This window comes from Anguilla rostrata, chromosome 10, assembly GCF_018555375.3.
Source record: "Anguilla rostrata isolate EN2019 chromosome 10, ASM1855537v3, whole genome shotgun sequence".
In the NCBI taxonomy this organism is placed as follows: domain Eukaryota; kingdom Metazoa; phylum Chordata; class Actinopteri; order Anguilliformes; family Anguillidae; genus Anguilla; species Anguilla rostrata.
In genome coordinates, this window is record NC_057942.1 from 36078265 (window position 1) to 36150353 (window position 72089).

Sequence of the window (72089 nt, forward strand, 5' to 3'; positions counted from 1 at the left end):
AGCAGTAGAGGAAACAGTGAAGCCTTCTGCTCTGGTTGAGTTTACTCTGGCTAGTGTAATTCAAATTCTTGGAGTCAGACCCTTTTTGACAATATGCCTTTCTTGTGTTAGATTCCAAGACAAATATTCCGCCCAAAACAAAATAAGGGGGGGGGGGGGTGTTGCCTTCCAAAAAGTCTGACGCCAGTTGGTATCAGTGTCGACCTTAACACACAGAAAAACACTGTCACATTGTTTCAGGCAATTTCCTTGTTTATTTATTAGGCCAGCAACAACTGTACGGCTTAACTGCTACGATTCCTGACAGGACACATCCACATAAGACTCATCAGTGACTCTGGGTTACACTACACATCCTAATGAGATAATCATCAATGACCCTGGCTTTGCCCCATGCAGAACAGATTCTACTGGACCAAAGCAGGATGTGAAGACAGACAGGAAGTACCCAGGAAGCACTGTGAGATCACATGACTCAGGACAAACTCCAAAGCCACAACCTTCCTTCCTTCACCTGATCTATTGAGAATAGGCAGAGGGGATCCAATATGGCAAGAGGCTGCCTAGATAAACAAAAGAGTATGATGGGTACATGAAACAGATTTACCCATCATTATATTATAATAACTGAATTCACTCATTAACTCATTACAGAGACTTCAGAAAGGATATGCATTTAAACCAAAATAATTTACTATATATTATAAATCAAGACCAGCGAGAAAAAAAGTAATGCAAATGATGCACATTGAACAATATAACCCACATAAATTTACCCTCATCACGACAGAGGTGTAAACTGAGCTATGTTTGTGGGTCTCTCAATTGCAATGACTGGGGGATTTGCTAAGTTAAATGCCTTATGTCTGTATTGCTTATTGGAATATCTCAGGTGATCTAAATTAGACTTTAAGTGCAATTGCATGCAGTGTTTTAAATTTAGATTAAACATATAGATTAAAAAATCGATTTTTAATTAATTTCTCTGCTCACTTTCATAAATCATACATATTTGGCACAAAAAATGTCACATGACCCTCCCCAGAAGCATGCCTTTCACTAACCTTTCCCACAATGCAGCACGACGCAACATGACCACAGGCTACCTCGACCATCTTGTGAATGAGGAAGGTCAAACCTGGTGAGTGACCCACGCTGAGGGCCACAGTTGTTTTGGATATTGGAGATTTTCTCATTTCCCCCGCTGGCATTCGTGACTGACAGTTTACTGGACTTTGCTCCATTGGTCAATATTAAGCTGATGAGATCAGGAAGCTTTCGCTGTGGGTCACAAGCAGCCTTATCTCATCTGGGACCTGCCAATCATACTGACTTCCTGGACAGGTCTAATAGTCAGAAATCAGACACCATGGGAGCTAGCTACAGCTTTGTTAAAGGCATGCTTCTCCCATTGATGCATTTATCTTTTTTTTTCCATAATATTACCCAGACTTGTGATTTAGTATGGTAGCAATTCCTCACAGGTTTTGCATGTGAACAAAATATATCTTGTACAGTGTGAGCCAGATTTGATATCAAAACCTAGGGCCAGACTCAAACATGCAAACAATATGTTAACCCAGTGAAGCTCTAAGCTTATTTCTCTTCACTTCTCAATGAGAGTCTGACCCATCTCTGCATCAGTGAAAAAATGTGAAGAGAAGTGTATCTCCTTCAGTTGTGTCCACATATTACAGCTTCAGTTTAGACATTCGTCAGCCACGGCACTTTTCTTCTGTGTGTGGGGCGGATTTGTGCGGCCCTGACCCACAATCCCCCAGCAGTGTCATCACTTCTTTAATCTCCGCTAACCCGTCACACTGTCACACCGGTCTGGTGCGCTCCGACCACAACGCAAAAAGGAATGTCTGGCATGATGTCTGGCATGAGACACTGCAGTAGTCTGTGTGTACAGTACGTGATCCCGCTCCTGTGCTCGCTCGCAAGCATGTGTGTGCGATTCCGCGTGCTAGCGTGCATCTCTGTGCTCGGCATCTGTGGGTCTGCATGCATGCCTCTTTGTGCTTTACATATGCATCTGTGTGTGTTTGTGTGTGTGTGTGTGTGTGTGTGCATGCAAGCATTTTTTCCTATCTTTCGATGTATATGTGTCGTGTATGTAAGTGTGACTGTCTGGGACTTCAAGGACATGAGTGAGATCTACATATTGATGGCTAAAATAATGAGTAAACTACATTAAAAAGATTGAATTTTCTGTCCATCCAAGTCTGCAGTGTTAGGGTTAGGGTTCATGTTTCAGCATGAAAAGGAAAGTGATAATTAATGCTTAGAAATAAAACATGCTGCATCCCTATATTTTTTAAGGAGCATCTTATTCATATTTTACAGTATGTTTGAGGAAGTAATGAAAGCTGTCTTTACACACTCTTTTCTCCTTGCAGTTTTTTCCACTTTAACACCAGCATTGATAGATTTACTCAAGGTTCTTCTTTGCTTTCCCTGTAATTAGGAATGCAGAGATCTCGTCAATTTTGCAAGTCCTCGTGTTTGCACTTACTGGGAATTAAAAACCCAAGCACTCATTCATCGCAAAGCCCTGTGAGGTTTTCCTCCGTGTGTCCAGTAAGAGCACAGTAGAGTGTCCTCCAGCAGAACACCTCACTAAATCCATGTTGCTGCCCGCCTTTTGATGTACTCCTAAATCTGAATAATGTCCAGGCCTGTTTTCTCAGCTGGCACAGACAAACCGTGCGTACGCTCTGAGAAACGTGCTCTTGGGATTTTGGACTGACTGTACAGTGTGTAAGAGCAGCGGTCTGGGGCGACCACGCCGCAGGGTTGCGCGCTTGGCCTTGTCCTCGGTGCGTCCCTGACGGGTTCCCTTTCGGGAATCTCGGTCTCGGAGCTCTCCGAATAGATATCTGGCTCGCGCTGTAAAAACAAATAAGCAGTGTCCTTCGTCTCTGATTGACTGGCTGCGTGCTTTGGAATGTGGCTGGCCCGGGAAATCCTCTCTTGTAACCCACATAAAGTTGAAACTATATATTTATGATGCAATAATTGTACATACATACAGTTCCTCTGGCTGTTTTGGCCTTCTCGAGGACAGCAGTGAAAATAACTACCCCAAAAAGGGCAGCACTGACTGCTGTTGCACTACAATGAACCAACCAACAAGGAGTCAAGGAAACACCCTTATCATGGCTCTGTTACAGAGGAATGCCGTTGATCTGACCTGCTTGAGGTCCTGTTCAAATTCATGGAGCTGGTTAATTCGTATCAATTCTTTGTTGCATTGTTGAAGCCCTGAAATATTTGTAAGGAAATATAGGACGGGCTCAGAAACTGCGTAAAAATGGGCTGTATTCATTACGAACACAAAAGAATGCTGGTCAATTTCCAATACCCCAACACCCTTGAACCCATGTCAATAGTAGACTATTGTGTGGTCTAATTGTTTTATTGATTGGAATAAGTTGTCATATTTTAGACACACATAAAGCGTTATTGTTTCGAAGAATGGTCTATGGAACAAAACTCAACTACCATTGAAATGAAAGATTGTAATCGTGTGTGTATACCGCAAATTAAATTATACTGCTAAGCTGTATTGTTACAAATAAGTATTCATTGTTCTCTTGAAAACTCTTGAGCTGATGTAATTCTTAGTTCACCAGTCAAGAATTTATTTATACTTTGGAACTTAGGAGTCTTTGGTGAGCCCTTTGGACAATAACAAGAACAAGAACAAGCTCAGGAACAAACACAAAAATCCCTCTTGCTCTTCAGTCAATATTATTGATGCATTTAGACAACCTTCTTATATATACTGTTTTACTATGAAGTTGCATCTGTATCAGTGTACAGCTGTTCTGGAGAGCCTGCTAATATCTTATTATTTCTGAAACAGTCTTAGAACGCAGTTATGGAATGGTTGTGAGTGAATACCGCCAGAACCTCACATGACATCTTTTTGACATTCCAAGTTATTATACAATTATAAGCTGAGCCACATTCTTAATTGGTTTTATTTGTTTATTTATTTATGAATAATACAAAGATGTGAATTCAGTCTGGGAAGAATTGCTGTTATCCTGCATGGGTACAGTGAACTTAAATAAGAACATACATATGTTTGCAAGGAAATCAAAATTACATTTTAATATTTTTTGATTATCTTGCACTATTTTAGTAAGCTTATAAAGATAATAATGTTCATTTAACAATAAACACTGTATTGTGTCCAGGGATGGGTCATTTTTAGGGGCAATCAGTGCTGCTGGTGGTGGTGGGGGTTGGGCCCTGAGCCAAATTCCTGCCACCAATTGTCCCTTGTGTGTGTGTGTGTGTGTGTGTGTGTGTGTGTGTGTGTGTGTGTGTGTGTGTGTGTGTGTGTGTGTGTGTGTGCGTGCGCGCGTGCGAGCGTCCGTATGGGAGAGAGAGAGAGAGAGAGAGAGAGAGAGAGAGAGAGAGAGAGAGAGAGAGAGAGAGAGAGAGAGAGAGGCCATAGTCTACCTCTTTTCTTCTCTCGTTCTTTTGACAGACAAACGGAATGGGGGAAGGGATGGAAGAGAGAGAGAGCCGTGACTGAGGAAACCGACGTCAGATGGACGGTGGGCAGGCGCTGAAGACTGAATTTGTGTGAGAGAGCAAGAGAAAGCCCTTTTCCCTATTCAGTGGTCACGGAGAAAGTGTGGGGGAGGGAGAAACCTAAGCCAAGAAAGGGAACAAAAAGACAACCCACCTCAACTACAGCGGAGTCTCTGCGAACTCCGAGGAATTTATCTTGAAGAGCGAGCGCATCTTACTGAAGACTGAATCTTTCATTCATTGTTGGAAATTTCTGCTGCTGTAACACCCGGTTTACACTGTAAGTAGCCTATAAATGATACTTGAATAATGATGCGTTGTACGGAATAGACTCACTCCTTATTTCGAAACGTTTTTAACACACATCTGTACAGCTGCAGTTATAGTTATCGGAGAGGCAAAGTCGTGGCACTCAGTTCCCAAAAATACCGTGGTACCGTTGTAGTACTGCAGCCCGCGAGAGGGAGTTGCACAAGATAACTACATCACATGTTCCAAGTACATTATGTAGTTTAAAGCTACGTGAGTAGGCTATACTTTGTTCATATACTGAGACAACAGGATAAAAGTGACAATGTTCGATTTTGGATGTATGTATAAGAATGCGTATAAGATGATCTTTTTCCACCTCGTGTGTTACCCAGAGTATTCAAACAGGCGAACGGAATGATGACCACGTTTGCATGGAATTTAGTTTTCAAATTATCTATGTAGTTAATTTTTGCTTTTCTAATGATGATAAATTCGTGCAATATTTCGAAATGAAATTGAACAATGCATTTACGTTATAAATAATGCACGGGGCTATGTGCTGTAATTTTTAATTTATGGTTTAATTTATGGTTCGTCACGTGCATATTCGTTAAATTGATTTACAACACAGGCGATCTAATTGGGCTAAAACTAGTTCCAATCCGTAATCGTTGCGCTATGCCAAACGTAAACACGTTTCATCTGTCAGTTTTTATGCTGCTGGAAGACTCTGCGCTGCGGAGGAAGCGGAGTCTGCACTCTGAAAAAAGCAATTTGTCAGTTGTGATGTAGGCTATGCTATCGTTCAAATGTTTATTAATATTGCACAGCGTTCATGTTCAAGGAGTTTTGTAACGGGGCAAGAGACTTAAATAGTAGGCTACAGTTCTGTAAGCAGTGTAGTAGCCTACATAGCCTGTACACTTGTCATGTGGACTTTGACCAACGTAACCAACTCCTACAATGTAAACACACGTTTCTGTGATAAATCACGATTGCAGACTTCAAACTCATATATTTAGGTGTTATTTTAGGATATGGGTTTATTACTGTGACAACTTAAGGCTGCGACCAAGTGAGTGAGCATCCATGCAGCTTCTGTATTCGATCAAAATGAAATTTAGCACAGACTGTGAGTGGGGAATGGTGTTCACTGCACAGCCGGACCCATATGTAAAACAGATTTATCATCTGACTTTTTCTGAAAGACTAAATCAAAGACATATGCGTGGTTTAAGAGCCCAGATTATGTACAAAGGACTTGCATTTGGTTTTGAGATTGGACCTTCAAATATATTTCATTGTGTTTTACCGAACACTTTCAGATTAGTTGAGTGAATTGAAGGGAGAAGAGCAAGATGTAACGCATAAAATCTTCAATCTCTGAAATAAACGTTTTTCAAAAAATCAGACGATAAACAATGGAAAATAATCGGTAATAATAAGTAAAGAAGATTATTGGAGCTCTCTAAATCAGAACACATCAGTGCAATTGTGTAGTCCCAGGAACATAAGTGAATACTGTGCTGGGATGCCTGTGCTTTCCTGAGTCTCTTTAGAAAACCCTCCTTTATTTTCCTGCTTCCTCCTTTCCTTTCCATTGGAGGAGTTTTAAGTGCAAGACTCAGATTCTCATGGGCACAGATATGTTTGGGAATCCCTTTGTGTCACACGGGTTAAATCACATGTTAAGATAAGGCCTCTTTTCCCCCTGAATTGTTTACCCCTTAACTGAAAGCATTGGCTGTTCCTCTTTGGGGGTGGGGTGGGGGGGGGGGGGGGGGGGGGGTGCCTTGGAGAACCCACTTGGCCCCCCACCCTTTGACCATCAGCAATTGTGCCCTTTGGTTTCCTCTGTCTAGTTCTACCTCTTCATATTGCATGTTTTTGTCTCATCATAGATCCTTTGATTATGCTTTTGAAGCTCGTTGTAGCAGGACATCTGGTACCTCTTAGGAGTGCTTCTCTCTTTCGTTGCTGAAGACTTGACCTGCATCCGTCTTGCCTCTTACAGGACGGGCAACCTAGAACTTAAATCAGAGATTCTCTTTCTTTTTTTTATCTTTCCCAAGCTATCTGGAGTGGAGCTTCTTTCTGCTGTAGGGTCTGTTCATCATTTGGACTCTCACGCAACCTGGGCTAGTGAAAATTTAGCATCGCCCTGAAAGACATTACATTATGTCCTTTGTAAGGTTTTTTTTTTGTGCAACCAGTTCCTTTGCAGCATGTTGGCACGTGGCAGCTAGTGTGATATGACACTATGCGATTGCTAACAAGATTCAAACTAAAATAAAGCCATTGGTTTTTTAACGATGATGAGTAATGTAAAGGATGTAAATGGACGGTGATGCATAATGATGAACATAAAACTTGTCCCCATTCAAACAGGCTCCAGTTCACATGGCCTATAAGGATTACAGCAACCTTGTGTAAAGTGTGTAAAGTTGCTGATGCTGTTGGCTTGCTCCAGTTATTAAACTGAGATAGTGACATGGCATTTATGAAAGATTTATAATTGCCCAATGTGCCAGTGTCTTAGCAGTCCATAAGCTCAGCACCTTAAACCTCTAGTTACTCCATGTTGTGCCATAGTATTGTTAGTTTAATCAGGTTAACACAGAGGTAATCATACTGTCCTCTTATTGAGGGATTTTCACTGTAGCAACTCATTGAAATTGATAGATAATCATCTAGGCCAGTATTCATGCTAATGTAAAATAGGTATTTTCATTGTTATGCATAGCTAAAGCTCACATTACCCATTACTGTGGACAGCACCAGGGGAGGCAATTCTGTGTGGGGATTAAGGGATGGGGGGCATTAAGGCAACTAAACAATAACTAAGGTCCACTTCAAAGGTTAAGCCACAGCATGCAGGGTGCATGACAAACCCATGGCCATTATTAAGTCAGATTTCTTCTGGATTTTTCAGTCACAATTTTAAGGCAGTGCTTTTGTTTTTTTATTTTTGCGACACATTCTTCTTTAGCTCAGCGTTTTCAGATATTTTCTGTTGATGTTCAAAGATTGTGTAATATTTCAGTGTGGTGGCTGGTTTTGTCCACTTGAAAAAAACAGTTACTATAACAATGACCAAAACACCCCATCAAGCATTGGATAGTTCTGCTTTATATTTGCAGGTACCAGTAAATGCAAGACACGAAGGTAAAAGTAGATCTTCACACTCTGTTGAACCTTCTGCTGTTGTGTTCCGTCATGTACATGTTTTAATTAGGCTTAAGAATACAAAATACAACAACAGCAAGAGCAAAGGGGTTTATGAAATAAATCCCCATAAAGTCTACCCACTCAAACCCTGATGCCTGTTTCATTTGATTAACTGAACCCATCTGCCAAAATCCCCCAATTAATTGCAGAATAGCTTACCAGCCAAACCTTTACAAGGACCCAATACATTGTTCACAAATGAAGTGAAAGTTACACTATGGAAACTGGGCAAAAGTGAGCGGATAACAAGGGTTGCTAATGGTCGTGCCATTTTGAAAGCAGCTGTGAAGTTGGCCATAGTATTTTTGGCATGCTAAAGGAGGTGGATATTTTCTAGGCAGGGTTTTTTAATGGCTCAGAGTCTCTGTCCCCTCTGTTGTGTTTTCACAGAAGTCATGCGTGCTGATGAGATTAGGCAGCGCACGAGCAGTTTCTCTGCAAACCCCCACTCTCCCTGTGCACGTTTTTGGCCGGAGCTGGTGTGGGGACATTCTTGCCCTCGTCCTACACGTGTAGCGGGAGGGACAGCATATCCCAGCTGGCAGTGGGGTGCATTGCTCACAATAACAGATCACAGAGCCTGGAGAGATATGCTGGTGCTTCCCGGCACTTGAACAACACACTCCATGGAATACTGTGTGGGAAGTAGAGAGATTTTCTATTTTTCATGTGGTGCTTACATTTTACACTGGTAACAATCGGGTTATTATGAACTGGCTGGCTCTTGGTACTGGATTTACGGTGAAGCAGCCAATACATGACAGCCAAGAACGAGAAGGTAGCCCCATTACCTTTCATTAAAAATATGACCATACATTGAAATAGGGGAGGTACTTGATCTTCCTGCATCATTAATAATAGACATTAATATCCATTTTAAGCTCTCTGTCATTGTATCTGAGGCGTTTGAAAATGAAACCCAGTGTTGTATGTGCCAAGGGCCCACCAAGCAGATGGCCCTTAAACAAGTGCTTAATGAATGCTGGGCCTGTCCAAATAAATGCTTCCCCTGGGTTTATGTTGTTCAGAGTACCACTCTAGACTCTTTGAAATGTTTGGCTTCGGCCTCCGTCGTATTCCCCTATGTGCTTTTTAAAAAATGTGCCAGCCGTTGGGGTTCAAAAGACCTCAGACAAAAGCTCTCAGATGTAAGAGCCTAGATACCACAGAGGATCAAAATAACCATCTCCTCAACAGCCTTCTCAAGGAGGTTTCTCAGAACAGTTGCCAAAAAATTTTCCCCAACCACAGTCGTCGGGGGAAAGAACACCTCAGATGGTTTAAACCTGCGGTGACTTGAATTGATGATGGTGGAGCTGACCCTGTACCGTTTACTTAATCAAGTGCGTCAGTCTCACAGCTGTATGTAAATGAAATGGTAATGCCTGGCCAAAGAAACCCGCTATTAGACAACAGTAGATTAGACCTGACAGGCATACTGCCCTGATAATTATTTTTCTGGAATACGATCTCAATTGAGATGTATTTTTCTCCTCTCTTAGACTCCTACTTTATCGGTAAACTTTTGTATCCTTAATGCAAAGCCCACTTGGTCAATGTGGATCAGTGCCAAGCACTTTCATTCAGCTCAGATGGCCAACTGATTACATATTATCTGCAAACTCCATTTTGAATGCTAATTGAATATAGATAAGCACTTTTAAAGTGCATATCTGTTCCACGAAAAGAGGCGCTGTATACTGTGAATTGCCAGTCTGAATCTACCTCTTAATAGCCTGGGGTCTGAAGGCCGTATAATTGACCCCCTGGTGAGGGCTTGCTGGTAAATAGGACGTCCATTCAAACAGCAGTTGAAAGGCACTTAAGGAGAAGCTTGCATTGTTTTACGATGAAAGGCTGTGTGGCTGGTTGTTTACGGAATGGCTCTCCCGAAGTCATGGCAACCCGGTTCAGTTCAAATGGGCCCGGCGGTGCTTATTGTGTCGCCTCTTCGTACTGCTGAACTCCAGTGGTGATAAACTGCATTTAGCGGTTTCCCACACGCTGTAAAATTCATAAAAGCACCTGGCGTTTTCCCGCCAATGGTGAACCACTTACCGTGAGTCACACCTCGTCATGTAACAGACTGCACCGTTGAAACTGATAATCACCAAAACTGTGCACATTCCCAGGTGAAGTTTATAGCCTGCTGTTAATCTCCCTAGTGAGTCCCACATGTTCTCTGAATGGGTGGAGTATAATTGCATGAAGGACATGTGATTTTTCTTCCCCATTCCTGATGTCAAACACTTTTGTACTGAGTATATCTCTTTGGCCATTGAGAATGAATGTGAAGAATCTTACCTCTAAGTAGCCATTTTACTTTCAAGAAGGTTGAAATGTAATCTTATGCCCCAAGGACAGTAGCTATGGTTAAGGATTGTGTTGTGCCCATTTATTTGAATGGCCTTTCAATCACGTATTTAGAGATTACAAAGAAAACCCTGAAAAACACACACAGAGGTAATCCGATTTTGTGACTTTGTGTCAAATGTTGGGATTTTAAAAATTCGGCATGGAATCAAATTCCATGTTTGGAGTTAAAGGGCTTACTTCACTTCTCATCATACGAACATCAAGAGGTTTAAAGAATTTCAGCCCATCTAGATGGCATCATCTGTAAAACGTTTATAAGTATATGCAAACAATTCAGTTTAGTAGCTAAACTTGGAAGTATTGCTATGTGCCATGAAATCATCGGCAGCAATTCAATAAAATTATTGCAAATTGAATATAATTATATTAGTCACGTACCAGTCCGGTAGGAGTCAAAGTTGTCCTTAGCTTTGAGTCACAATTAAATGGAAGGTTTACACAGTTAGTGATCACATAGAAAATAACAACTGCATGTATTTAAATTTCAAAAGCACATATGTTGTTTGAATCCAGGCTATATAGTTTAAATATGAATGTACAAAGTGTTATACACTATACAGAAATTACCTAATAGCTTGCTGATACTTGTGTAGTAGCATCTCCTTTAGGTGCACTGGCTGGTATTCAGTGAGATCTGCTAGCTCCTCCAAATCAGACAATCAGCCTGAAGAATGTCTCCTGCCATGTCTGCATATCACCCACTTCTGGAATGGAAGAGAAGCCTCTTAAACGCTATCAAGATTTTTCCCTCTATCTTCTACCATCCAGCCTGCTTACATTTTTCCATGGGGAAGGGAATGTTTGATCCTGTCCTGGAGAAGTTTCGTGACTTTTAACTTTCTCCTCAATGCATGACTCTGTTTGTCCTCATTCTTCTTCCACCACACTCTGCTAGTTAAGGCATTATTTGGGGTCATAATATTAACAGTACATTTTCATGTGCCAAATGCTTCAAGCAGACATGAAGTGTAGTGCAAGTTGCTGCTTGGTGCCTTTTAAACAGTTTAATTGCATTGCACTGAGCATTGATGTTTTAGCGTTTTTAGTGTTAACATTTACCTAATGTGTTGCATGTGACCTCAGCGGAGGGAGTACAATTTAAACATTGTGTTTGGTTGACCTCATTTCTATGTGACCTTGCTTTGGGACACAGGAGCACGCTAAGCATCAGCGAGGACAAGGCCAGGTTTTCATCTTTTATTGAAAGTCGCTATAAAGATCAGTGCTTTCTTCCACAGTTAGCTCTCTGCAGCTGCAGCAAAGGTCACACATCTGGGATCCATCCAGAGAGGAGTACTTTTAGGCTCCTTTGTAGCGTTCCCTTTCATGTGCGATGGCATAATTTGCTCGTTTTCAAAGGTTTTACGACACATTGTCTGCCTGGGACCCAGCAACCTCTCATCCATGACAGCTGACATTAACCTGCAGAGATGTGCTCCACATCAGAGAAAGCACTGCCGTTTGTTTTGCAGTAAGTAGACGTTGACACGATGGTAAAACTGTCCACTTATGAGTCCTATGAGGTTTTGCAGAAAGCAGGATGTAGAATACAAAGGGCAAATACAGTCATTAAGACCCAGAATTTATTTACACACTCTTCCATGGGCACACAGCTACAAGGAACTGGTCAGGGGCTTTGCGGTTCTCTAAGTTCTCTAACCAATTCTTTGGTTTCCATCCCTGGCATTCGTGAATTAAAAACAGCACAGAAAAGCTATTGTCCTGTCCTGCACATTTCTCCTTGCGCAGGTAGACTGCGGGATACCAGTGGGGTGAAGCGGAGTTTACACTCTTCCAGCGGCCAGAGAGCAGCCAGGGTCTTCGTGTTTAAGGACGTGCCCACTTTGACCCACTTTGCGATGACACAGAGGATACAAGCTCGCGGCAGGCCCAGACAGGACCCGAGCAGAGTAAACCTGTGCGTCCTTCAGATAAGGGCGCCCCGCGTCTAGCCCGTACGTACGGAAGACTGAGAATGATGTAAAGAATGCGGAGGTAATCGGCGGGGGGTTTTTTGCCGAGCTAGCGACCGCCGCAGACATTTATTAAAGGATGAAGCTTTCATTAAACTCCAGCTCTGGGCTTAGCCGGGCCAGATGTCCCCGGGCCGGCATTAGGGGTAATGACGAAAGCCGAACCCAAGCTGGGTGGAGCCGCTTCGTTTGACCTTGGCTGGCGAGAGCGGTTTTAAAGGGAGGCAAAGTGGGGGCGCTTGTCAGCTGTTTTACTGCATCGCTCATGTCTGGTTTCGCTGGAAAACAAAAAGCGCCGTCAACCTATCCCAGGTGCCCCGGCTCTGGCCAAGTCACCTGCGAGATGGGCGGAGAGCCTGGTGATTACGTGCAGGCCCTCTGAAAACAGGGCCGTTTAACTGTCCGCGCTCGTGATTTGCGATTGGCCCTGGGGCTGCAGGTGAACTCACGGAGGAAAGCACCTGGACAATCCCACCAAAAGCAAAGGTCTGTTTGTCTTTCTGCAGCTGTTCTACGGTTTACTGCCTCATTCAGAAATCCGCTCTGCTTGACTTGCGTCTGTGGCAGGTCTCATCTATTAGGTTACAGGTTTGTTGACAGGTTTCAGAAATTAAGATCATTTAATTTGCCTTTAGCAATATTTTAAATGCATATAAAAACTATTCTCACTTATTAACAAAATCACAAGGGTATGAAGATAATGCTTGTGTTGTGCATGCCAATTATTGGAAAAAAAATTAATTAAAATAGAAATCTATATAACTATTTAACATGGCTGGGGAAACTGTAATTACTCAATCACATCAAATGCAGTATACAAGTATATGAAGGTACACATAGTCCTTCAAATAGTGATTACACCAGTTTCTCCAGATGGTTGAGACCATCGATGCGTGGAAATCATTATAATTGCATGAAATGTAAAAATAGAAGTTTGCCTTTTGGATGGAAACACCATAAAGAGAAAGTTTGTTGTGCTGGAATGGCCTGTAATATGGTTTCTTTAAAAAGCTCTGTTTTGATGTAACTCCCAATCGGCAAAGGCTGCCAAACCTATAGCACATTAGAAGTGGTTTCCCTGTCGCTACGCACATCTGCAACTTTTAATTCTGCATTTAATTCCGCTGATGTAATACACAGTATTCTGCATTTTCCACTCTTTATGGCCCTCTCTAATCAACAGGAATACACAGGAGGGTTATGTCTGGCAAGAGAAGTATATCTAACTAACAGCATGTAGGCCTAAAACATAGGAAGGTAAGAGATATTCTGTGTAGTAGGAAGTGTGTAGTCGTGCAGACTGTATGCAAAGACAGTGTGCGTCAATGAGTAATTAAAGCAGAAGTTACAAGGTGACGTAAGCCAGCATGCAAATCCTCAAGCAGTACCGGACCACGAAAACCGTTCAATCTCTGAAATTAAATGTAGGAGTTTGAATTAGTTTCCCCCTGCGACAGCACCTGTTGTTCATTACACAGGTCCTCACAATATTCTTTTATCATCTGTTAATGATAAAGTTTTGATTGCAGGTTTCCTGCTGTTACGTCTGTTGCTGCACGCTTCAAATAAAAATTAAGTGAACTCAGAACTATATGAAAAAGGGCATGTTATTCAGTTTCTAGGTAACAAGCAAGTCTGAGGTGCTTCAAATATGAATACTGGCAGGTGTGCTTGAGTTGATGAGCAGACTAGTGTTAGGGAGCTGATTCTTCATTAAAAAAACTTTTTAGTCAAAGTGCCTGTGCCCTGCTTTGAAGTTAACTATGAAGGCATAATGTCTCCTCGTCCTCATGCCATTCTCGGGACAGCAGTGCCTTAAACAGACACCGACACTGTCTTTGCTTAATGGCTGCCCCGTGAGCACAGCATGAGCAGAGCCCCCGGGAGCTCATTTTGAGCTTCTGATCTCTCCTCGAAGAGTAATTACCGCGTCAGAGCGTGCCCGTGAGAGTGATGTCATTTGCACGAGACGAGCGCACAGGTCGCCTGGCGCGCAGACGGGGTCCGCGGGAGGGGTCCCGGGGAGCCGGGGTCGCGAAGCGAAGCGCGGCATCGTTACGCTCCCGAAGCCCCTGACCGTGACCGGCGAGGGCCTGAACTCGCGCTCGGAGGAATCTCTGCCTTCTCCTGGGTTTGAGGAGGAAGTAGACCGTGAACGACTTTATCTCCTCTCCGCTCCGGCTGCATTTGGGTCATTATTGTTGTTGTTTTTTTTTTTTTTTAGACTTGTGGAGCATTTTTTCACAGTTCAATTCCAAGGAAACCGTCAACCTTTTTAATTATTTCAGTCTTTTGAGTTCTCCAGGTTTTTAAATAGTTTTGTCATCTTAGATAGCAACAACAAAACCAAGCATAAAGTATATATGAATTCATCAGAGGCACGTTGGTGTCAAGATCTAAGATTTGAGCAATCAGAGTTGCAGCCTTAATGTAATAAATTAAAGTGCTCTTCTCATTAGGAATAACCTTGTCTATTTTCACATTATGAAAATGGATCTATATGGCAGAGTCTGTTATGTGTAATGACAACCTAATAACAGTTTACTGAAGTGGATTGGTCATCTTAGAGTCAAAATTGATTTCATTTTTACACTCCATTACTTGAATCATGCAAGTGTAATATACAACACAATTTAAATTAGCTGTATAATTTTACAAGCTGACATATTTCAATTAAAGCATACAATGTTTGCTCTATTGGGCATTTCTCAATACACAGAGCCACTGTGCTACTTCATTAAAATCTCCATCTATAGAAAATTATGGTGTTTAATGACCTCTAGGGGAAAGAGAGTCTGTGTTTATAACTTTAGGCTTTGAAGATGTGGTTTTGGAAAACATGTGTAGCAACATTTCCCGGCCATACCTATGGAAGACCACGGGTGTAGTGAATCTGTCAGGAACTCAGTGGGTTGCAGAAAAGGAAGAGTAGATTAGTCAGACAGTTTTAACAGACCTCGGTTTGTGCTTGAATAACAGTTCTGTAATGGCATCTGTTTGGTCTTCCTTAAGAAAATAAGCTATGCAGAACAGTGGTTTGGGCACTGACAATAAGAGCTAGAGGCAGAACAGTGGTGTTTAAACCTTTATTTGTCTAAATTCATCTAGAAAGTCTAGTGTTCTAGAACTCCATTGCTTTCAGTTACCAGTAGTGATTGTTACAATAGCATTGGAATGTTCAGTTAAGAACATTCTAATCACATATTCTTACATCTCGAAGGGTTAAATTAACTAACAATTGATCTTGCACAGAAACTCTCAGCAGAAAGGCTGCATAGTTGAGTTGCGCTCATTTTTTTTATTCCTTTCTTTAGGGAGCATAGACCAAGGCAGTATGTCTTTAATTACATCTCGTTGTTTGGATTACGAAGCATCTTGGTGCCACGAAGTGGATTCTGCAGGCGGGAGGCTAACATCTGCGTCTCGTTATAGGGCCTCCGAGAGCTCATCGGGCCTGAGCTCTACCTGGCTTCGCCCCGCTTAGCCGCGGCGTAAATCCCGCGGCTCGCAGCCGGACAGGCAAAGCCCCCGCTCGTACGGCGAGGCTGAGGGAGACGGGGCAGAAAGACTGAGTCAGCCCGGTGACCTCACGCTGAACGGAGACCGGCAGGGGGGCTCGCGTTTCACGTCCCTAACCCAGCAACCTACATTACAGCTCAGGCCATCACTGCCTTTTACTAAGGGGGGGTAGACTTTACTTTATGCCAGGGTTCCTCAATCTTATCCAGAAAGGGCCAATGTGGGTGCAAGCTTTTGTTCCAACCAATCAGTAACACACCCGCTTCTACTAATCAACCACTAGAGTCTTTGCTGAGAACCTCAGTTAGAACCTTAGTAGAATCAGGTGTATTACTGCTTGGTTGAGATAAAAGCCTGCACCCACACCGGCCCTTTCTGGATAAGATTGAGGACTCCTGCTTTATGCTTTGTTGGAAAGTACATGACAAGCACACGATATACGATGGAGTTGTACGTTATTTTGACAAATTTAATTGCGACTGTTGAAGGAAAGGCAAGCGGTAAGCGTTATCTCATCAGGAGGAGCTATTGACTGAAACTGCTTCTTCACTGTCAGCTTCCTGTAACCGCCTACACAGCGATCACCGTTTAACACAGTTTTTAACCGGCAAGCGGACATCTAAAGGAATCTGTACAGGGGTCACATGCAAAGACTGTATTGGCACGTAGCACACTAAGTTGCTATATTACTTCACATTGAATTCAAGCACAGACTGAGCAGAACGCTTCCTGGGATTTCAGAAAAGCCTTTCTCAAGAGGGTGTTGTCATGAATATGAATCAGATATATATTTATATATATATTACTTTCTCAACATGCTGTACTGCATTCCTGCTTGCTTAAATGTGCACACTCAGCCCAGTGGAGACTTATAGAGGTAATTGCACTGTAAAGGTTTACTGTAGAGTTGGCTCTTCCACGAGGACCTTTTCCCTTCTAAGGGATATCTAGCCACATCTGTGCAAGTCTGTGTTGCATCCCTCATGGAAAGAGCAGAGATTGCCTCCAGGTCCAGGCCATGATAGTGTTGGCCAGGCCCTGCTGTTTTTTTTTTCACTGTGCTGTGTCTGTTATCTGCTTAGTCAGTTGACCCGTTACACCAGTTATGTATTTTGTATGCCCGGTTTACTTTTTGACCTGGTCGAGTTGTGGTTGAATGGGGCTAGATGATTCTTTGTGTGGCCTCTGGCTGGACCTCGATCATACCACTACAAACTAATGTCAGTGTCACTTAATGCATGTTTTAGCCCATTGCCTCATTTGTGGGTCCATTAAAGATATGTAGATCTCAGAGTTGAATCACTAACCATTTGACTGGGTGAAAAACAAAGACACTCCTAACATATGAAATGAGAACCATGTGCATGTGCACTAATGTAGATCCTAACTGCCTGCAGAAAATCCTGAATGATATAAAGATACTGGAAACTCCAGAAGAGTTTGGAGATGTGCAAAAGAGAAAAGAAGACTGATTGAATCCATATCAGCTGCTTGAGCGGTCCTATAGTTGGAGCACCCATTCGTATGCTAGAAGTTGTAGTTTCAGTTCCTAGCTTGTCAGAACCAAAGACTTCAAAAGTGTAAGTGCCTGCTGGCCATCAACATCACGTTGATGAAAAGGAGTTCTGTGTATGGTACATATTTGTAAGTCAGGTTGATTTATTGTGCAAAATAATTGGAAAAGCCCTCAGCCTATGGTAATGCTTCTGGCGTTATTACTAGCAGTAGCCAATCATAGATTGAGGTTTAATATTCTGTGTCAGCGTATGTGGCACTGTCCGCATACAATATAAACCAACCAACCGAGCCTCTCTGTGGTTGAACTGATTGGTTGGTGGGGGTTTTCTGGTTTGGACCTCCTCGATGTCTGTTATATTATTAGCGTACCTATAGCTAAAATAGGGCTCTGAGACAAGGATGTGGTTGCCTTTACCGAACTTTAGCATTACCAGGATATTTTCAGCTCTTTGGTCCATGACCGGTTCTACTCCTCAGAGGACCAGCTGGCCACAGAATTCGGAATCTAAGGGTAAGATACAGAGGCTTGCAGAAGGGAATCGTTCTCCACTTTCCTTTTAAGTGCTGCTGGTAAGATCTTCAAAGCGCTGAGACATTCCGATTGGTTCCTTAAATAATGAGAGTTGTAAATTTAAGCCAGTGGCAGAGCTGCCTGGCCTGCAGATCCAGAGTTATTCTTTTCAGGAGCATATTTGATTGTGCTTGTGTTCTCAGCCTTTTGGGAGGGGAAGGGTGGCCACGTTGTACCACATCCACTGTAATCCCTGCTAAATAGAAGAAGAGTAAACAGTATTACAGCTCTACAGGGGAAAATGGTGACAGTATAGCCTCTATCCTAAAATTACACCAATTTGAGGTTGGAATATACTGCCATTTCATTTTCTGAAAAGTATTTTAAGATATGTATTTGGGAACCGTTTTAAGGAGTGTAAGCGCTTTTCAAGTGTATTTGCAAGTGTTATTTTGAGTGTGTGTGGAATACGTGGATTCTAGTGTAACTATTAAACTTAATTTCAATGTTATGTTTCTGTCATTTAGTCTGAATTAGGGGAAATCACGAATGTCCCTCAAAGTATAAAGATTATAGTAAATAGATTTCACCCAATGGGAATACTGTACCAACATCAGTTTTGGCATGAACATGATGATATCAACATGAATAGTTTTTATTAATTAGCATATAAAGTAATCTTCTGAACAATTAATATTTATAATGCATCAGACTGAGCTGGCTTCCCTGTTTGTCCTCCAACCCCACCCCAAGCGCCCACCCCACCTCCACCCAATTCCTTCTACTTTCATGTGAAGACAGAGCCTCAGATGCTTCTGATTACCGTTCCTGTGTCTGCATTCGGGGTCGGGGAGGAAAACAATCTGCTTGCCTGGCCTGCTGGTTCCACAGCCGATGTGAAACGCAGATAGACGGGCCCTTGCTCTGGAGGAGAGGCTCTATCTCTAACGTTTCATTGGGACGTGCCACCGCCGCTTGCGTAACGCAACAGTGACCGGGATTCCAGGGAGCCGCATGTTTAATGCGACTGGGATTCCAGGGAGCTGCATGTTTAATGCGACTGGCATTCCGGGGAGCCGCTTGTTTAATGCATTCTTCTGCATGCGAATGAGGTCACAGCTGGATGCGTGCGCTCCAAGGGTCCTACTGAGGTTTTTTGTTTTTTTTTTGCAATTCTGAAGAAAAAGTTTAACTCTTGCTTTTACACTCATTGTACAGATGTCTTGTAAAAGAGTTAGGTATAGTATGGAAAAACATTAGAGTATGTGCTGGAAGATAAGCAGTGATTCTGCTATCCACGTGTAGTAGTGTTTGTTCCACTTCTGTGGGGCCAGTACAGGCAGGCATTGCGATTGGGAGGAGTGGCCAAGCAGGGAGAGGACAGCCAATCGCCTTGAGGTTGCAGAAGGGAGCGATCTGCCTGGGGTGCAAGCTCTGAACTTTGATTGTCCATTTCATTTGAAGTCCATTTACCATTTTACCATGATTGGAGGTATAGTGGAGCTGTTCCATTTTCTCCGTAGGCTAGTGCCGTGGTCTTAGACCTTATGTGAGCAGTAACAGGTATCCAGCGAAGTACAAGGAGGAGGAATGAAAATGCCTTTCAAAGTGAATCACATTTGAAGACGAATCTTCATTAAATCCAAGCCTATGTCTATGAATAGCCATGCTGGGCTGGTGAATGATGGGATTACTGATCATACTGAAGTGACATGGGTCAGTTGTGGAATTCAGAAAATCCGAAGCGTATATGATTCGAATGTGATGACTGGATTCACGTGAGCGGGGAGAGCGAAGTACAGGGATCGGAGGAAGGCGGCGTCCGCACAGCACAGGCTGTGACTGCGCAGTCAGTGGCCTTGCGCTAACCGCCGAAAAAAATGACACGCTTTCTCTCGCAGCTGTTAAAATAGGAAATGGTGCAGCCTTGGGTTTCAGTCTCTGTACTTACACACCCCTTTGCAACCATAAGTCGGTGCCCTCTCTTCCTGTGGAGCTGAAAGCAGGCCTGCCATTCCAGGATTACTGGAAGGTCTCCCTGCGCTAAAGCACATTTCAGCTCACGTTTCTGCAGCTCAGAGTTTCCCAAATGGAGTAGCCAGTGAGGTGGATTCTTGGGGTCAAAGGTCAGCCCCGATGGCTTGTTTGTGAGTAACTGCGGAGCCACACATCAGCTCCGCGTTCTGTCAGAATAACAAAAAAAAAAAAGAAAGAACCGCTGCAAGGAACGACCGGCTGTGGTGAGGGAAACCACCGATGACATGCCTCCTTCAGGATTCCCAGAGTCACCCCAACTGGCTAAGAGGAGGATCCGGCTGGGAAGTGGCTTCTGGAAGCTTCTGCCACATGGCTGATGGCACCATACAATGGCACAGTTCCTGCAAACATGGGGCTTGGAAGCTCAGAAGGCCCCTCACCCCCCAACCTCGAACAACCATAAACCTGATGTATTACCTGGTTGTATGTTGTTCTGGAGGGTCTGCTATTCCCTATGAGGGTTGAGGAGGTCTCTGAAGCACCAGCGAGATGGAAAGCTGAAGGAACAAGATGTCCTGGATGTCCCCCTCCTGCATTCATTTATTTACACTGAGGCTCAATGCTGCAGTTGGATGGATGAAAATGGTGGTGGGGGGGGTCAGAGAGTCAGGTTCGAAGAAAAGAAAACCTCCGCCCTTACGATAATATACAGATGGTCTGATTCAGAAGTGTACCTCTTGCAGATGGGACATTTCTACACTGTGAAATCCAATGAGGTCAGGAACCTATTAGGAATGTTCTCATGAGAAATGGAGGGGGGGGGGGTTGGTTTGTTGCCTCTCATTTCAGACTGATAGCCCCTGCCCCAGATGGATACACAAATAAAACTGTACACTGCTAAGGTTCAGCAGAGGCTCTGCTGCGAAGCCAAAAACAATGGTGGGAGAGCCAGGCTCTAAAATAAGAATGGCATGTCTAAGGCCCGCCCTCATTACGGAGTCGACTGGTCGCCTGGCATGGACGTGGATCCAGGTGCCATCATGTCTGAGGAATGCGTAATGCTCAAATCAACACGGATTTCTTTCAGAGATAAATGTGTGAAATCCAGGTCTGCCATGAATGGAAGAAAAGGTCAAAGAACAGTTCCAGTCACTACGTGACTTAAGTGTGAATGGGTGTTGCTGTATATTACCAATTTTCTCCACTCTTTGCAGACTTGTGGCAGGGTGTAAAGGTAATTAGACATTAGGCCCCCATTATGTGGAAATTCCTGAACAGGCCTAGATGGACCATTGACATTAAATTAGGATGACTGTTCTGGCTTTGTATGCGGTCCACGGGGTTTGGACGAAGGCCCAAAGTAGTGTGAGTCATGTCCGATTTAAACTTTCCTTTCATCATAACTGATTCAGTCGCAGCAGTTCTTCTTCCATGTTTTTTTTTTGTCAGAATTCTGAAATATGTTTTTTTTATGTTTCTGTTTACTGCACAATAATGAATCCATTGTTAGCTGTAGTTTATTTGTGACCTTTCAGTATATTTATACGTGTATGGATGACGCAAATGTGTTGCAAGCCTTAAAGCGTCTGACGCCTGACTTGGTGAAGGTGTTATCTAGGAAAATGTGTAAGTTGCTTCATTGTTGAAGAGTGCAGTTACCTCTAATTTGCACTAAGACATCCAGAATCCGTAATGTGGTGACCAAAACCAAGGTCAATGTGCCCAAAAGAATGATAGAGAAGAAATTAGTATGTGAATGAAAGTGAAGAAAAATTTGAATATTTTTTCTTCAAGATCAAAGTCTGTCCACAGTACATTTAAAATAAAACCTTTATTGTTCTCCTTTGAACACCCTTGTCTCATGAATCAATAGAAAGCTTGAATATTCATATTGAATTGATTGGAGGTGGTGATTCAGATCTCTCTCCTGCTTCTGGATGAACAGTGAATAAACAAAAGGGGACAATACTGGCATTAACCAGCATTCTTGCTCTATATCATGTTGTGGTCATTACCAGACATCATGGCAACATCAAAAGTAACCAAGTGTTCTGACCTCGTCCAATCAAAAAGCTGTGACACCAGCATTTATATTTCCTCACTGAATGTGAAATGTCTAATTTTATGTGTCTGAAAGGGAGACTGGATTGAGTACTATTCGGGGAAAATATGTTTGAGCAATTGGACTATAAAAAAGATACAGTAGTTTATGAAACATGTGGAACTGATTATGAAACAAGATTTGGGTATTCTTTTCATGTGGCAGGCAGATGATTGAACTTAGAAATATTTCCAGAGCAACATATGGCAAAATTTTGAATTTTGTTTTGCAACATTCAAAGGCAAATCAAAAGGGCTTCTGTGAAATCAGAAGAACAAAATCTCCAATAAAAATCACTGATAAACATGGACATTTGCAGTGTAGCAACTTTTTCCAAGCCATGCTGTGTTTTTGTATTATTTTTGTATCCACTCTTATATTTACTTTAGGTGATATTCCATGATCAGTTCTGTACTGAGCATTTCCCTCTCATGTGCTTGTTGATGTCAGATGAATGTTTCGATACGGCACCACTGGACACTTCTGTCTCAGACAGTGGGGTCCAGAGCAAGAATTTGTCCTTCCCCTGACATGGGGAAAGTCATTGTATCCGCTTTGTGCTGAAATTACACATCGATCGGAGAAGCTGATAATAAGGGCACCGTCGGTCAGTGGGCCGTTCATAGACGCTGATGTGTGCTCGATTTAAGGATTAAGTGTTTGTTTTGGCCAGTGTCTCATCCACTCATTATTGAACAAGGCCAGGGAGGCTGCATTGATCTCTGGACCGTCGATCTCAGGGGGACTTACTGGTTTTATTTCTCCAGGTCAGTTTGTTTGTGTTTCCAGGTCGGCTTGCCAGAAAGAAATGTATCGGACTTTAGATCCTGACTTCCATCAAAGCGCAGCTGATACGTATCTACTGGGGCCCATGATCTGAAAAGCGTAATTACAGAAGAAGAGTGAATTTGGTTTGCGAGCGACCACAATGGCCTCATGCTTTGGTGCAGATTCAATCTGTTTACAAACAGCAGAAATACTGACCACCCCCCCTGCAAGGCTCAATTAGTCAATTTCCTGCCAGCTTGACTGCCAGTTCTTTGATAAGGCTGGGGGTTCATTGGCTCTGGAGACAAGAAAATGAAAACCATTGTACTTATAACAATGCTGTTGTTGTTGTTGTTGTTGCTGTGTGTATCACTTTACAAAAGATTTCTTTTTTTTAGGCAGCCTGGAATTTTTTGAGCAGAACAGGGTTCCTGCTTAACTTTTTTTTTTTGCTAAGGTATAAAAAAATATGCACTTAAACTAGAATTAGCATGCCCCATTCTTGAAATAGATACAGTTGTAGCTAAGTTAATTAATTAATGAATGCATTCATTTTTAATTCATTTATTTTGAATTCAAACTATCTCTGATTCATTCACAAAATATTTAAATGTTGTCCAAATGACATAATAACTGAACAAATTGGAACATGGACTGATATTAGACAAAGAAAAAACACCTAAGAACTACACGTTCTTGCGTGAAATAATTACTGTCTTTGTATTTTCACCATATTGGTACCATTGACTTGCATTGAAACTGGAGGCTGAAACACCTATACTGGAGCTAATCACAATGGTGCTAGTGAGCAATGTCTCTCAGCAAGACCAGGAAATGAGCTTCAGAAAGGAAGCCTGGTCACAAGTCATATTTTTGGTAACTGTAAAACAGTCTGTTGTTTTGACACAATTGATTAAAGTAGAAGCGAGGAGACATTTCCTGTCTTTTTTTTGTGTCACTCTGTCCTTGGTGACCTTTATTGTAACTGGACCCCACACATCCCCCATTTCACAAAAGCCACATTGTTTTAAGCTCTTCCTTTTGCCCTGCACTCTCAGGATGTTCCTTTGATTTTTTTTGGCTTTGCTGGTATGGAGGGCCCTTGGTCAGGGTAGAGATCTGTACTTTGGCTGGCTTGCTTGCGGCCTGGTCTATTGAGCGGTGGGCTGACCTTGGCCTAGGGTCCTGCAGTGATGCAGAGTTTAGAGATGCTCACTGCAGGCACTCAGCTGGATACCTAAACACTTCTCTGTTCACTTCCTGCTGTGGTCCTGCTGACCCCTCTCCCTGACTGCAGAATGGTGACTCTGCACTTCTGCAGATGTTATTTTTCCCTCTTTCAAATTCACATTCAGAAGGATTTGTTTAAATATCTTTCAGTGACAAACTTTCTCATACACAACCAGTTAAAACTGGTCTGGTCTGTTTCAGGACAAAGCCATTACAGTGCAAAGTGGTGTATCACAAACTTATTCCGAGAAATTATATCTGAAAGTATTTCTTATGTGGACATTGCTTTTGTGTTACATAATTCATTTATTTTACTCAGGTCCCATTGGGCAGCCCTGTTCTCACTCCTGGATTAGCTAAATGGAGGATTATTCCTATGTTTAAATGTCTCATTTAAACTGCCAGAGGGAAGTTTCATAAATTTAAGAAAGATTTAGATAATCCTCCAGTTGTCTATATAACTGAATAAAAAATGCATTGTGAAGCATTTCTGGTAAATTCTGTGGGCTGGAGGTCTCCCTCATTCGCTCTCCAGGGATGTTTAGAGTTTGGGGAGGGAAATATATATTACCAAAGAAAGCGCAGCTTCTGTACTAAAGCCAGAAAATGCTAAAATCTTAGACTCTCAGCCAAAACTTAGATTTTCATTTCTTTGTTTGTTTTTTTTGCCATTGCTTTTGCAGGACAGGAAGAGCTGGTGCTTGCGTACATTGAAGAGCAGAAGCCTACTGAAGCAGCAGGTATGAAAATGTGTGTGTGAGTGAGTGTGCATACATTAGCATAATCAGTTTTTGTGCAGTAGTCTTTAATGTTAAGACACCTTATCGCCAAGAAGATAATAACTTAAAGAAAACATTTTTTAATCCCAATAATGCAGTTTTAAATTCAACTTGTTCTCTAATCAGAGGTATTGCAGAATGACTGTAAGATATTGCCACATAGCCACATTGCCTTAATCCACAAGATTGTTTTAGATGTTAGCTTAAATAAATTATAGGGGGCCAAACACTAGAAACCACAAGATTAGCAAAAGTTAGGTTTAACAAGCACTTTTTGAGAGTGTGTCTCTGTCTAATCACCTCATATTTGACAGGCAGAATCAACACTTTGTATTTCAAAGTGTTGATTTTTGAGCAACGGTTTTCAATCAGTGCTAGACAGGAGATCTTTTATTTAGGCTACAGACTTTTTGAGTTACCATTGCACTTCCCTTAGTGTAATTGTAAGCTTCTATAGGAATGAGAGTATACATATTATCATCAGTAAAAAAATAAATATCTGTTGGTTTACAACCATTATGAAACCTCCAGTTTCATAAATATGTGTAGTCTAGCTGTCTGTATGCAGTGTATCACCTACATGGAAAAGTTCTTCTAAGTTTACTGTTGAATAAGCAGGAGTTGTTAACTTTTATATGAATACAATGGCAGACCATTGGCAGAATGTGTGCATGGTTTCTTGAAAACGCTGGAATCAAAGCTCCATTGATCAAATGTACAAACAGAATACACAACAAAGTTGCCAAGCAAAATAACTGTTTGAATCAGTTCTAAAGCCAGGTTTCACAAAAAATATCGGAGACAAATATATCAGAACATAGCTAATTAAATGAAAATTCATTTTTGCATCAATGTTCACGAAATTTTTCATTCAATCTACTTCCCCCGTCGGGGAGAGAACGGTGGTAAGCAGCTGTGGGATAGATGTAAAAGCCAGGTCTCCTGTTTCCATACTGGCCCACAACAGGAAAGCGCGTTGCTGCTTGGTTCTTTAACAGCTGCTCTTCCCCAACACCTGGCCTTTAAAATGGCCAGGCCTCTCTTGGATGTCTTCCAGAGCGGAATGTCTTTGTTGTGGAAGGGCAGTTGAGCCCGAGAATGAGGGTTTCTATAACAACTCCGCTTGTTATTTAACATTAATATACAATTTTCTGTATCGATTTACAAGACAGACAAGAGGGGTGTCTGTTTCCCTGTGGCTGAGGCCTAAAACATTGTCGGTGCTTCCACTGGCTGGACGAGCCATTTGTCTTCAGCTTTTCTTCCCCCTACAATATCTTGAAGTATTCTTGTCTGAAATCTGCCGTCTTCAAAACACCTGCTGCAGTTTTGTGTATCTGGCTGGCGCAATAGCGGGTTGATCGCGGGAGTCCTGGCCGTGCGCACAGAGAGGCGGAGGCGGTGGTGAAAGGCCTTTCTGTTTGAGAGCTGTCTGTTCCCCGCCTGCCAGAACACAGCCGTCAAAACCCCCCACCGCAACCGGCGTGCTCTTCCAGCTCCCTGAGATCAGGCCCCGATGCGGACGGCCTTCTGCCCGGCTGGCCGTTTGCGTGGAATTGAAAACCCAGACACAAAATCAGCTCTTAAAACAGTTTTCACGTTTCTCAATTACACTATGATCTCTCTCGCTGATGTAAAATTACAGAGCTATACTGTGCTCAGCTTTGATTCCGAAATGCTTCACTTGCGTACCTGAAGCCAAAGTGTGTATCGGATCTCTGGGACGGGGTTGACGTGTGCTTCCTTGTTTGTGGTTTTATTGCGGCAATGGTACAGCATCATATTCAGCGCTGGGGCCTTCATTGTGGGGCTGTGTGATACGTAACCTAAAGGTTGAGAAGGATTCACCCGTCTGTGTTCAGGCCTCAGGGAGACTAGGAACAGCGCAGTTTCTGCAGTTAGTGTTGCAGAATAGCCACTGGTCAGGCTTAACTGCACACATACTGCTGCTCTGTGCAGAGGCAGATCCCCTTTAAGGAACGGGCTGCTCGTTCCTGAAAGGCACTAGCTTTAATAAGGGGGCTGGGAACGGTTAAGTAGCTTATAGTATAATAGGTGCTCTGTATGGCTTAAAAGGCCAGCAGTTCCAGCTCTAGTTTGCATGTTTCTCAGTGGGAAATGGCTGAGGCTGTTGTTCTTTAAGCTCTTTAAAAAAAGGAAAAGGAAAAAAAAAGCAATAACCGCAGATTGGAAAGACAGAGAACACAGCCTACAACAGGAGTGAAAGCGGTGGGAACTCCTGACTCTCCCAGAATGCTTTGCTCGGTTGGGTAAGCTCCCCTGCAGTGTTTTCTTTGCTGTGGTTGAAGACTGAGATTTATAGAATTATGTGCCTATATGTATCGTAGATATGTGGGATTTGTTTTGCTGTCAGTGCACACGGCATTGAGAAATTCACTCATTTTTTTCCCCCAAGGAGTTAGATTTTCAAAATATTTGCATGGATGGCTCCATATTTACCATAAATAGGCATTAAATGTAAATGGTAAATGGTAAATGGACTGCATTTATATAGCGCTTTTATCCAAAGCGCTTTACAATTGATGCCTCTCATTCGCCAGAGCAGTTAGGGGTTAGGTGTCTTGCTCAAGGACACTTCGACATGCCCAGGGCGGGGTTTGAACCGGCAACAAAATGTAATAGACCAGCATGATGCAGTAGTCATATTGTTCATTTTAAAGGTGGACAACATAATTATCTTTATGTGCTTCTTTAATCCTGAGTTTCTGTTAGGTCTTTCCATGCTATGAAGATGCTGATGTTTGAATGTTTTCCGGTGCCCTTGAAGTTTTTTTGTTTTTTTTCCCGCACCAGAAAGGTTTGGGGCGCCCTGAGAATCAACACAATCGTATTGTTTCTCAGGGTTCCCAAAACTTAATGTTTCTTTTCCAGCAAGTTTGTGTCTGTACATGGTCTCTTCCAAGTCATAGCAGAGGCTAAAGACATCATCCCTTTCTAATGCTCCTCCAAAATTGCATTTTTTGAGCGCCAAGCAAAAACACTGGGGTCAGTCCCGACCAGATTAAAGGCTATGCCTATCCAAACAGGCCGAGTTTTTGGAAAAATACGCTCCACTTTTAAGGAATACATGGAAATTCATGGCTCTAGAGGTGAAAAGGTGTGTCTCCTGCAGCTGCAACATTTCTATCACCTCAGGACCAAATGTTGTGTCTTATAAATGCAAAACCAGATCACTTCCATCAACTATAACCAGAAGAATGCAGTTCGTATACGCCCCTTTTCCCACGTGCCAAGAAGATATTTGAGTTTAATATTATCAATAATAATAAATCTCTTGTTAAGGTCTTTTGGTTAATACTGATTTGAATACTGAGTTGACAGTTTCATAACAAGTATCTGTTAAGTTGTTTCCATGTAGGCAGTGGTTGTTGAACATGTGACTGATCTAGTGGAAAAGCCTAGCATTATAGCCCAAATGTCATTATTTGATGTTATATCAAGTTATCAAGAAAAAGTTGTCATCATGTGGACTTCGATTTTTCCTTCCAAGAAAAACAAGAGAGAGTTCAGACTCAGTTTACAATATGATGCCCTGAACTGTAGCTATTACCAGTCATTATCTACAAAGGGTAGTTTATTCTGTAGCAACCCACAAGTAGCTTCAATTTCTTTCCGTGACACAGAATAGTCAAGAGCTGACAGAGTACTGAATATTAAAGATGAGCAGATGAGATTAAATATTATGTTAAAGCTGACCTCGGTGAATCCGTAAGTGCTGCCTGCAGTCGTGGAGTAATAAGAGCTCTGTTAGAGTAGGAGTCCGCTTGTTGGCCTGCTTTCTAGTTTGAGGGCTGTGGGCCTCTTGGTCCTGGTTCCACGTATTTGTGCAGGCGGCTGAGGCAATCTGTTCTCATTTCACACTCGTTTATGTGTGCCGCTAACTGGATTCATATTTTGATTTTTTTTTGTTTTGGGGGGGGGTCTCAAATCTACACATCTGCTGGTGACGAGAGGGTATTTGGGTCATTGTGAGTCATCGTCCCTGCCTGCCCCCCCCCCCCCCCTCCCCTCTCCTTCCCAGGCCAGCTTAAGAACTAATTGAGCAACAGGAGTATGGCAGACAGCAGGAATGTGATTAGCAGATGTTTGCTGGGTTGGGCCGTGTCCTCGGCCATGCACATGGTTGGGTAATACTAGAAGAATGGAGGCCAGACCAGGGCTGGGGTGACAGGCTCCTGGGGGGGCGGGAAGGGGGGGGGGGTCTGTTGGTCATAAGACGCTGCAGCTGGGGTCTACTTAGCTTTCGGGTGGCCTGGCGGATGCAGGTGAGGGTGTAGAGTCGCCCCTCTCTGTGGGAGGTGGAAATAGCGGTGCTTAACTGTCATTCTACTCTCCCACTTGGTGTTGACGTGTTGGGTTTTGCAGCCATTATGTCATAACACCATGGGTTGGGTATTAAAACTGACATATTCTCTGTATTGACCAGTCAATGGTGCAAGTAGGGACTTGCCAGTAAAGAAGGAAAAGTAACAGTTTGAATGAGTAAATACCAGAATATGTACTGGTTTGTAGGCACACAAGAGAAGTGAGGATAGTGGATGAACACCTTGCAAACCTCAAAAAGGTATATAAAGTCTCCAGCCTCTCCCGTCTGCTTCTACGTTTTGTTTGACATTGAGCTGATTGCATTTACTGCTCATGTTTACCATTAATTTCCGTTCTGGATGGAAATTCTTACAACCCCTAACGGATTCATTTTTCCCACTTTTCATATTGGGGTAAACATGATTACTGCACAGGATTCCTGGTTTAAGTATCGCTGTGTGTTTGTTAGGTGACTCAGGTGAAGTGTTGATCATGGGCGCCAGTAGATAGGACCAGAGCTGGTTCTGGAATCTTGCTGGCTTTTGTTTCCCTCTCCCTGGGTGGGAAGCCCCTCCCCGGCAACTCGGCCTCCCTTGCCTGGGGCAAAACACCGGACCCAGCGACTATCAATGAATCGGTGCTTAATCTGGCCTTGTAATCGATGCTTGTTTAGCTTGGTCTGATAACCAGGGCTCGTTTACCTCGGTCTGATAAACCGGTGCTTTTTTTCAGCCTGGCTTCTCTCACAGGTCACCGAGAGATGGAGTGTTGAGAGTTTCCATATGAAGTTGGGAGGGACTGTGCTAGAAATGAGGCCCGAAGTAACGGGCTCAAATTTACAAGAAGGATTATTATTTTGCAAAAGTTTGGTCTGTTTTTGCATTTAGGCCTCATCATCTCTGCAGCAGACTTCCCTCCTCTCTCTCTCTCTCCCACGAGTGTACAGTAGATGGCTGAGGAGGCAAATTGGCTCAGAGTTGAATGACAGAAGGAGCATAGCACAGCCCCTGTGATGACAGCAGTGCCCTTAAACACAGTGTAGGCCATCTTTTTTCTTTCTAGTAATTTAGTTCCCACTCTGCTTTTGAAATACTGAGGCCTTGATAACTTCAGAATGTATTTCTCTACACAATCAGGTAGAAACACTGGGGTTTTAGACAGCGCTTTATTTAGCATGCCTGGAGTCAATGAAAGGATAATTATAGCTTATTAACAAAATGTAGCATAATTTAAGAGAACTTCAAACATCCAGGTGGAAAAGAAGTAAATAGTAAGCACTGTCTGCTTGTACATTATAACTTACTGAAGGTATAATATTGGCTTTGGATGAGACTTAGCTTATTGTCTTATTGTCCTGGCTCTGTTGTTAGCCAGGTGGCTGCAAATGATAGATATATAGCTTATCCATTGGGATGCTGAATAGTTGTGTGTTCATTCATTGCGCTGCCTGCTTTAGAGGAACCAGCTGTGTTTTAACAATGGCCGTGTGCATTGTGTTATAGAGCTGGGTCTCTGGTGGAATGTCTTTGATAAAAGGCTTGCTTAATGTCTATGGAGAGGAGACACCTAGGATGAAGTACCTCAGAGCAGGGGAGTACACCTCAGAGGGGAGGGGGGAGGGGGGTGGACATCTTTCAGAATGACAGTCTATGGTGGGCGCCTAAGGTTAGCCATAGGAAGAACATCTGACCACAGTCTGACGAGCAGGGCGTCTGTCCTGGAGAGACCTGCTGCTCTTTTTCAGAGCTGTTTTTCTGTTTCCCATCTGTGCTCTGTGATTGATCCTCCTCATCCTGTCCATTGCTAGGCTATTGCAAATTCAAAGACTGCTTAATTAATTACAGCTATAATACTATTTCTGTCCAGGGGCGTATCCAAAGGTGTGGCCGGTGTGGCACCGGCAACCACTGGACTTTTATTGCCCAACCAAAGGTGCCGCTCCTATTTGTCCACCTGAAATAATGCACAACCATTGGCTAATATAACTGTCGATACTGTGGTTGCCCCCACCCCATGAAGAAAACCCCAGTAATGCCCCTATTTCTGTCATTATTAAGGCAGACCTTTCTGCCCGCCACTGTTTCCCGTTCTGTGGCGGCCCCCTCAGACGGCTCCACTGTCAGAGAGAGGCTGTCCTGCAGGCGTAATAACAAGGCCCCTGATTTGCAGCCCTATTTTCAAACTGTTTATGCGCTTCCTCATTGGATATAATGAGTGGTGTGTGTTTCATTCACAGGACTACTCTGGAACAGTTATTTCGGCGTAACCCAGGTCTCAATAGACGCCTTTGTCAGTGAAGGAGGAGGAGGAACTGAGTCGTAAAATGTGTTTTAAAATGGGATGCTTTGTTGCGCACCTCCGTGTATTAATGACAGGTGATTACAGTCGACAGTGTGTTTGGGTGCACTGTAAAACTGCTCTAGGATTAAATTAGTGCTTCAACATACGCACTGCCAAGGTCATGACAGCATAATACATTCACCTGTACTAATGAGGTCTATGTAGCACGTAGATACTTACATACACATTTTGTTGTGTTGCTTTACCCAGGATTAGGCCTGACTAGTCCTCTGATATTCGTTCAGGTGTGCAATCGGTGTGCTTTACAGAAATGACGGGCCATTTCCATCCATTGTTTACAGGAAGCTGGAAAATATTATGTTGAATTGGAGAAATCTCCAGGCAGCTTTGAAAAGGAGAGAGAGAATATCAAGCACAGATGAGATTTACACGTGTGGCATTTTTCCCAGAGCTGAAGCTGTTTGAAATCACCTCTTGTCTAGCCATTTTCCCCGATATGCTCAAGTTTGGACAAATTTGGCTCGCAGTCGTACTGAAGATATACACATTCTGACAACCGTATCACAATGAAACCAAGGCTGTTTGTATCGCTGTGTGTCCTGGCAGGCTAGTATGATCTCCATCAGTTTGACCCAGTTTCCCTCTTGATGACAGGCAGCCTTCCATTTTTATCTTGTTGTTATATTTTGGATAAAAATTGGACATAATCATATGACAATCTTCTGTGCCTTTAATCTTTACCAGTGTCTTTGGTATTTTCATTTATTTATGTATTTATTTTACAGAATGTGGTGTTAACTCTATTCAATTTTGGTCAAGACACTGAAATCCCATATTCTGCACTAGAGAATAATTATGTATGTTTTATTTATACTTTCTGTACCATTATGGTATTCAAGATAAAAGTAAACATTGGTAGAGCCTTTGCTGGCACTTTATTACCTCTGACGTACTGTGGAGTAGTTATGTGGTTTGCCCTGAGTGCAGTCGTCGGGGACAGGAAGTGAGAAAAAAATACTATTTTTGTTACCCATTTGTAGCATTCCTCTTTAACGGAATCCCCAGCACTGCTGCCCATTTCCGTGTCTTAAGAGCTGTCTGCAACTATCAGTCTGTCAGACTCATTAACTTCCTGTTTAACTGAGCTGTTTCCTGTGTAACTGAAATACATGTGCAAGTCATTTTGCCCAAGTAAATTTGAAAACGAACAGGGCTTGCAGTATGAACAGAAGGAACTGATTTGACACATTTGGTAAATTTCCACATTATATGCACAAAGCCCTTGTTAACTTTAAAGAACTGAGAAAATATTCAGCTTTTTTGCAGAATTTGCATATGTCTTAAGGTGGAAGTGTACTTACTGCAGAAATGAACTTCCAGTTTATCTGAACTAAATTACTTTTTAGAGATTTTATTCCATATTGACTTTGGACACTGCAGTGTGCACTAGCTGTGACATTTGCACACCGACGTAAAACGCACACCTGCAATTGGTCTAAAATATCACATGGGTGGCCGCGTACTCTCTCTGTCTCATCTCCTTGTCTGATTGAGCAGATGGACATACCATCTTCTCTTTCTTCTTTCTTTTTTTTTGCAGCGTTAAATAAACGAATGCGACTTTGAGATCATCAACGTCCATCTTTGTAGTCATCAATGTCCATTGATCTTTTGTCATGATTTACTGCGAGTTTGGTTCAGAGGATCGGGGCGCTCTGAAGGCTACGAGGCTGAAGGTCCCCAGGCCCTCGGGGGACTATCTTGTCTGGGGTCTAGCTCACTCGTTAAAACAGCACCCCGGACATTTTACGACAACCCAGACAGGATGGGTGAAAACAAACATGACCCTGTGAACTGCCAATCCTCCGTTCAGTGGCGTTAATGGCAGCGGCTTCATTTCAGTCCAGTTCCTGCTTTAAAAATGGCCGTTATGCAACTTACCTGAAGGTGTGTCAAGGGCACCAAACAAAGGGCCCAGCCCTCAATCGACAGATAAGGTCAATTATAGAATACTTTGTTTTCCATCGATTTTAAATTGATTTACTGATGTTTTCAAAGGTACCAATGGCTTCAATTAGGGTTTGTGATGAATAAATGAGCTGTCACCTTAATTTCAACCTCTGTTGGAGGTTAGACCCCAAGATGTAGGTTACTGACCTATAAAGTGTTCTAGCATTTTGCATAAGTAGCTTGTTTTTTTCATAGTTTAACTATCATTTAAGTCATACGAGGTATGAAAAGGAGGGGCAGCTCATGCAGCAAAATGACAGTTGTCTGTATTTCACTTTGACATTTCAAAGAAAAAAGAATTAATACGAAGTGTAGTGTGTTGCTGACAGAAACAAACAACTAAATACCAAAAAATCTTTCTGGGTGGGCACAAATCTATTTTGGCGAGACACCCTAATAAATTAATTGTAAGGGAAACACTGGTTCTATAGTAAGCGCCAGGTCCGTTCATTTGGCTGTTTTGCTGGCCCAATGTGGAGTGAGATCTTCTGACTGCATTATTCACGTTAACGGCTGCTGACTGGCATCGCTGGCCTACATGATGTCATGGTTGTAAAGTCAAACCACAAATAGTTCCAGAGCCAAAACTATTGAGATGTCTACAGCCATTTGCAAAAACAAGAATGATTGCAATCTCAGTTGTAGGCATATAATGTGTCAGTACAGAAATAATGTCTCAGTTTGTTATATTACCAAAATCTAATCAAGAGAGTCAGGGAGACCACGCTTTACTGATTTAAAGATACGTTCTAGTTCCAGTGACAGCACCAAAGATGATCTCTTGTTTCAGCCTGGCAGACAGACACTGCACACTCATGTTTAATTTCAAAGCTTTCTAACTAAAACATTTGGAGAGGTACTTCCTGTTACTTTCTTTCTGCAATAATTTCAGTTTAGTATTCTTCAGAGGACATCAGATACACAGACTCAGATATGTTATTACTTCTGCAACAGTGCTGTGATGTTTTGAAGTTGTCTCTTTGCTCCTTTAAAGCATTGCTTATTTATTTCATATGGTATTATGTAGCATTATAGGTTTAGTCATGTTCTATATTTACACAAAGTGTGCGGTTTGGAGATAGTGTTCCTGTTTCTTTTCAACTGCTAGTGGACTGTGTCTGAGAATGGCAGTCTAAACCACACAAGCTTTGTTCAGTACTGTTTCCTACAAATTACAGTTAGCGGCATTAAGGGGCTACCAGCGACTGGCGGTAACCCTCTCATCCTGGTGTGGAGGAATGCTGTGTTTAGATACAACCGTGAAAGGTTCCCAAACACGATAAATCGTGCAGATCATATGCATGATGTGCGAGTGTTGGTCATGCATTGCATTTCTTGGACCTTTTGTCATGACTCCTCCTAAAAGTTGAACTCCAAAAGCTTCAAATCATTTGTGTGATAAAGTTCGAAGACAAACATCCTTTCAACATCATAGAGAAATGGTTGGCACATTTGTTTTTAGTCTGTTCTTTTGCATTTTTGGGATGTACTAAAACTAATCTAGAATGTAGGAATTTATGTAATTATAGTTGAAAACAGAGACAATCTTTATTGTACATACATCACAAATGAAATGATTTGCCTCTGATGAAATTTTAGTTTGCTATAAATATTACCGCCAAGAGAACACCATTCCCTGATGAAGGGAACATGCCTAGAACCTTTGAATCCCTTGTGCTGGTTTTCATGTTAAACGGAGGAGAAGTCCACGTCACGTTCATGAATCAGTTCTGGGGAAGTGTTTTGGTTTCGCCCGGCGGAGCGTAACCCTGCAGCTTTCTGAAAGGGACACCGAGAGGGCCACGGGTTGGCGCCACCTTCGGTCTGCGGACGGCCTCTGGAACCGGAGGACCACCTGAGCGCTGGTGGGCTCGTTTATCCGGGATTTTCCTCCGACTGCCCAAGCTATAATTGCCCGTCTCTCCTTGAAACCCCCCCTCGGTGGTTGTGGTATCAGGGTATCGAACCTCCCTCCTGGGCCCATACGGCTGTCAGTCCTAGAGCGCTGAGAGAGATATCACCAACTCCCACTCCTCCCTTTGTGGAGAGGGTTGTTTGGATTGTATTCCCTGTGTTTCACTGTGATTTTGGCTCTGTAAAGTTATATATTTAATTAAATATATATTTCTTTTTAAACACGCTGTTGTTTTTGTACGTATTCTTTGAAAAGAAATCAGGTGCTCCCACGCGCTGTAAATTGCTCAAACTCTTTCTTGCACAAATGTTCAGAATCACTCTTTCTTGGCAATGAGGAAGGATTGATTCTGATCATTTTGTCTGATAAAGACCTTGTACAAGATACAATCGGTGGGAGTGCATTTTTATTAGTGCAGTACACTTTTTCCTCCAAGCAGCTGTTTCTCCAAAATGGCTGTGTGTGGTAACCTTACCATTTCAGTTCACTGCTTGAATAAAAGCATTGATCAATCACATGCTGGGCAGGCACCTTTGTGTTAGCGGATATGAAATGATGATCCAGTGACAGCCTGCCGGTTGAAGCCATGTGTCATTTGAATTCAAACGAAGTTCAGGAATAGCAAGAGGAAGCGAAAAGAGCAAGGTGTGCTCTATTTCCGTCTTTTCCTGATCCCACAAGTAAACCCTGGAATTCTCCTGGGGAATTCTCTACGGGCTGTGGAAATATTCCGGCTGACCCTCAGACACTGACCTTTGACCTTTGGTTCTGGGGTCAGCTGGGCGGCAGGGCCCCTTCCACAGAATATTAATAAGGCCCTTTTCACTCCGCCTGGCTCTCAGGTTTCACCCGGCTCTGACCTCCAATAGACGTGACCTCACTCCTCTGAGACTTTTTGACCTCCCTCACGCTTTTTAGGAGTTTTAAATTAGGATTTGAGGGTGGGGGTCTCCAGACAGTCCTCACCCAAATCCGATTGCATTAGTTTGTACAAGCAGAAATATCCCACATATTTGCACCCTCCTGTCAGCTGTTCTTGACATCTCACCTCCTCCCCATCTTCACGTTTCCCATTTACATGGTGGTCCTATGTGTACAGATTGGGTCAGCACCCTGGTTCTGATAGGCAGGAGTGACCCCTTCCTCTGACTCCAGGCCAGTGAGTCATCTACCTCCCATACGCTATTCAGTGTTAAATACCATAAATGCTACTTAGCAATACTTCCACTACTCTAAATTGAAGCTAATGCTGTAAAGCAACAGAGCTCTCTGTAATCTGTATGCAAGTTCATGTGTTGCTTACTTCCACTCCTGGTGTATGGTGAATTGATGACGTTCTGTTCAATCATGCTGAAATGGTATGTTTTCCCCTCACTACAAAATGGTGTTTTCTGATGTGCATAAGTATACATGAACATGAACATGATTGTTGTAAAACATTGATAGAAGTAATGGTGTTTAAATATTTGAGTCCAGCTGCAAAGGCATATTGACAGTTCTGCCCAACTAAGCTTGTAGAGCTGCAATTGCATCTCTCAGCATGGTCTTGTATCATTCAATGTGCATAAAAATACATTCATGAGGGACATTCTACTTCAAACAGGAAGTTGATGCTCATGCTCACAGTTCACACTGTTAGGAGTATTTAGGTTGCTGGTGTCTGAGTGTTGTTTTATTGCTTCACTGCAGTCGTTACTTCCTTTTAGATCAACGGGCTTCCTCACTTCCTTCCTGATAAATATATTAAAGATAAAAGATTACAAGTAAAAACATGATAAATAAAAACCGCAGGGAGTTTTCTCCCATACAAACACACATTCTGAAGATATTCAATACAACACTGTAAATTGCTCTTTATTGCACAAACGTTCACTAGCTTGCAGAAACAGTCACACACAGAACAGCCTCACAGAAACAGTCACACACAGGACAGCCTTTGAATTCCTCCCCACTGCTCCCACATCCCTCTTTGCTTCCCGACACCTGTAAACTGCAGTCTGCTGCGATGGCCAAAACAGAAGGAAGCCTTTTGATAAAAGAGGTGATTTCCGTGAATAGGGCCGCAGCCATGGCAACCTCATCATTGTTTCCTTTCCTTTAATAGGAATGGGATAAGGAAGGTCCCGGTGATGTCACACAAGTGATTCGGCAGGGAAAACACCAGCTGCGTTATATCGGGCCCGCTTGGCGGCGGGGGTGGTGATTATGCCAGTGGTTTGTTAGCGGTTTGACATGTAAATTTCTTCTTGCAGATCCGAGTGCATGGATTTATGGCTGTAAAGCAGGGTTGCGGGGCAAAGCAGCTTGACTTTTCAAGCAAGTCTGCTGTGGTCAAAGGCTTGCTCTGTCAAATGAATCACGGTTCTCCTTCGGTTCAGCTGACACAAGCAGAGCAATGTGTTCATCTCCCATGCGGAATGTATTATTTAGCATGGATTATGAACACAGAACTCATTAAAGAGCCATACCTACACAAGATCCCTGTGAGAAATACATTTATTCTGCAAAGGGATGCTGTGTTTAGGGGGTGACAATGGCTGTCTGTAAACTCAATTTGGCCCTTGCTAATTCCTGGCCCTGAGGCTGATGACACTAATTATAAACCCAGATTACAAACCACTGCTCTGCAGTACTTTGTGATTCACTCTGGCTTTAGAATTATTTTACTGATTTATTAGAGATCATTGTTAAATTCACTGATGTCATTTTTTCCCCTGATATTTTTTTACGCTGCAGCCTGTCTCAGTCAGTGATCCTTCTCCCAGCCTCTCCTGCTGGTTGGTTTCTGGAAGACCGACTTTGTGGCATTTAAATAGCTCGGTCTTTGGGTTTGTCAATAAACCGCAAGGCCAGCTAAATATTAGCAGGTGAGGCTACATCTCCTAAGCACCAGGAAGGGTTTTGTGTTTGTGTGTGTTTGGATTGGGGGATGGGGGTCAGTGGGTCAGGGAAGGAGCCCCCATTTCAGGGTCAGGGGTCGCGGTGTGCGATGATTCAGATGGAACTGTGGCACCAGAGGAACAGACCTCTGTAATCAGAACTTTGTGCTAAAAATATTTCACCTTGCCCTGAGCCCCACAGGCCAGAGTGCAGGATTTTCGGAAGCAAAACCATGCACAAATCAAACAGCTTGTTTGTTTCATACCGCATAGATGTTCTGGGTTTCCTATCTCTGGAGTACATGGTGAGACAGTTCTAGAATGAATAGCATTTAATGAGAAAATATAGATTTAATTCATTTTCCATATTTTATTCTTACGTGGTTCCAATGAGATGCCAAGTATGCAAGCCCTGGTCTCAGAAAAGGTAATTTCCTGGCTTTCAAATGCAGCGAGTGGAAGAGGGGGGAGAGTGGAAGAGAAATGGTGCACACACTGCGTAACATTCCCCCGCTGAATTGGCGGTTTCCCTTTTCGGTCTTGTTTGGACATGCCCACAGCTGGGAGGCATAACTTTACAGGCCAGCCAGCACCTCTCTCTGGAGGCCCTGTCAAAACAGAGGGGTCTGCTGTCACCGTGGTGGAGCGGGACGTGCACGAGGTCCGCACACCCCTGCCCGCCCTCTTTCCCAACCGCCTAGTCCCCCTCGGGGCAGAAAATCCGAAACGACCCCACTAAGGTCGCCCTCAGCCTCCAGCGGGGCCGAGGGCAAAGGGGAAGGCTGAGGAATGGGTCATGTGACCCCGCAGACTTCCTCTCCGCTGTCCCCTCCCTCCCTTTCCTGAACCAGCTACCCCCTCTGGATTAATTTCATTTGCTCCTTTATTACGGTTATTTGGTGATGTGGAATTGGTCATAGGCAATTTGACAGCAAATGCACATGACTGTCTTTATGGAGTCTGAGCAGCGCCAGGCAAATAAATGTCTAATCCGCCGCCTCAGACTTGGACGTCAGAAGATTATGAAAGGAAAACCTAATCTGGGTACAGCTGTCGTAAAAAAGAGACCAGACACGAAGCCAAGTCTGGAGGTCACAGTGGAGTGGTGCTGTTTGTACAGCTGATATCTCGTAAGGCTTTTTGGGGGAGGTGGGGGGGTGGTGAAGATAGCAGTCTTTTTCACAGAGCTCATGCTATAGGGATATTTTGCTATAGTAATTTTGCGGATCCCATTGTATTTACTCTATTGTATTTGCGTAGCGTGAATACTAGCAACATCAGATGTCCCTGGTTTCTGTTTACGGCAGCACTGTTCCTCCCGGTTTTCTGGTTCCCATTCACTCCCATTCATTTTCAGGACCTCGCAGAAATAAATCGTTTTAAAACATAAACTAACTAGGGTGGATGATAGGTCGATAAAAGAGAGTACTGCCATACCTTTTGAGTGTAAATGGTGATTTTCCAATGTCCAGATTTAAATTTATCCTGAGAGCTCAGATACAGCAGTCCTATGATTCAGTTGTTTCGAGCACGTTCGGACTTCCTGTGGGACGTACGGCCACTTTCTCATTTCTTCCAGAATCCTTAAGTCATTCTGTAGTGATGAGTGTTCGTGTGCTGTGGGTCAGTGGCGGAAACAGTCTAGGAGAAGCGGACCTGTGTTCCAGCGCCAGGCCATGACTTCATCCTTGCTTGAGTCTCAACCGTTCTGGCTCGGGTCAAACATCAGAGACTGGTCCAATCACAGGAGATGGATGCCGTTTCTATGGAGAGATGCACTCATTCAAACAAACAAGATTGACTCCCAGGTGGCTCCAAGTGGATATGATCTCATCAAGTCGAACAACCCCCCTCTCCCACCCCCCAACAGAAGATCTGGGGAACTATGAATTGGTGCAACCCCACCCCCCACCCCCCCCGCCAGACAAGAGGGAAACGATCAGAAGCACGCACAGCGCTTGCAGAAGATACTGACTTTATCTTTGATATTTTCATTAAAGAACAGAGAGTGAGATAGAGAGAGCAACTTGTTGGTTGAACTCTTTATTCACGGAAAGAGCATTCCGCAGTGCTTACGCAGTGCAGTGACTGCATCCAAATGAGTCCTCAGCCAAAAGAGTGGGATTTTCTTCTTTTTCTCCTGTTGCCCCTTTTGACCGACTCATGAGAAATGTTATGTTGACATTATTGGGAGACAAAACATCAGCATGAACGTAAGCTAGCTCGTACACTGCCGAGTTACACAATCTTTTGGAAATGGCCTTCGTATAACTTGACGTCTTGTTGCATTGCTTATCGTTCCACCCCTGCATCTCTTCAAGGTTTCAGTCTCTCAGTGACTCACTGTATCACTGCGTCCATCACACAGATCCCAAAGAATCTCACACTGTACCCGTGAGTCACCCATGAGGTACTATCTCAGCATCTTGATTCACTGTTCCTTTTATGTTATCTTTGCTTTCAACATAATCCATATTAAAGTATAGAGTTATATCAATATAAGGTATAAGGCTTGCAAATAAATACTGAACTATAAGTAAATAAAAAAATATTCACTTCCGTGCCTTGGCATGTACATAAGTACGCATGTTTAAGATACAAGTAAAGCTGATTTTGTTGAGAGCGTGCTACATGCCTTTAATCTTAGTCAGCCAGTCTCACTCCCACTTGTGCCTGCTTGTTACGGGGGGCATTGTGTTCCTTTAGCGTTGCGAAACATGGCATGTATCTGCAGAGATGAAGAAAAATCTGAATTGACAATTGACATGCCTCACATGAATGGCTCCGGGGAAATTTTTCCAGGAGGGAGCAGTTCCAGTTATTGACTGTTTGACTGTATTGAGTTTTAGGTTTACAACTTGTCTTGTGTTTCCTGTTTACGATAATTGCAGGCGCGAAAGAATTTGCAATACGTATCGGGTATAGGTGCACTCTTGAAGTCAACCGTTAATTTTCATCCTACATGCATTGGTATCTGTGTAGTCATAGCAGTTAGGTGGTCCCCTTTGGAGTAGTAATTTGTCTTGGTCCAGCGTCGTGGCAGTGGTGAGAAGACACTGCCAAGTTTGTGTAAGGAAGCTGAGTCTGGATAGCCACGGGACCCCCTTTTTGTTGGCCCCTTCAGAGCCAGAATCTGTCCCATGCAAGGATGGGGATATTTTTAGCACTCCGCCTCTAAAATCCTGGAACGGTGGGATGGGGTGGGGATGCCCCTTTATTCTCAGTTAGGCCCTCTCCCCTTACCTCCTCAACTGTGTGGGAAATCCCAAAACCATGAGGGCCTTGTAGCGCATATTGCCGTTTGGGTTAAGGCATGCAGTTTGTGGATTGGCAGTTGAAACGAATTCCAAGAAATGTTATTCCAAGAATCTTATCTCACCTTTCAGTGAGATCTTAGACCTTTCCAGATGTCATGTGGAATTAGTCATAGGTGATTTAACAGCAAATGCATGTGACTTCTATATAGAGTCAGATTTTCTTTGGAAACATCTGGTTAATTTTTGGAGGGCAGTGGCCTTCACCAGTAACTTACACTACTGGCTCAAAGTAAAATCAGAAAGAAATCTGGGTCATGATCTCACAGAATGGAGCAAGGTCCTGTATGGTTTACAGTATCTATGAGTTTCTCACCTTGTATAAACTTGTGTGTGTATTGCAGTTCATTTAAATTTCTAGTGATATTTATATCTTTATTAGACTATTTCACATCTTCCCCCAGTTTTCCTATAAGCGGTATCTGTGTGGTTTCCTTGATCAGCCCATTCACCGTTGACACTTCCATGAAATAAAACAGGACTGCCTCTGTGCAGACGCACCGACAGGTGGATTTGTTGGCTGAAATGAGTCAGACGGTATGAAGAACAAACTTCAAAAAACGAGGACAGAGGGTCACTTCGAGGTCCAGGATGAAAAGATTTGTAGGTTTTACACAAGTCTTCTCTTTCTCACGGCTGTTTGACAAACACATTTCTCCGGTGAGTCATTCTGTCAGGTAAGAGGGATCTGTCTTCAGTCTCCCCCTACCAGTTCTTTCTCTGAGAAGACTAATGACTGCACTATTAAGGTTATCACAGGGATGTATGCGTTCAAAGCCGAATCGGCAACCCTTTCCTTAAAGTATTGATGTATGGAAATGAATAGCAACTATAATTGACAAGTTTATTTTTCATTTTTTTAATTGACTTTTTAAATCTTTTTAAACCACTGAAGGGCACACATAACTCTCTAGAGCTCATGTGGAACAATTTTTTTAAATTTATTTTTCGATTGATTGCCTTGGATTTCACTGCAATCAATTTTAAATCGTCGCAGGTTGCTTTTGTGTGCAGAAAGTACAAAGCTAGCAAAAATAGAGCAGCACTAATAAAAAGTATTCCAGGCTGGATTCCCTGAAATAACGGCTAAGGGGGGGGCACGGGAATTTCCTGGACTCTGAGAGATTAACGGTTGGTTGGAGAGAGAAGGCTTTAGAGGCTGCAAGCTGACGCTGTGAGAGCGAGCCTTGCGCGTGTGTGTGTGTGTGTGTGTCGGAAGGCGGTGTGCTGACTCAGAGACCTCGCGCTCACACTTCCGAAGTGGGCGGTTCCGCCTTCCCCCTCCAACTGGAGTATATATCCTCTCTTTCTCATGCACTCACTTGTTTTTTCTCTCTCTGCCCTCTCTGTTTCAGATCTGTTCTCCGTGTCAACACAATGGCCCTGAGGACCTGGTTCAGTAATGTGTAGCATCAAGGGTGGTTCGGCTGGGGAAGAACACCACCGCATCATTCCCAGACTGTCTCTGACCAGCAGCAGGGGGGCCATGCAGAAGCTCATCTGACGGGAGCGACAGCGGGTTAACGGACGCAGCACCAGGAATTTTTTTATTGACTCCACCTGGCTCTGAATGCCCTTCTCATTCCACCACCTTCAGCATTGAAAATCGACGCGTTTTTATTCGCTGGGCGAAAAGGAATACAAGAAACTATCAGAGAGGAGGATTTTGGAAAAACCCCCGGAGAACTACAGTCCCACACGCCCGCCCCTCCCCCCGCCCCCTCAACAGGTCGCCTCGGACTGGAACCCGGCGCCATGTGCCACGTGATCGTGACGTGCCGCTCCATGCTGTGGACGCTGCTGAGCATCGTGGTGGCCTTCGCCGAGCTCATCGCCTTCATGAACGCCGATTGGCTGATGGGGGCCCCGCGCACCCCGGACCCCGTGGTCGGGGCCCAGGGGACCCTCGATCCCTACCGGCCCACGCTGGGCCTGTACATGCGCTGCATCAAGGTGACGGGGCACCGGCGGGGCGTCCAGTGCGGGCCCTACGCCGTGGAGTTCAGCGAGATCGCCAGCGGGTTCTGGCAGGCCACCACCATCTTCCTGGGCACGGGCATCCTGCTGCTGTGCTCGGTGGCCTTCATCTCCGTCTTCACCATGTGCTTCCAGAGCATCATGAAGAAGAGCATCTTCAATGTATGTGGCCTACTTCAGGGCATCGCAGGTGAGAACGCTACACGAGCCGTGCTACCATCCCGCTCTGTCAATTTCACCACCTTTTTTTATTTATACCATTATCTACTTTATTTCCTACACTCTGAAAAATGACTCCAGGAATTTAGCAAGCACCTCAACATAGATTTATTTAAATAACATATTTTCAAAAGTTATTTATTCAAATTAATTACAATGAATATAAATCAGCTAATTCTCAACAAAATAGATTCAGTCAGTTAAATCATGCAAATCTGGTTATTATGTGCTGAATTCGTGTTTGAATTATAAATACACATCACACAAAGTTTACTGCTTGGCGTACATTAAAATTACTTAATCTAAATGAATGGAAATTTAATATGCATACGATTCATTAAATCAGAAACATCAGGCTAAAGTATTTATTCGAGTGTATATTATTTACTATATTCAGTGTTTACTATGTGTACCGGTATAGAATGCAGTCTGTGGCCAGAAGAGATATGCGACTCAGACTGTTATGACAGTGGAGTGCTAGAGACTGCAGTATGAGGCTGTAGGAGGAATAAGACGTTGTTATGACAGTCTGGGGCTGTAGACCGTGTTGTGCGGTTAGACGAATCCCTGGCTGTTATTATGGTTTTGTTTCACAGGGGTGTCGGGTCTCATGTTTGGTATTTATACTGCGCTGGTGTTTGTTCATGTAGTTGACTCTACTGTAGCGCTTTGAGCGCTTTTCCTTTGGCACAAATTAGAGCCCAAAGATGAAATAGGGGGAGCGAGAGTCTCGCTGGCAGTGATGTTTGAACAAGCAACAGTGCCTCAATGGCAATTTAAACATTTGCTAACCCAATTAAGGGTCGCTGAGTTGGTGGAGCTCTCTCATTGGGTTACGCACGGTGCCCAGTTTTCTGGGGTCTCTTTGTGCCGGCACAAAAGGACTGCACTCCCCAGAGGTGACGCCGGGGTTAATTGTGAAGCGCGGACCACCGTGGCAAGATCGCCGCCTGCCGAAGTCGTTGCCGTTGGCGACGGCGAGCCCAAACATTTGCGGCGCGCACGCTCGCGTCAGCCGGCCGTGTGATTTACGGCAGCCGCCCGGTCGCTTTGTCTCCCGCTGAATTATGGGGGAACGGCCGCCCGGCCAAACGCTTTCCCACAGTAGGGGGCGGGGCGGGGGGGTTTGTCTGATCAAGAGCGGGATATTCCGTTAGGTCCGTTAGGGAAGGAGGGGGGCGGGGGGAGGAGTAAAGAGGTCCTCCTGTCCTCTGCCTTGTTCAACTGTTAGTCTCGGAGACGGAAATCCGCCAGGAAAATATTTTTCGAGTGGGCGGGACAGGGACTGCCAGGGTCCCTTAAGCGTGCGTTTGGATGGGTCGTGCACTGTGCTGTTCCTGCCCATTGTTGCAGGACTTCCCCATTTCCCTGTTTACCCCACAGAGCTGACTTCACTGTTATTCTACAAGATGTAGGGCACCAGAAAAAGGGTAAAGGTGAAGGTAAAGTCTGAGGCACTTTAGTACAGATACTTTCCAGAATTAGAGCAAAGTTTTTCTAGCTTTCTGCTTTGAGAGATAATCAGATATGTTTTACAGTTCATTTCCTGTCACAGGCCAGGTAGTAAGGCATTCAAAATGAAAAGTGTTTACACGAGCCATTCATGTAATGTTATTTAGTGGTGGTACTGGTTGAGGATTTGGCCTTGTACCCTGGTGATGCAATAGTTGCTGTATTTATGCCTGAGGAAAAGTATTTAAAATGGAGAGGGATACTGTCAGTCAAAGATTTGTGCTTAAGTATTTTATATTGGTCTACTCCTGTGAAGAATGTAACTTTCTCCACAATGTCTGCTTGTAGATTTGATTAGTCCATGAAAACATCTACACACGGTCTTGTTTCTTTTCAATGATTCTGCTTTAACATCTTACATAATTTAAAGCCACTTTGTGAAGTGAGCCATTTGGAGTCTGTATGTGCAGTAAAAATACAACCTCTTAAATGCTCTTGTTTTCATAACGTACTTATATGCTAAAGTGGCTAAGAAGTCATACAAGCTACATCATCAGAGGAGAGTAATTTCACTTTGAAACCATAGTATACTGTCAGATTGTGTACTTCCACAATAATGCCCCAACTATTCACAAGTGCATTGTATACATTGTATAAATAATGACAGCAGCACAATTTCAAATATAGAGTAAACGAAATTTCAGTTCCACAAAATACCCGGTTGCCACTGGGCATTTTAAATTAATCTTTAATTAAAGAATTTAACAAATGAAATGAATAAAACAAATTTCCATGCTGTTTTGGGCACATACCCGGGCTTCTTTGTTTTTCTAAATGGTCCTGTGATGCAATTTCTCTGCATTGAAAACAGTCGTGTGCAGGCAGGTTACAGATCCTCACATTGACTAACTGCTGTTTGTTTTACACTGACAGTTTTTACAGGCATCATGTCACTGCCAGTGTAGCTTTTGTAGTGGAAGCCAACTTCCACCACAGCTAGATGGAGGTGATTGGAGGTAACATATTTCTGCACTGCTGTGTTTGAATAGTTCTGCTTCAGTCCTGCGTGTGAAACTAACATGAATCAGATCAGAAATCGCTTGGCGCTGATTGCAGTATTCTTACAGTGCCATAGCATTTGCGTGGACATTTCTAACTTGATATGCTTTATACTCGGCCACTTAAAAACAAACATCTCTCAGTGCTACCAGTATGCCCTCCGGAAGTACTCTAAATTCCTCAGTGCCTGTCTCTAAAGCACTTCTGTGCGCTAACAGGTCATTACTGTCCCTGATCAGGACCGGTTATTAGCAGGGATGTGTCATGTGAACTGGTGCTCGATGGCCTCTGAAAGTTTCTCTGTCAGTTGTTTTTCTTTTTTTTATGACACTGTTGTCGCTCACCCTCCACTCCGCCCACCGTCTGCTGGAAGCCTGCACAGAGCGAGGCCAAAAAAAGTCTTGGGACTTCCTGGCTCAGTTGCAGCAGCTGAGTGCACCCGACTCACACAATTCTTCTTGCACCCACACCCGCAGCCCCCTAAGCCCGCTTCTGACTGAGCTGGAAACCCCCCACCCCCCATGCCCCCTAGCGGTGGGTTGGCACCACGCCGACCAATAAAAGCTCCCGGCCAGCTGGCGGAATTCGACACCTGGGGGACACGGGCTGCCAACGGCTCGTTATCCTTCACTCGTCTCTTCTGACGCCTGAGCTCTCGCCTGGCGGGGGTGTTGCCGTGGTAATCAGCCGCTCGCTCTTTCACTGGGCGGGGCGAGGAGTTTGAGTACACACTTGCCCTGCCTGTATCTAGAGTGCTCTTCAAGAAGCTATTTGGGACCCGGCCACACGTGTATTGCCCTGGGGTTGACAGGGGTTCTTCACACTGGAGGGATGGATGATGCTGTTATGGCGCATATAAATCATGTGATGAATGAGTACTGTGGGCTTACATAAGGGGCAAGAGTTCCTTTCACTTGAAACCTCAGGGCTGCTGGAGAGGCATGCCGATTTGCAGTTATGTTGATACAGTATTTATTTTTCAGTAAACCGTGGGACAGGTTAGTTGTTTGCGAGCAGGAATAAGACGCATCGAGCTTTCCGTGATAACACCCGACATTTTGGCTCTTAAGTGTTGAGGTAGTGCCCTGCCCTGCCCTCGCCCTGCCCTCGCCCTGAAGCTAAACTTACGACACGTTGCTAGAATGCGGCGTGCTGTAACATTCATGCCCCAGATGGTTGGCGCATCTGGGATTGCATAAGAAAATGCGTTTTGCAGGCTGCAGCCGGTCTACCCTATGAGGCTGAGCTCCGGAACATTCTGCACCGCTCTCCCACATTTTCAGGACAGTTGCTAAACTTCTGAACATGCAACAAATGCCTTTGTAAGGGTCTTCCACTTAGTATGCAGTTGGTGCGTCCAAACAAGATCTTTCCCAGGGTTTAATGTCCAAATACACATTGTTCCTTTCCAGAGAGGTTAACAGGAACGCTAAAGTCTGTACGTTGTCTAAATTTGTGCATTTAATCAGTAAAGGTAAAGGAACACCTCTTTTTTTTGTGGAACAGAAAAACTGCAGTAACATGGCAGTCTCTCTGGTCAACTCGTGGTGAACTTCTGAGCTTAACAGCTCAGTCCAGATTTTCGATTACATGGCCCCCATCCCCGACCCCGGAGAGCGGATCCGTACGGCGCTGAGCGCAAGCAGAGCGCAGCTGCGTCCACGTCAGCGGCGATCGGACCCAGATGCGTGCGCTGACACAATGGGAGCGATTACAGGACCGTGACGCTCTTCGCTTAAACCTCCCTCGCACTTGGAATACGAACTTCTGCGCGTCATGAAAAAAAAGCACTCGCGTTTCCTGAACGTTTTTTTTCCTCTTCCGCGGACAAAAAAGGACATATTTTTCTCTCCATAGCTTACAGACTGCTGTTGCACAAACCTCAGTTACTGTCATCATAAAAACTGAGTCACAAGCGCTAATATTTATTTTATAAGTACTGTTGTCCACGTGACCTTTGTTTGTTGATGTTGATGATGAGGTTTATGGCACATAACGGTCGTTTACTGCGATGACTAGTCCCTCGTTGCTTGGGAAAAACAGGCAGCGGAGGCTCTGCTCATCGGCTGGCTTCCCAGGGCACTTCAAAGGGGACGGCCATACACACGTTTGCTTTCTGGCCTCCGTCACAGGGCGGGACAGCTGCCCAAGCAAAGAGCAGCGGAACCCTGCTGTCTGGAGCAGAGAGGGGGTCCCCGATTCCCTCGGTCCCAACATGTTCCCCCAGCATGAGGTGGCAGAATGTTATGGCAATACAGGAAGTCCCCCCCCTTCACGCAAAAACGTCAGTTCCTTTGAGGAGTTAAGTGTCATCCCTAACCTAAAATACACGTGTTAACAAATAATATTAGAAATGTTAAGTATCAAATATTTATGAGGAATTTGTGGCACAGCAAGGCTTCAGGTGTCTGAGGATTTAATGGATGTCATTTATATACACAACTTTGGAATTCGAATACCCATTTAATGCTAGTTTTGTGGGGCAAGACAGTTATAATGATTTTCCTTAAAAGCGGCACTTTTCCAAGAAACCAGAGTTTTCTTGGAGCTACTCTTGTAAGTGTCGCGTTTCATGTTTTTAACTCAAAAACAACTTTGTGTGCTCCAGTACTGTCCATCGAGCGTGCAGTTAATCTGCTCTGCACTCAGCTACAGGGGCCGGCCACGTCTGCAAATTGCATCACATTGTCAAACATGTTTTTGAGTTGTTTTTTTTTTTTGTTGTTGTTGCATCTCCACTATGCAGCTATGTAGGCTACAGTACTGACAAATTCTAAAGACACAGAGACACGTTTGCCTCATAAACCAGTCTCTCACCAAAAGAAATTCTTGTGGGATGGTGGATAGCACTGGAGCACATGTTGAGGCTGCAATGTTCAGGGCTAGTTTTGAGGCTGCATTTTTCATTTGTTGTGGTCCAAACCACTCTCACCAACCAAGTAAGGTTTGGGAAGGCTGTTCTCAATGTAGATTTCTGATTTTAGTTTCACAGTTGTTTGTCAATTGTTTCTTTATATTACCACTATTGGTAGGCATTCATATCTCCAATTTATGAGACATTTAAGGGTATTTCTCTTTTGAACCAGAGCTATAAAGATGGTGGCCACACTTGAAATGTATTTGGGGCTTCCAGCTCAGACACAAGAGGACGATGGCTTGAAGTGACACAAATCCCCTTTTCAGTTTGCGTGCAGTACCGAGAAGTGATGCTTTGAGAAGTAGCCTAGGAATGCCACTTTAAGTACGTCCTTGAGCACTCCGAGGAAAAACAAGGGAGCAGTCCAAGTTTCTGTCAAAGACGGAGCTTCAGTCTTGTAAGGGAGACTGCAAACGGAATATCCCGAGAGAGATTCACTGGAAGGACACGAAATACACCCCAAAATCCCAGAGAGCTTCAGGAGCAGGACCTTACTCGTCTCACAGTGACTCAACGGATGAACAGTAACACAGGAATTAACCTTGCGAAATGCCCTTCTCACAAGCAGCACCGTGGGAAGGTTTTGCCCCCAACAATCTTTGGAAATCAGCAAAGTATAACTTTTAGTTTTGATAAAGGAAGAACGAAAAGGGCAGATGAAACCAAGGTTAGGCTGTCCATAGGTAATCAGAAGAGGTTGTTTGGACACTCTCTGTTTATCACATGTTCTAATAGCTGACTGTCAAAAGGATTACTGAATCACAACACCTCAGTACTGCCACATTTAATTAAACGTTTAAGTTTCATTGTGTCCAGTTAAGACTGCTATTTCAGTCAGATTTCATGAATGTGATGTTAAGCTTTCTAAATACATCCCACAATCAACAAGGGAAATAAAGAAGTTAATGTTATTGTACTGCTAAATAAAGTGAATGGCTAGTGAGATTATCAGAGAATGTTTTTTACAGAACAGTGAGTCAGTAAGTAGTTTAGGCTTTGGAGCTGAACGACTGGATGAGTGTCCATAATAGTGTCCATAATACATGACTTGAGCTCACCCAAACAGTGTGGACCAGTGCCTATGAGGGAGTATAATTTTCTCACAGGGATTAGGCTACGCCAGCAATGCAATTTTACACAGTCATTCTGCACCCAGGGCAGTAGCAATGACTCTGAGAGCCAAAACGTACATAAATATAGCAGCTGCCGCACTGCCCACATAAAAGGTAACAAATTCACCTGTTGAGGTTCAAGGAAAGAGTAACCCATTTTTGGGTAAGGGGGGGGGGGGGCAAATCTGTGATCTCTCCTTTAATCTGAATAACATGTGGAAGTAATTTTTTTCCTGGTTGTCATTTCCATGTTTGATGCAATACGTGCACTGAAAGAGGACCAGGACTGACAGATTTAGCAGAACTATGGGAAGCCTCTCTTACACCCACTACTAGAGATGGAGTATAGGATAATAATTTGTAGAGTGGTACTCAGCTTTGGATGTCCAACCTCATATTATGGCTAGGCTGTGAGCTTTGGGGGGCGGTTGTGGTCTAAAAAAAAAGTGCTTCAGGGACTCTGGGGCATTCAAAATTATTTTTTGGGTATTGAACTGGTGGTGCTGGTACAAGAAAACTGCATAAATCCCTCATCTGCAAACCATCACCTGCCAGTTAATTGCTCCTTCAGTTTGAGCTGACCAGTGCCTTCAGATGCAATGAGTTAAAGGGATCTGGAAAAAATACTCTGCTGAAGTTTTCTCGGAAAGGGTCGACTGGAGAGGTGGCCTCAGCCTAGACATTTTGCAAGGGCTTTGGCTTTTATCCAGGTAATGCCTGCTCTCTTATGGAACCACTTAACAGAGGCAAAAGAGGCATCTTGACGCTTATGACTGTCTTAAGGAACTGGTATTTGTGGAGAAACTTGAAAGGGTCTATCAGGAACATTGTGTTTACAGCCAACAACTTTTGGAGTCCTCTTAAGCCTATTGACCCCAGCATTAAAGAGACACTGAAAGTCCTCAGAGTGTCACAGGGCTGTCTGCCCTCCCCCAGTTCTCTGGGACCCATCTAGAATCCAGCTGCTGCCATGGTACAGTTATGAGCTCTTTTCCTTTCCTCAATCTGTCCATTAGGTGTCTCAAAAGCAGTGGTGCCCCTCAGATGGGGGGAGGGGGGGTGAGGTTAGGACAATCCTGACTGACAGGAGCCCTCAAAATATATTAGTTGTGGGGCCCAATGTGAGATATGTTCATGCCCCAAAAATCCTTGGTGGCGCCCCTGCTCGTATGTTTTTGACAGTACGGCTGCCAAAGAAGAGAATTTCTTATTTGAAGCATTTGAACATTTGCACTAAAACACTGTAACATAGTGCAATTATGGTGAAATAGGTATGGTAGATTTTCAAATCTGCCAGTAAATCTTGTTGAAAGGGTGATGCCCTATCCAGTTTTTCCAACCTTTTCCATGCCTGGATTATCATATTTGAAAATGGTTCTTTTCTCTCTCGATATTGAGTATAAGAGTGAATATCTTGATATGCAGTCACATTGCCTAAACTGCTATAGTTTATTTTATATTACATTATAAATGAAGGCTTGCAGAGGTCCATATCCTCTGTGAAACTGTAGAGCGTTGGTCTGTCGGCCCCTTGAGCACTGTGGAGTTACTGGGTCAGTGGAGCAGTGTGAAAGTGGGTCAGTGCTGCAGATAATTTGTCCCAGCTTGTCAGCGGACGCGGGATGTTGGCTGCGGCCAGTGGCTGTGGAATGCCAGTCGCCTCTTCTGGTTTGTTTACCAAACGGCATGAGCCCGGGTCACAAGGGCGAGTTTAAAAAAGGCTGAGACCTCAGTTTGCGGGTCATGTGAGCTCAAGGGTGACTTGCAGGCCAGAATTATGGAAGCATTGTGCTTTTCCTAGTTTGGTCAATTTGGTCAAACTTCAAATGATTGTAACTATATCACCAATCAACTGCAGCTGATTTGTTTTCTGCTTTATTTCCTAAGAGCAAGCAAAATGCCATTTTTACATGTGAGCTATTTAATATACAATATGGGTTGTTATAGGTAGGCTATTTCTGGAAAACTGAACCACAAATCTCCAACGGATTTAAATGAGAAACAGCTTTCAAAAAAACAAAATGTATATTTTTTTACAACTGTTATACAAAAAGGGCTGTAAAATCTCAGACCACAAAGTGCTGATTCACCCAGATTTACTGAGACATTCTCTTATTCACCCGACATCTGTCTCCTCACTGGCATCGTGGAGACAAACACGGATACCAGGTGGAACATAATTCCCAGCAGTCATCGAAAGGAATTGCTTCAGATATCGTTAACAGTTCAGCCAATGACAGATTCATGTGGATGATAGCTTTGAGGTTGGCTCCATAAGCCCCTAGAGATCTGAGTCATATTTAGCTGCAGGTGTGGTTCTATGCTGAGGTGCCAGCTGAGATCTTTTGGGGTCCTGTTGACTTCACATTGTGGTTTTTGATTAACTATCTGCTGGGAATGTCCACAGTTGTTCCTGAATCAGCCTGTTGAAATGATACACAAACAATGCTAACACAAGGGTTCTATTGATGCCCTTACCTAGTTTGTTACCTAGTTACTGTAAGGACTCCAAGAATACACGCAACAGCCATTAAATACACTAAAAAACCCATGTGTTTCGAATTAGATTAACTGCAAGTCTTATCAATGGCACTCTTTATCCACACCTGTATCTGATTTCTCGGGAAGGTTCTGGATATCCCCAGACCGGTGCTTTTTTATTGCGCCGTGTCTTGGGGGAAACCATCCACAATCCCGCTTTCTGAAGATCTCATCAAGACCCGGGGCAACAGGAAATTGGAATGACCGATTTATTGGAACAGGAAATATTTTGAATCAAGGAAATGACTTTCCGCTGATAGCAGTATATAGTGCCGTGGCTCTCCTCTCTCTTCCGACTATTGTCTTTTTCTGGCTGACATTGATTGCCTTTTTTGTTTAGGGTATGATAACCTTGGGGATATACCTATTGAAATTACACATGTAGCTTTCCATGTAGGAAATGGACGCATTGCAGACACTTTTTTTGTTTTGTTTTGAGACAGTCTGTCAAATATATTGGACACAATTGGAACCGGTAAAGCACCAAGTTTGTTTCCCACTGAATCTTTCATGGAGCATGTGTGTCGTAGAGTGTGTTGAGAGCACTTTATCAATGTGAGTCACATTATTGTGATGATTTATTTGCCCTATTCAACAAGGATAATTTCCTTCTTAATTGTTTTTGGACTGGAGTAATGCATTCTTCAAAGGAAACCATGGCAGCAGGTGAAGAGCATAGCAACAGGCTAACAGGAAGTGTGATTCCTTTCAATTTGGAGTTTCCCTGGCCGAGTCCAACGGAGTGATTACTGTTGTTGCTAAAATTAGCCGAGAGGATACACAGTATATATATTCTTCCTTGGCATTGTTCTCTACCACATGGTCAAAGCAAACATTTGAATCCCTAGGATCTGTTTGTGTTATCCACTGAAACTCTGTTCACAGTTCATGGTTAGTGAACTTTGTAGAATGTGTGTATGGCAAAAACTTGTCTGCGATGGTCTGTCAGTGAACTTCAGTGAAAACAGAGGTACTGCAAAGCATCCAACCAACAGACTTCATGTATTTTATCACAACCATCCTAGTTGCCTCTAACAGGGATATAAAAACACTCACGATGCATCACAGTTTGAGCCATTCCAGATTTTACTACAGGCTAGTTAACTTTAACTGCCTCCAACAAACAGCCTCCAATCAAACATCACATTGCTTCCAGTTAAACCTACCTGACCTATCTGGTTAAAGAGATGTAGTAAGTAAAACTTTGAATAACTTGACTGCTATGCACTGGGAATGCCATATATTGCCATTTGCAGCTAAGCACAGCAGCCTAAGGGTTGTTTCCTGTCTGGGGAGGAAGTAGATAGCTGGTTCCTGTCTGATGAGGAAGTAGATAACTGAATGTTCTCAGTCAGGGCAGGAAGTGGATAACTGACTGTATACCCCATTCCCTCCCCAGGTCTGTTTCTGATCCTGGGCCTGATGCTGTATCCAGCTGGCTGGGGCTCGGAGAAGGTCCTGAGCTACTGTGGACAGGATGCCTCCCCCTACAAGGTGGGCCAGTGCTCCCTGGGCTGGGCCTTCTACACCGCCATCGGGGGGACCGTCCTCACCTTCATCTGCGCCGTCTTCTCCGCCCAGGCCGAAATCGCCACCTCCAGCGACAAGGTGCAGGAGGAGATCGAAGAGGGGAAGAGCCTCATTTGCCTGCTTTGAGCCAGGACCAAGACCTCCGAGGCCCGAGACTGCTAAGACCGAGGCCAAGTCGACAGCTCCAGGCTTACTAAAATAAAAGGCTCGGGTCTGACAACATTTTGGCTTGACTAGTCTCCGACCGGCCACAGCCTTCTCCACTCACAGAAGGGACTGAGACCTTATCACCACTAAGACTTTAACCATAACAAGTTTGCTTGTCGTTTTTATTTGAGCTGGCATGGCTTGCTTCTTATGTAAAGTTTTTTCTTCAGTGATGCTGCGCATGTCATTAATGTCCCAAATTCACAGTGCCAGCGTAAGCTAAAATGACTCCGAATGAATTGTAAATAGCTGTATATACTGTACAGAGCGTAACACAATGTGGAATAGAATTTTTCTCCGGTCGTAAACACGATTCACTTTCCCAGGCAAAGTCTGCCTTCCCCTTCTCATTCAGAGGTGAAATGTTTGTGCAGAAAAAAGACCACAAACACACACAGGCTGTAATGTTAGCCTTTCTGTTCATTTAGTCTGTCGTTATAGCGATTCCTGGTAATTTAGTGAATGTAGACTGGAAGCATGTCCATTTTAGGCAGAGTATTCCTCTTTAGCCTTCCCTCTGGTAAGGGGAACTTGAGAGACAGGTCCTTGGTTTGTTCTCTAAATATGATTCTGTGGGACACAGATGCCTTCTCAGCAACAAAGCCTTAAAGCCATAATGGCTGAAGTGTATTGGTAATGACCCACTGAAATATGATTTATTCATCTTTATCTACCATTTGCACACCCTTGCTTTTGCCACAGCAATAGAACCACCTGTGCCAGCATCCCATGATTGGGTGTGCCAATGACTTCCCATAGTGCCATGGTGTCTCCATCCTCTTTTGGTGAGAGAATTAGGTTTTTTGGGTCACTGCCAAACCAGAGAGACCGTGGTGCTTGATAGTGTGCAACCCCCCACACCCCCGCTCACCCCCTCAGCTCCTGGCCCATCTTACGGTACATGAACAAGGAGTTTGGACCTGCAGCAGCTCCAATGCAGGTCAGAGTGGCCAGTGAAAGCATGATATAAAGGGGGTGGCCCAGCTAAAGACATACAAATTCTTTACCGGGGGAAACACATGCCTTGGACCTTCCTGTGCCTCAGTGAGTTGCCATGCCAACATCTGTACCCACACACTTGAGCTTTCCCCATTGAGACTCAGGGCCCCTCATTCTGAGGGGAGAGTGCTCTGCAGCACTGCAGCTGGAAAGGACTAGAGCTCCATGACTATGGGTTCATCTAGAAATGTGGAGATGTGAGACCCGCCTTTTTCCTGGTCTTGTGTCAACAAAAGCAGTAATTCACGTCAACCTCTCGATGAGTGTTGTACAGCTCCGACCGCCAGAAAGTTTCCAGTGAGCGGGACAGAAACTTGGGCCTAGTTCTCTGCTGTCCCACACACACTGGGCCATTATTCAGTTTTTATTGGTACTGCTTATGAGGAGAGTCAGATCTCTCCCTCAAACTTGAGCCTGGGTTTGGACCAGAGGGTGACTCACAGCTGGGGTCACAAGTTGTACCCCAGGAAAGAGCTGTATCTCTGGCTCACTCCCTCAACACTGCATCCAGAAACCCCTCAATTACTTCCACATAACATTCACACACTTCGCTTTTTTTAGTAAAATGTGGAAAGGGCACGTTTTCAGTGTTTAGGCTTAACACAAATGATTTTGTCCATAGCTTTCCAGCAAGTGTATTGCTCCCTAGCAGTTACAGGAAGGAAAAACTCACTTAATCATGATGAGTGTCTCCTCAGAACAGGCTCACTCTAGTCAGGTGTAACTTGGAAGCAGCAGGTGTATTCGGTGCAATTGTTACTCTGGTAATGAACACAGAATGACATGGGGCACAAACCTTGAGCTGCTGGTGTGTCTGGAGATCACCATGCCAAGGGATTTAAGAACAGACAGCAGTGAGTAAGAGACAAGCTCTCAAAAGAACACACACACACACAAGTGTCTCTTGGTCTACCAAGCTCGGTCCTCGGTCCCAGTGCAGATTGGGAAACAGAGTGCTACATTAATCAAACCGGGGGGGATAACTGGGCTTCTGACCAGCAAATAGGAAGGTGAAGACCAGCCACGGGTCACTGGATCATTAGGGCTGTGATGAATGCAGCCAAATCACAGATCAAACATGTTCAAGGCAAGCCAAGACCCCAAGCTCTATTCTCCTTTGTGTGGAAATCATTATTCACTTTCGTCCATAAGGTCGCTGGTCATGGAGGGACTCGATTAAGCTGGTTTTCCTTGGGGGGGCAGAATTACAACATCGAATGGGACTTTAAAGCCCTCAGAGTGATGGCAGATACCTGAACTTTTGATTGATTGCTCACATGCAAAAAGGTCAAAAGGTCCTTATAGGGTGTACCGTATGAATGCTTGAGTAGTCCAACCAGCTGTTTTCCCTGAGTTACTTTCTCCCGCACGTCCCAAAGCTTACCAATAGCTTGAATACTGAAGTCTTCAAATTACAGGTTTATATGGGTATGGTCATGGAAGTCCATCAGATCTGCAGTAACCCTGAAACTTGTAAAACCCATTCCGCGCAAGAACGCAATAAAGTTAAAGTGGCTGTGAAAGTCATGTGACTTTTAAACCGAGGGCTCTCGCGTGCCGAGCTCTTGTGGCTCCTCACCCCAGCAGGACTGTGGCAGGGCCGCATCGAACCCGTGTCCCTGCGGCGGCGTTTTGAGTTTCAGCGCGCAGCTCCGACTCGGGTGGACTCTACGAATTACCATATGACTGTTGTACTCGAGACTCAGTTATGTATGCGTGTCTGTATGAAAATGTTTATGTATTGCAAGGTGCCATAACCATTGCTGTAAATGAAAAGTATGCTTGTAATAATATGTTTTGAGCGTTTCAAGAGATGTGCAATATTGTATTGTAGTGCTGTCTGCCATGGACATACAGTAGAGACTAACTCAACAGTTGTGTTCGGGGGTTAAATTGAGGGGGGTGGGGGGGGTTGCGAGTTTAAAGGGCACTGAGTTTGAGGGTGAAGCCCGATTGGGTCTCAGGCCCAAAATAGCCTTCCTGGCCACATCAGCCTCGGTTCAGGAAGTGGTATCAATCCAACGTATCTGGCTTCGGGGGTTCCTTTTCTCTTCGCATAAAATATCCCATTTTTCTGTTAAACTCGCTAAGCATAGCTGTGTAGATTGTTTTCTGCTTGTAATCTAGATATACTTTAAATTAATTCATGAAGCCTGTTTGTGTGACTTTGTTTTGTTATATTAACAAAAGTAACATAGTTTTTGATGACTGTAGTGGTTCAGTAGTGGGGAAGTAAACTGTTAGAAAAAGCAAACGGGGTGATAGCAGAGAAACTTTGGTCTTCCTAAGTGCTTCCCAAAGGAACCTCACTGCTGATCCTGGCAGTGCAGGCAGAATACCGTGAGAAAATCCTTGCCAACAAAAAACTGAAAGAAAAGAGGGATAAACACATTAGGGCGCCCTCAAAATGGGGGACTCGGGGAAACTCGAGGTCCCCTTCAGGTTTGTCAATGAGGCGGATGGAATTGATGTATTGCATCAGCACTAATCTGAAATTCTAATCTGGCCATTGGGGAATGTCTAATTAAGAACAAGAACGACAGTGTAAAATATGTTCCTCAATTTCTGACCCGGAACCCATTACATTATGTGAACTGAGGGAGAGTTTAAGCTGAGCTCCTCGTGTCACATTGTGCACAGGTGAACTATTTATCAGTCAAGAAAGGATGCATGAAGCCTTATGCATGAATAGACACCGGAGTGAATGCACTTCAACAACAAGGCAAAACAGCCTCCCTCCACTTCTGCTTTTCCTGTCTGTTGGTTTTGTTCAGTAATTAAAAACAGAACAAACTTCCTGTGACTTTTCAGTTTGTGTCTGCTTTATCTGAGCTGAGTGGCTAGACCTCTACCAGCATTGGATTTTTTTTCTTCTTGAAGGTTCCCACTTCCATGGTGAATGGACAACATTCAAACAGCGTTAAGCAGCTCACCCGATGATTGGGTCTCTTTGCGTGGGAAGGTTCTGTGAGGATCGTTGTTCCCCCCGTGTTTGCAGTCTGTCGTTCATGCTGCCTCTTGTTCTTTATCGAGGAGATCAAATTTCGCAGCAGTGTGCATAAAGCATGCAGCAGTTTTAGAGATTTGAGCTCATTCTGAAATAAATCTGGTCTTGTTTTAAAAAAAAAACATCATTTGTTTGGTGTACTGGTTCTTACAGACATTTCTTACCACTTTCTCATAGGCCTATTCAGCCTATTTTTACCATAACCATATTGTGCATCACGAGTTTCGTTAGAACAAAAAATGACGCATATTTGCCATTTAAATTCCTGAACTAATTAGTTTAAAGTGAGTTACTCTGATGGCAGCAAAAATAGAGATTAGCGAGAAACAATTACTTGCATTTCACAAACACAGGTTTTTGTTGGGAAAGGCTGAACAAATGGCTGAAGATGATGATGTAGAACAGAATGTCTGATGTCATCAGGCCAATTTATCTACATACAGTTGTGTAGTCTTAACCAGTCACTAGACAGCCAGCAACACCAAGCCAGCATCACCTTTTTTGGGTGGAATGCATGTCAAATGAGCTGTTTTACACATGACTTCAATAACTACTGCAGTTCAATTGGTCCAGTATGACCAAACTAGAATTACTGTAAAAATACACAACTTGGAAAAGTCAACTCTGATCTTCTCTATCATTTTTACCACCTACATTTATGACATAGCCCAATTTGTTTTTAATCATGGGCAGTGCACCTAGATCTCCATTTCAAAAGCATTCTTATACAGCTTCAGAAGTGTGTCGTCACACAAGAATTCACTCAGGATGAAAGCTTTTGAACACGAGTATGACTTTGGCAGCAAATACAGGATTGGGGTTTAACCACAAACGGGCTCAACCAGCGCAACTCCGATAGAGAAACCAGACCGTTCCAGCGCGTGCGCGTGAAAAGGAAAGCGTGTCCGTTTTTCATACTCGGATTTGTCGAACTGACATAGCTGAATGCGAAGAATGTGAGAAAATCAGGTTAGCGGATGTGTTTGCTGGGCGACTGGAGGGAAATCTCAATCGCGGCTCAGCAGAAAACGCCGGTCCTCGTCGGCCTTCCGCGTCTCTCCAGCGTCCACTCGGCGAGTAACGGCCTTTGGATTCCGCACACGGAGCTCATCTGCACGTAAGCACGGTGCCTGAGGCACGCAGAACAGAGAGAGCACTTTTCCCATATTAAATCACAGGGCTGAACATCAGCATAAAAGCTTCAGAGAAATAAAACGACATGAATTGACTTACGTTATATATTGGCAGCTGCTTTTAAGTTTTATGGGCACACTTTTACTGTATTTTCAATTACAGTATATCATACAACAATAAGTGGAAATAGTGAATAATAAATGCATAAATAATCTTCATATCAATATTAAAAGTAATGTATTATTTTGGCCTCCACTGGAATCCATACAAACACACAGGACTCAATTACATCGACGTTCTGAGCAATACGCCGACACCGCTGTGAAATACTGCCCCCTGCTGTCTGCCCACGGTAAGAAGAGTTCAGGGTTGCCTGGGAGATGCTGGGGCATCCAAAGGCTCTTCTGAAGGTATAAGAACAAGAACTTCCTTTTATCATATCCTACAAGATCTCTCCATGACTCCTTAGGAACACGCCTTAAGAGATGATCTAGCCCTAATCACAACCAAGCTGGAAACCTTGAAGGTCCAACTCAGCCTATTTCAGAGGTTTGTTCTAGAATATTTTACATTCCCCATAATTCATAAATATAATCTATACAAAATAATTTTGAATGCAACATTGCAAACAGAAATGAATATTTAATAAGAACATACTGCAAGTAATTCAAGTTATTCAAAAGTATTCCTATTTTGAGAGGCAGCCCTAGGCCCAAGTGTAACTGCTACAGAGACAGCTACCTCTGGCAACAAGGGAAATAGTTTGCTTTTGAAATTTTATTTTGTGTTAATACAATAAATATACAAAACTCAAACTACGCAGCATGCGAGGGAGACGAGTGCATTTGTACAGAACAATGGCAGACCAACCGTCAGTTTTACAAAATATACAAATATTCCTAAAAGTCCATTTTAATGTTTAATAAATTCAACTTCATTACCACAGACGGACTGGACTCATCACCGTTCCATGTACCTTCAGTGTTTCTCTGCACACTTCGTTATTGATTGGAAAGTAAAAGCGAAAGACGGGACCCACCTCAGCACGCAGAGAAAGAAATTTCACATGCCATCAGCTTTTTTCCGAAACGTCCGATTTTAATTCTTTTTTTTCTGAGGAAAGCATTTGTGAAACACACTGGAGAATAGGGGAACAACCAGGTGCTTTCAGTTGATTATGATTTAAAAAAAAAAAAAATGCACAAGCACAAACACACACACACACAGACACACACATGCACACACCCTTGGAGAAAGCTCAGTCTAAAAGAAACCATGGTTTTGGAGAATGAACAAAAAAATAATAATAAATTGAACACATTCAAGCAGCATCCTGCTTCTTTTCATAACTGAATGGAGACACTGGAAATATGGATTAAACACAAACGCTTTAAAGAGAGAGCTCGAGGAAGTTCACCAATTCTGCCTGGCTGTATCGCCCGTTGTTGAACAATATTTACTGTGTTAATATTTTACATTTAAAGTGCACTAATCACACTACATACTCAGCACGTTCTCTCTATTAACATATCACATGATATATCACACATGTTTCTTTGTCTTTCGTGACTTCTTCCAAGTTTTAATCAACACAAAATGCTATACAGGCCAAATATTCTGGGGGCTAAACATAACTGAGCAAAACAAACCGAAAATACTGAGAAACAAAAATACTTCAGAAAAACTTACGATAAAATTTAGCCCTCCAGATTCAATCATTGTTACCAGGACCATGTATTAAGACACAGTAACAACAAAAATGCACAATGATAAAAAGGCTAAAAGAAATGTGCAACAAATTCCCCACTGAAACGCAAGTATTGAAAAAAAAAAATAGCTTAAGAGATGCTCAATAACTGTAAAACAAAACAAAACAAACGAAAAAAAAAAAAACCTCTGAAGTTCCTTCATTGCCTCCACAGCGCTGACGGAGTTAGCGATTAAGCCGACATGAGAGACGTCAGTAGCGCGGACCGAAACGTTTTTCTCTGCTCTATTTCTGCATCGTTCCGCCGAGCGAATCTGCCAATAAGCCCCGGCATGAACTGAACAAAATTTCATGCATCTGACAGTATACAGTAAATATCCTGAGTATTAGCGATTTTTAATACCTTTTGTTGAGTCCGTGTTTGTTATGAAACGGCCGGCGTCGCCCGTTTCCATGACGTTTTTATCATTAGCGTATGTACACGTTCGAAAAGGCCCGGAAATAACGCCGGCGCAGACGAGCCGGATTAAGGGAGAAGTCCGTTCGTGGGGGCGTTCTTACTCAGGCGCGCAAGAGATGAGAAATTAGAATGCGTGAGATTTTTATTAGGGATGGATAACTGCTTCAAATCCATTCTAGGCCTCAGTCAGACGTAGACTCAATCTTAAGAGTATGACAGCAGCGCTTCTCGATATGACACCAGACTCCAGCAGTAGGTGGCAGAGATGGGCACTAAATGACAGTCACTTGCCAGTACGGTGTCACGTGGGTACAGGCAGGGGATGCACCAAGGGACAAACGCAGGACGGTACGGTAACCCCCCCCCCCCCCCACACACACACAAAAAGCACCATGGGCCCCCCCTTCAAATGGAGCCCCATTTGCCAGCCACCACCATCCACAGCCGAGAGGTTACAGAAGCTCCACAGGACTTAGAGGCAGGAGTCTTCATGTTTACCATTGCCCAAATCCGCTACCAGCGGCGACAGTCAACATTCGACACAAAGACACGGTGATTTAAAGGGCCCAAAACTACAATCATGAAGGGAAGTAGACAGAGCAGAATCCCGACCTTTGACCTAAGGAATGAAATGTCATCTGGGGACCGATTACCCTGAACCCTGTAGAGGAAACCTTCACAGTCCCCACAGAGTCTATGCCTAAATCTATCCTTTACAGTGATGATAATGTGTGCTGAAAACAACAGGTGAAGTTTAAATCTGAAAAACCGTACAGCACTAACTCCAAAAACTAGTGGCATCAACGAAAAAACACCCCAGGACTGCACAGGAAACTGTGGCTGCTGGGGCCCACATTGCCCTGGGGGCAGTTTAAGGTTCTGAACACAGAGGTGCCACTTCACTTCCTGTGTTTCTTCACACAGGCGCACCGATTCACACGTTCAACGCGTCACGCACGTCGGAGAGAGGCTGTAGTCTACACCCGATTCCAAGCCAGGGGCTCCACGTCTGAAGCACACAAGCCTCCCCAGCTTAAAAATGATGCCCGCAGGGGAAAATCTGTAATTCATCCATGCTCTAAGGCCTGTGTTTCAAAAGCAAAAAAGTGACCATAAATGTTGAAGTACACGCAGGCTAATTACAGTCAGCTTACTGTAAAACATTCAGAACCAGCCTCATTCATTCTGAGGGAAACTCTGTGTTGGTTAACAGTAGTTATACTGTTGGGAGTGCTACACGGCTCTATGAGTAGTGTAAGAAGCATTTGAGCGGAAATACATCCAGCTGGATCCAATTTCTATGAAGGAAGATATCGAGCTTAATAAATAGTACACTCCTGGTACGCTGGGATCCACATCCGGCCGTTTGACTAGTCATGCGAGAACCTGGGAAAAATCTGCCTGTCCTGCCATCAGAGAAAGAGAACTTTCTGGGGTTCAGAAAGTGGCTGACCGTTTTGTGTCATACGCTAGCATGGCAACGCTATTGTGAAGGCTGTCGGGGAGGGTGGGGGGGCATACTGAGAGGGGAGGGAGGGGGAACACCAGAGAGCAGAGCTGTGGACACCCTTTTTACACTGTTTCGGGGGAACACACCGTTTGGCACGCCCATCTCTCGGCCCGTGCACGCGCGTGAAGGAGAGAACGACAACGGGACAGGCATGCTGAGAGAGGGGGGGGGGGGGGGGGGGGGGGGTGAGGGTGGAGTCACTGGAGTGTACTGGATTAGCCATGAGGGCGGAGTCGGGTGTCTGGAGTGGACGGGGTCAGGGGTAGGGGAGGGGCGGGGCTGGGGCGGTGGACGGTGGCGACGCGCTTTGGGGCGGCTCAGATCTGCTCTCCTTTGAAGGCTCCCCGGGCGGCACCGGAGGCGGCGGTGGCCGCGGCCGTCTGGACCGTCTTGTTGGTCATCACGCCCGTGGCGAACTCCTGCTGCGCCTTCTGGAAGCTGGCGCCGGTGGTCCGGTACAGCCCGTGCACCTGGGGAGAGCCGGGGGGGGGGGGGCATAATCACACACGGTACAACAGCGCCCTCTAGTGCCAGCCGCGCACACAGACAGAGAGAACGCTGTGTCTTACAGCAGATGCTGACTTCAGTCCCCCGCAATGAGAGCTCAGGCCTTTAATCTCATCAGTACACTCCCCCACAGCACTGATTCACACACAAACAGCAGACACACACGCGCGTCTGGAAGCAAAGATAAATCTGGAGGGAGCCCAGCGTTCAGGAGTTCACTCTGCAGCACAGAAATCGGATGGCGCTGATGAATTTGACATCCAGGAGACATCAAAATTCAAGCTTTGCCTCAATTGCTGTGTGGGATCCATCAATTTTAGTATTTTCATCCATCCTTTACAATAAAACTAATTAAATTCTATTCAATTCTATTTGTGTAACGCTTTTTAGAGACACAGTCACAAAGATGCTTTACAGTGGGAATTCAAATCAGAGAGTTATCCTTTAAATTCTGTAGCTTCCAATATTATACATGCGCAATAAGTGCATTTAAATAAAAATATGCATATTTAAGCGCTTCACTGTATCTGAGACATATCATGACTTGGATCATAAAAGTAACATGACTATTGTTAATTAACTCAGTTTAATAAACTTGCTAATTAACTGGCTGTAACGCCAGGCACTCCTCCCATGTGATAACGTTGCAAATTCTCTCCTAAGCCCTCTGCATTTCTGAAAGCTAATTAAGCAAATCAGTGACCCTGGACCTGATGGGTTTCAAGGCTTTCCCCCGTAGTGGAATTTCTCTGTGCTTCCCTTCTACGGTACTGACGTATTGATTCTCCTCTGGTAGGGTGGAAATGATTTCTCTACGAGCACTGCATTCCACCATCCCTTAACCCCCACATCTCATTATTTTTCCCCCACACATCTTCTCAACTTCCTGCTTCAGGTTAGTTCATATGAAGCGCTCCGACTGATGCTGTGTGAATCTGTGTGGGCGAGAAAGCGTTTTTTTCTGAGACGGAAGATTCCGGAATCGGAACAGGGCAGAGACCAGCTTAGGGCTGTGAATCTGACCAAAACCGTTGGGTCAGAAAATCAAGTGACTCAAAGATGGAGGAGAAGAAAACAGCGGAGCAGACTCAGGACTCCGAGCTGGGGGCTTCGCAGATGAGACGTGCCGCTGATTTAAATGACGGAAACAGAAATGGCGACTGACGTTTCTTCGCTGTTTTTGTCTCCGTGCCGCGGGCTGAGCCTGAAGCTGCGTGATACCGACCGTTAACGCGTACGCACGCCAACAGGATTTACCCGTCTGTTTGCTCAAGGACCAGCATCACTGAACAAAGAGTCGTGAAGTCTGAGAAAAAGTGTCCCTTACACTATCCCACGAACACAGAACTCTGTTCAACCAAGCTCCTCATAGAAAGCTCAATTTGCATCCAGCTGAGAAATGTGTAAAAACACAAAAAACACATTAGTCAGTCATTAATCAGTCTGGACCATCCCTTGAATGACTATCCATCTTTTTTAGCCTCATTTTTAAAAGCAAAGTTTCTCTGTACTTTTGAATTTGTCCTGTTACTATCTGGGGAGACATTTCAACTGCCAATGTTGCGTTAAAGGTATTCCAAAGTCAGGGAAAAGACTGAAAAAAGTGCTGTAGCGTAGTTTTAACACTGTGTGTTTCACAGAAAGCAGATTTACACAAGTGGACACTGGACGCTGTGGCCAAGCCCAAGCACGAACAGGCGTAGCGAGCGTTTCTATGATGTGGGGTGGCGATGGGTACCTTTTTGAACATGATGAGCGAGATGACGGCGGAGGCGGTGAAGAGGGCGGCGATGAGGATCATGATGATGCCCACCGGGACGCTCTTATTCAGGCCGGTGAGCGCCGAGATCCAGCCGCTGCGGGGGAAGAACGGAGTCACGTCACCGCGGTTACCCAGCATCCTCCACCCCAGCCTTTATCTGCCGTCACTATGGTCACAAGCATCCTCCACGCAAAGCCTTTATCTACCATCACCTCAGTCACCGAGCATCCTCCACCCAAGCCTTTATCTGCCGTCACCATGGTCACAAGCATCCTCCACCCGAGCCATTATCTGACGTCACCACAGTGACCGAGCATCCTCCACCCAAGCCATTATCTGTCGTTACCACGGTCACCGAGCATCCTCTACCCACGCCTTTATCTGCCATCACCACGGTTACCAAGCATCCTCCACCCAAGCCTTTATCTGCCGTCACCACGGTTACCGAGCATCCTCCACCTAAGCCTTTATCTGCCATCACCGTGGTCACCAAGCATCCTCCACCCAAGCCTTTATCTGCCTGACTCCTCTTACATAAACACATTTATGACTACTGCCTCTGTGGGACCAATTAAACATGAATGGACAGACGGCTTTTATAGAAGAGACTAGCTGGTAGTTATTAACAGCATCTTGATTCTGTGTGTAGTACAGCCCTTTCTTCTTCTATGGTCTACTGAATCGGTTCCCCTTTTGTAACCCACAAAACAGTACAAAAACCAGATCAAAACAACACACACACACACACACACACATACGCACACAGTTTCTTCACACATACATCTTAAATAGATGGACAAGTAACTGAAAAATCTGCAAAGGATGTGGTTATCAGCAAACATGCGAATATAAAATGCAACCCGTTCTCCGCACTCACCTCGCTCCCCAGCCTGTGATGCCGATGGCCTGCAGCACGTGCACGCCGAACTGGCAGATATACACAAAGAAGAAGACAAAGAATCTGAAGGAGCTGTCACTCCTGCAAGGCAAACAGAGGACAAACCGTGTGAGGTACAGAATATCAGCTACAGGCCAGTATTTCTGCTCTAAGGCTCTTTCACAGGAGAGAACTGCCACAGTGAAACAATCCAAAACGTGACCTGAGGTTAAATAGTGGTGTAACACTGTTTTACTGCAAGGGTGTGGTTATATGTACAGTAGCTTTATTAATGACATTTTAATGGCAGGTGTCCATTGTTGTGTTGTACAGCCTAGTTCACCTGTAAGAAATGGAAATGTTCACACAGTCATGTTTACAGACGCTTTACTGGAGTAGCTCAGACTGAACACATGACAGCATTCTTCAATCAGGTACTGCAGTGAAATGACCATGCAAATGTTCTCTCGAGGGATTAATGAAATTGCCAGGATGCAATTGGATTTAGAAATGGAAACTGCTTCCTGAAGGCTCTGTACAGGGGTTAGGGTGGCAGGGTTAGGGGTTAGTGTTACTGATAGTGTGTGTGCTAGCTGGGGACATTACCTGAAGGCTCTGTACAGGGGTTAGGGTGGCTGAGATAGGGGTTAGTGGGACTGTTAGTTTGTGTGCTAGCTGGGGACATTACCTGAAGGCTCTGTACAGGGGTTAGGGTGTCCTTACCTGAAGGCTCCATACAGGGGTCTGTACCAGCAGACGAAGGAGCAGGGGGTGAAGAGCATGAACCACAGCATGGCCAGGCCGAAGTCCACGCCCCGCGTGGCGTCCACGCAGAACCAGGCCAGGCACCCAAAAATGTTCACAAACAGCGTCCCCGTGTGGACTGCAGAGGAACAGCAAGCGAGAACACATCACACAACTTTCAACTGCCATAAAATGCATTTCACACAACTGGAAATGAGCACTTCTCATTTTAAAAAGTAAAAAGTGTGCATTGAAACACAATAAACATGCAGAAACTAGTTCTTTGGTCAACAGCCCCAATCAAAATGTCTTGGCTGGGATCACTTTAGATTATTGCCTATGACAGACAGAGATCAGATTAGAAAACCTAATCTTCCCCAGTGTTCTTGCGCTGGCCTAAATTCAGCTGTACATTTCCACTCAGGATTCTCATTGGCAGGTTTCACTGGGAAGTCCTTATTTCGCTTAGAAATTAACAGAAGGAAGAAGACTGCTGAAATACGTTCCAGCCAAATGAAATCGGTGCCCCCAGCACTTCCCTGATAAAGGACTGGCTCTGACCTGCTGGTTTATCTGTGGCGAGAGAGATAAGGCCACGCCTCCCTGTGCTAGACCCATTCGCTCACGTTTACTTCCTGGACGCGACTGTGCAAACTAGCACGGTTGTGATGACGTCCACACAGAGGCCACAGCTGCTACAGTGTGGCTCATTTCTACACAGACCACACTGCAAAGTCAGTATTACGAGCTAACCCAAACCAGCTCTGTGCCCGGATGTCAAAAAACACCGTGTTTGAAGCAGCCAAGAGAGAGCAACTACCTTAGAGCATAATCCTAAAGACTGACCACGAGAATACGTAGACAGAAAAATAACATCAGTCAATAAACCAATCAAAATAAAGACTGGCATGAGGTTTTTTTGTACTTGTAATCCACAATCCTCTGAGTGATACGCTGCTTTTATTTTGACATGGGGAAATGTAAGGAAATCCTCTTTAAACAATTGCATAAGGTGACACTGAAGCAGCAGTTTCGGTAGCTGTCATGTTATACAGTGAGTAAATAGCTCCTCCGATCCTCTGCACAGGCATCAGTGACGCAGGTGGCAAAGTAAAGAGCCACACCTCAACCATACCGTCTCTGCCTGTATTTACAGTGAACAAATATACGCTTAACATGACAGGCTTCAGAGGACACACACATATGTGCACATACACACACACACAACCACACACATACACACACGCATGCATGCACACACAAACATGCACACACACAGCACACACACCACGTGCACACACACACATGCACAGACACACACACACACGCGTACACGCACAAACATGCATGCACACACGCATACATGCACAAACATGCATGCACACACATACACACACACACGCACACACACACCACACACACACGTGCACACAGACACACACACATGCATGCACGCGCGCACACACACCACGCACGCATACACACACCACACACACGCGCGCGCACACATGCACACACACGCAACCACACCACACATACAACACACACCACACCACACACCCACCCACCCTTTAAAGGAACAGAATAACCAGGTCACAGGATAAAGAACTAGAACTAAACTAAAATTCACCATTCAGCACAGAATAATGTTTCCACTCACAGTGAGTGAGTCTTACTCTGATAAGAACCCGAGGCTTTCTAAAAACAGATGGGTGTTTCCCAGGGCTGGTTGTTAATATTGAATCAGTTACACGGACTGCCCTGAATACACATTTCTGCTGCATATTACACACTTACACATCCAGAGATAGTACATGATTTTCACCGTCTTCTGAAACTCCACAGGTATGTCCACGGAGATGTCGTGGTAAAAACAGGGCCCGACCGGCAACTGCTCCGGAAGAGGAGGCCAATTGTTTTTCCTTCCTGAAAGAAAACGAAAACCGTTTGTGTCAGTCCTCTCTATTGGCAGCTTATCTCACACATCTCTCCCTGCTTCCGCTGCCATAATGTGAAATGTGTTTTTGCCATTTCCACAGTGATGGAAACAACTGTGTACAGCTGCGCTGACAAAAGCACCCTTTGTGTTCCAGACAAACATCAATAAACAAAATATGGCTTTCTACCCACTGAGACTCACTATGCATTTCTGCAACAGATCTGCCTCATAGGTTTTCAATAACCCAAGTGATTTCCCCCTGAAAATACTTCCTGATTTTTTTTACAGCCAATATGGCTCCAGGACTTGATTACAAATGCAGCTGCCCCAATTATGTACTAAACATGATTTATTTTCTTCCACACAGACGCCTAAACAAAACAATGACAATAGCACTAAACAAACAGCAAATGGCCATAACTAAAAGTACAGTTAATTAAGACGCAAATGGTCCTTGGGTAAAATATTTGTTAGTGACTTTAACAGAGGTGGTTAAGTTGAATTCTTTCAGATCGATTTGTCTTTGCATGCTAGAGAGAAGCACGGACTTGCTATTCACTGATGGGGCATACCGAAGGTCATTGGAGCATCTACAAAACACACATCTGATAAGGTACAATACTCATTTTGTAACAGTTATTCATATCCATGAACACATTAAGTCAAGTTCACACCGTAACCACTACTCTGGCCTAACCTATGCTAAGTCAAACTAGGAGACATGACAAGCTACAACAGCAAGATAATGATACAGTGATCATGATAATGATAATAATAGTACATCAAGGTGATAATACTGGCTGAGAGAAAAGCACATTACAGACACACCCAAGGTCACGCTGATTCAATACTAAGGAGAAGGTAGCAGGTGGTCAACACCGTAGACCAGGTGCACCCCAGCCTGGTCTTGGAGAGATAATATCTCTGCAGTCTTTTACTCCAGCCAGGCTCATAACCCTTGCTAGAGCCAATTTAGCTCCCTCTTCAATCTCTGATCGACTATATACTGATTACAGGAGCAAAGCTGTATATGTCTGCCTCGATCTGGGCAAAGTCAAGTAAATTAAGAATACTAATCAGACGGTGCTGCTATGGAAAGCTGTAGGTTATATGCAGTGTGTGTGTGGTTTTCAGGGGGAAAGCTGTAGGTTACATGCAGTGTGTGTGTGGTTTTCAGGGGGAAAGCTGTAGGTTACATGCAGTGTGTGTGTGGTTTTCAGGGGGAAAGCTGTAGGTTACATGCAGTGTGTGTGTGGTTTTCAGGGGGAAAGCTGTAGGTTACATGCAGTGTGTGTGTGGTTTTCAGGGGGAAAGCTGTAGGTTACATGCAGTGTGTGTGTGGTTTTCAGGGGGAAAGCTGTAGGTTACAGCAGTGGTGGGTTAAAAGCTGTAGGTTACATGCAGTGTGTGTGTGGTTTTCAGGGGAAAGCTGTAGGTAATGCAGTGTGTGTGTGGTTTTCAGGGGGAAAGCTGTAGGTTACATGCAGTGTGTGTGTGGTTTTCAGGGGGAAAGCTGTAGGTTACATGCAGTGTGTGAGTGGTTTTCAGGGGGAAAGCTGTAGGTTACATGCAGTGTGAATGCGGTGTTCCCCACGGGCCGGTTCAGGGCCCTCTTACCTCCTGAGGCGCTGAGAGACTGCATCTCTCTCTCCCGCCGGTCGAGCTCCGCAGCCTTCTTCTCCAGCTCCTCCTGACGCTTCAAAAGTTCCGCCTGAGCCCGAACCTGGTCCTGGAGCAGGAGGAGGAAGAACGTTAGGGTTAGGGTTATAACGCTCTGCACTGTTTGGAAATGTACGTTTTTTTACAAAGCATTTGGATTGTTTCTCGAAATACCAAGAGAATGCACAGCACCATTCAAAACCCGCTGAATGCAAGTGAATTGCAAAATGTAGAAGCCAGCCTTCATATCTTTTCTCGGCGGCTCAAAGTCATGTGACTTGGCTTAACCATATGAGAAGGTCTGCCAACATGCTCTTTCAAAAGCCTGTCGACACAATGCCCAACCATCTAAATCAGAGAGCTTCCGGCAGCGCTGAATTATACATCTCCTATCACCAGCACGCCGTTCGCCTCTGGGGCTTATGTCTGGATCCACTATTCACTCGAAGACCGATCCGATTCCCTGGCGAGAACAGTCACTGCTCCTCCCCAAGGGGGAGCAGAAATTAAACTCGGCCCCTCGAGAGTCGCTTCTCAAAACAAGGACAAAAAACTCAGCGGTGCTCAAACGGATGTCGTATAATGTGCTGTTGCACAGAAAACACAGGACTGATCACAGACATGTTTCACAATCTGAAGCGAGCTGTCCTCCGGCGCTCCCTCTGCGTTTCCGCACACGTCCTGTTCAGTGCCGTTTGTTTTGCCGTGCGCCAGCGAACCTCTGGCTCTTTTAATCACGGTGTCGAGTGTTGCGCTGAACCGTTTCGGGCTCTTCAGTGATCCAGGTTCCTGTTCCTTCAATATTCATTATCCACACAGACCCAAGTATGCCCCTTTCTGTACTTTTATCTGCTGCAAACTTTTCATCAAGACCTTGTTTTCTTGCCTTCCTTCACAAACAGCATGTACCACCTGTTGGGCCTTAAATATGTAGCATCCTTTGCTGGCCTGGTACCTTAATTGGCTGTCCATGCATCCAGGGGGGCGCTTGGCTGGGAGTGGGGACCCTATGGCGCTTTTCACACATATGGTGTAACCCGGGGCTGTGGGGGGAATTCTGGGACACTGAGGGTGGGTGTGGGGGAGGGATAAAGATAGTGTGCAGGGGCAGAGGTGGGGAGAGAAGATGAGGTAAGAGAATGGTGGGTACTGTACTCGTATCTATTGCTGTGATTAGGCTGGGGGGAGAGAAAGGCACTGAACCAACGTCGGTAGCTGCATGTAAGCTAAGGGGGCGCACT

At 44.2% G+C, this 72089-nt stretch overlaps 2 protein-coding genes across 4 annotated transcripts in view; one reads left to right on the plus strand and one right to left on the minus strand.

Annotated features, from left to right (window-relative positions):
• The first annotated feature begins 4437 nt into the window (after window positions 1–4437).
• Window positions 4438–58344, plus strand: LOC135233342 (LHFPL tetraspan subfamily member 2a protein-like). 2 transcript variants are annotated; one of them, XM_064296772.1, is made up of 4 exons: window positions 4438–4831; window positions 24688–24744; window positions 42884–43695; window positions 54205–58344. In XM_064296772.1, exons 3-4 carry the CDS (start codon window positions 43284–43286, stop codon window positions 54459–54461), a joined length of 669 nt encoding a protein of 222 aa, XP_064152842.1. In that variant the 5' UTR covers window positions 4438–4831; window positions 24688–24744; window positions 42884–43283; the 3' UTR covers window positions 54462–58344. The 2 variants fall into 2 exon arrangements, with proteins under 2 accessions (XP_064152842.1, XP_064152843.1); XM_064296773.1 differs by lacking the exons at window positions 4438–4831; window positions 24688–24744 and having other exon boundaries at window positions 42701–43695.
• Window positions 58345–63414: 5070 nt separating this feature from the next.
• Window positions 63415–72089, minus strand: part of LOC135233341 (secretory carrier-associated membrane protein 1-like) — an 8745-nt gene continuing 70 nt past the window's right edge. For both annotated transcript variants that reach the window (XM_064296770.1, XM_064296771.1), the window contains exons 2-7: window positions 70807–70918; window positions 69048–69176; window positions 67230–67389; window positions 66507–66608; window positions 65606–65723; window positions 63415–63830 (exon numbers count right to left, since the gene is read on the minus strand). In XM_064296770.1, the coding sequence (XP_064152840.1) occupies window positions 63678–63830; window positions 65606–65723; window positions 66507–66608; window positions 67230–67389; window positions 69048–69176; window positions 70807–70831 (687 nt within the window). In that variant the 5' untranslated portion in view covers window positions 70832–70918 and the 3' untranslated portion in view covers window positions 63415–63677. The remainder of the gene's footprint in view (window positions 63831–65605; window positions 65724–66506; window positions 66609–67229; window positions 67390–69047; window positions 69177–70806; window positions 70919–72089) is intronic.

Excerpts from the sequence above, each read along its gene's own strand:
- LOC135233342 (XM_064296772.1), top strand. The coding sequence starts at position 43,284 with ATGTGCCACGTGATCGTGACGTGCCGCTCCATGCTGTGGACGCTGCTG. Across the intron at positions 43,696-54,204 it reads CCTACTTCAGGGCATCGCAG|GTCTGTTTCTGATCCTGGGC; the intron begins GTGAGAACGCTA and ends TTCCCTCCCCAG.